The following is a 71,866-nucleotide window of genomic DNA, read 5'->3' on the forward strand; positions in this document are numbered from 1 at the left end:
CTCCCGGGAGCAGCTAGCGCACATGGTGACCAAAAATTTTTCCAATGGCTATGATAGGTTGGCCGCTAATGACGTCAGAGTGACGTCATTTTTGCCATTTTCGACCCAAAAAAAGGTTTCGCGGGAAGAGCTGTCAGGCCTACAGCTTTAGAGATACAGAAAAATGTTTCAGACATAAAAGGTGTGGAATCAAAAGGGCTACATAACTGCTATTTCGGTTTTTCGATTTTTTTGGATTTTGACCCCCAAAAATCAAAAAATAGATTTTTCAAATATAATAGCCGAAAAATCCAAAAAGTTTTTTTGAATTTCGAAAAAAAAAACGGAATATATGTGATAGTCCCTACCGCCTTCTATCTACATACCAAATTTGAGATCGATACCTCTTTTTTTGACCAAGGGCGGCGCCACCGTGGGGGCAGTGGGGGCAGACTGCCCCCACTGGCAGGAGGCCGTGGGGGCAAGACTATGTTTTGCCCCCACAAAATTTGGCTGATGTATGGGAACAGAAGACCGGTGCAACATTCATTATAGGCGGTTATAATAGTACGCCTGTTTTTGACGGTCCTCGTATCAAGTGCGTCAGCAGAACGTTCGTTCTCGGACCGTCTGTCGCATCTCCTACTCATTTTCATTCACCAAAAGGCTGCCCTCGAGCTTGATCTCGAGGAGGTTGAGAAGCAGTTTATCAAAAGTCGGCCAGAGAAGAGACCACCCTCTTTTGGGAACCCTTAGACTGAGACTGAGCTCAGAGAGGTATGACAAAATGTGATAGGTATGTATATCCCGGGTTATCTGGAATTGTATGTGGGTTGCCCTAATGGAGCTTATTCTCGTACCTATATCAATCGTACCTATGTGAGAGAATCGCACATATATGCGTACTACGGGGAAAAGAGAAATAGGTAGGGGAAAGTGGGTGTATTGCGCCCTCCTAACCAATTGCGCCCACCAACATTCCCACGGATTCAATGGCATGTTTAGATTTTTGTATTCGAAAACATTATTTTCACCACTGGATAGATCATTTTATGGCCCAAACTCTCTGATGAAGCCAATTAGCAAGGCTCATTACGCCAGCAAAGATGTTATGGCGTTTTCTTAACTATTTTGCAGTATTTTGAACCGTTGGCTATAAAAATTTGCGATATTTGTGTGATTTTCAGAGTGATCCCAGTAAACATGCCGACGTCGGCCCGACGTCGGCCGACGTCGGGGTGACGTCGGCAACTCGGCATCGACATGCCGACGTCGGCCCGACGTCGGTCCAACCTCGGCACGACGTCGGCTGGGTGTCGGATATGCCCGCATGTTCCGACGTCCAGCCGATGTCCAGCCGACGTCGGGCCGACGTCGGACCGAGATCAATTGCTGAGGTCCAGCCGACGTCGGGCCGACGTCGGAGCGACGTCGGACCGACATCGGCCGCTGTTTTGACCGTTAAAATAATATAAAATGCATGTTTCATGTTTCATAAAGAGCTTCTGTATTCAAAATATCCTCAGGAAACTCAAATCTTCCTCCACGCCGCAACCCCCTAATCCGGACTGGACGGGAAACTTTATCCCATTTGGGATTGCCCGTAAGCCGAGCTCGCCCGTAGCCGGGTGCGGTGAGTGCTTGGGGGCTGCTTGGCATATCCTGGCTTTGGTCAGGCTCAGCCCCGGCAACTCACCAGGACCGGGCCCAGTTCATATAGAAAGGCCAGTCGGCAAGTGTCACTTTGCCAAAGTGCCACTTATCAAAGGGACACTTCCCAGTAAACATGCCGACGTCGGCCCGACGTCGGCCGACGTCGGGGTGACGTCGGCAACTCGGCATCGGCATGCCGACGTCGGCCCATCATTGTCATTGTCGGTGTCATCCGGCTGATGACACCGTTCGTCTATTACCCCGCAGTCGTAAGCGACAGAAGTCGAACCGGCTCAGCTTCCACCTCCGGACCACGGACCCCGAGGGACTAATCGCCTGGCAGGGACGGCTCGGATCCGTGGACGCCAACTTCTTCAGCGTCGGACTCGCCAACGGCACCGTCCAGCTCACCTTCAACCTGGCGAGGTCACGCAGCGGGGTCGTCACACTGGGGTCAAAGGTCAGTACTCAGACGGTTATATTTATGCACACTTCGGTGTAAGATATTTAGCAATGCACCTTTACACTACATATACAGACGAGCCAACGTTTATAAATGCGAACGGTTAACATGCATTTTCATAAAAAGGTGATCACACTACCATTTGTAGTTCGTATCCTACGAGCTTGACATCTGTAACGCGACTACTGGCCGCTGAACGCATTGCGGTACAGCATAACTTCAGGCGCCCACTACTACTGCCATCTATGAACAGCGATTGAAAGCAGTCAATGGCCGGGCGCGTTACCGACTACGGGGCCGTAGTGGACGTTGTATTTCAGTTTAGAACAGCCGTCTGTGGAAATTCCTCTGTTTTGTTTTCGTTGGGAATTTTCCTCTCATTTGTGGCGGATGGCGGGTTAAGTGCGCACCATTTGTGTTTTGTGCCAGACCGCTCGTAGCATTACCCTAGTAGCGCGCGATTATGCTGATATAACTCTTCTTGGGTCGGGCTTTGGGGCGTCACGACACCTCAGTCATGACTGCTGCGCTGTTGGTAGGGTCAGTTTCTTTAGATGAGAAGTCGGCCACAAGGAAGCGATTCTGAGAATGCATTAGCAGCGATTTTAAACGTGACTCACAAAGAGTTTGTCTTGGTATGTGTGGAGTTAAATATAGTATGAAATGAGCTGCATTTCATGGAAATATATATTTTTGTGCCTCTTTACGGTATCTTTATGTTACTTTTGACAATTTGTTCAAGTCGGCGATATTTCATCGTTATTTTAGTATGCAAAATGTAACGATGTGATGTTTCAATATGCGCTCGATGACTTTCCGTCGTTTGATCACACACTCGCTAACGCCCTCCCGTTGTATTTCAGCACGCGGTCAGTGACGGCGCGTGGCACCGTGTGCGGGTGCGGCGCCGCCGCCGCTGGGCCTCGATTCAGGTGGACCGTCACCGTCCGGAGCGGACCTCGCGGCCGGCTAGGGGCCGCTCCCGACTGCACACTGATGGAAAACTCTATATCGGTGAGAGAGGGAACGGGAACTGCTGGGTGCACGCCTAGCGATACGTTTTGTTTGTGCTCTTATGTCCTCTTATGCAAGTATGCATGCGTTTTTTTAAGAAACTCAGTGATTAATACATTTCAGGATGATGCAAAATACAAATACAGAGTTTCAGTGGTGAAAGTTCTCAAACAAGCATGCCACGCACATTACGCCGGAATGTTGCACGTCCTTTCATTTTCAACGCATACGATCTCATCTGAATCTCAGTGGCGTGGCGGTGGGATACGGGTTAATGAGCCTATTTTCCCGTCATAGCTGCTGCAAAATTGAAACATAAAACCTGAAAATGTTGACATTGAGCTTCTTGCAGAGCTACTGCTGTGACAAGCTCATGCAATATTTTTCTTTGGCGGCCGTGCACAGCTTTACTTACGTAGCCTCGTGCTATATTTTGTGCATACGCTGTACGTGGCTGCAAAATGTCAAAGGAATCCATGGCACGTGGTTGCGCCCCGCTCGGGCTTATTTTCCTTTGTGAGAGCTCAGTGAAGAGGCCGTTGGCTGGTCTCTATGTGTGAATAAATAGCCTGTCGATTGCTCTTATGTGGTTATTAATGCCACCCGACTAGGCTTGGACAGAGCATTTGTTCTGGCGTCTATGGCAATGCCCTCTTCTGCAGAATAAGCCATGCTTCAGAAACGTTAGGAACAGACGTGTCTGAAGGCTATTTACCATGCCATTAGTATAGCTCAAACCCTGGAAGACGGTCAATAAATTTGTTTTAACATATTTAGCTCTGAAAAAGGATTGAAAACCTTCCGTTGTTGATCTGGCCATCCCTTGAGTAAGGTAAATGAGAAAATGTTTTGTCCACTACCTGAGGGCAAATAGAAAAAAAAACAATAGTCCCAGCCATACGCTGTTTTACAAATGTCATATCGTCACCTTCAAAAGTCCAAGTACAGCCATGATCTCTCATTATCCAACACGCGGGAATATAAGCTACACAAACGTTCCACTATTTATAACAAGGTGAACATTTAACACAAATGCTTAGCTTTTAGCTTCAATATCAGCACTATCAACTGCCGCCATTCTACCCTTCAATAAATCAGCGAGGGAACGTCTGGCTCTTAGCAGCTGCGCCACCGCCTCGCCACCATTGTCCACACTACCGTCCTAATCCTATCACGCCCTCTCTCTGTCCACCGTCTTCCCTCGCTTCTGCTTCCGTTCCCACGTCCGTCCCCGGCAAATAGAACAGGCGACGGTGAGGCAAACAGCGCCTCCAAAACGGCGCCGTCGCCTGGCACAGCGGTGACGTCGGTAAACACGACACCTGAGCATCGGCCCGCCGAGGAGAGCCCGGCCACTGCGCCGCCGAACCGCTGCGGGGAAAGGCATAAATACAACGTTTTTACATATAGTTAACATGTAATAAAAAAATACTGGTGAGATATATGAAGATCTCATAAAGAGATGTGCTTAGGATTTTTTGCGTTTTGTTGGCTGCGGTAGCTGCATACGCTAAATTCTCTCAGATTGTGGTAGTCAGACTTAACACCAGCAGTGGCATCTAGCATTATGTAAGCCACTGACCCTGCCCATACATACAGAGGCTACCGATCAAAGTCTGCACCGAGCGAAAAGCCATGCCGAGTACAGGAAGACGAGTCCAACTCGACGGATGTCGCCGTTACAAGTTGTGGTCAGCAACTTTGCCGCTCCATAGTCAGTGGCTGGGAGGGACGGATTTCCGCTGCCTGACTGGCTCTTTGACCGACGCGGGGAGGCTGGGGGCACCAGAGATCGCCAGATAACCGCCCACCCGACTGGATTGCAGTCTGAGTGAGGACGGCCTCGGCTGACATCTCCATATTCGGCGAAATCTGATGGGTTGATTTGTTCCGGAAGCTGGCTTAATGACCTTGTTTTATGTCCCGCTGCCTGGAGTTGTGTTCCGGTGTTGCGTTGCAGCAAGCATCGCAGTTCAAATGACCAACATATTGAACAGGATTTCCGATTTAGCTTGGGAGAACATGCCCAACATTGACCACTGACAATGTGTCGTAATAATTGAACGGAATTCAACAAAGTGGTGCACCCCTCTACAGTTTGTAAAAGCACTGACTCCTTCCTATCCCGATCAGCCCACTGTCGATCACATATCGGAACTTTTGCCACCGCTGCTGCACTGACATCCGCGGTCCTTTCGGACGCACAGTGTGCTGCGTGCCGCTGTTTGTGTTCCGTTATTGTCCGCGACACGTCGACCCGTAAGTGGCCGCTCGGTAATTGCGGACAAACAGCGCCGCCTGGGAGCGGCCCAGAGAAGAGGCTGCGTCGCCGCCAAATGAGCCGGTCCACCAATGTCCGGTGGACGCAATGAATGGCCCGTGACGTCACTGGGGTGGGAACGTAGCGCGGCGGACGGCTGTGGACTGTATTGGTCGGTGGATGCCGACAGACAGTGTCGGAGTTCTCACGCTAATTAGAGGAGTGCGGGCGTGAGGTTGTTGCTCTTGGTGCTCGGTTATGGCGGCCTTTGGTTCTTTATGTAGGCGCGAAGTAGGACAGGTCCGAAGGAGCTCGGTTGAAATGGTGACCTGACACTTGACAGCCATTAGCCCGGCTCTCAGTGATCATATGTACGGCAGCGATATGTCCTGCATTGGTGCATGAACAGATTTCAATGCTCGGAATATGATCAGCAATGCTTCAGATCGTGAGTCGTTTTCATACATCAGACAGCAGATAGATGCCAGACCTTTCCTGACATCGCCACAACAATGGCGCCGGTCGCCGCGCCGGATGCTACAATGGCATATGACAGGGGCACGCTCGCATGTCCGCTGACATGCGTCCACAGAGGGCAAAAACAATTTCAGAAACGTTCAGTATAGGCCCTAGCAATGGCTGAATGTAAGCAGTTACAGGGATTTGGATTATGTCCAGCTTCCAAGCCTTGTCTAAGAAGGGAATGTAGTTTTGGCGGCGTCGGATGACTTTTCGTGGAAATATTGTGGTGTCGCCTGAAACTAACGGCTTTGATTGATTAGATGCTGCCAGCTGTCTGTCTGAGCTAAATTGAAGAGGGTAGACCAAACATCTCTGTGAGGAGTTGTGGTTGCTGCTGTGGTCGTGTCCAGTGGCGTATCCAGGATCTTGAAAAGGGGGAGGCCAAACATGCTCAAGGGGCCCCACCCTTACCTTACGGGCCCCAGTAGTGGCGTACTTAACCCACGCCCAGGTGCAGTTCTTTGCCACTTTCGCCATGTGAGGGAGTCTTTTTAAGCACACTCGGCAATCTAAAAAAGAAAAAAAACGTGAAAAAGCCATCGATATCGATAGCTCTGTATGTAGTGTACAATTTATTTCAGCAGCAGTTGGCATACAGTTTTTTTTTTGCTTTGGTCGTTGCCGGGGCCACTAAAGATTATCAAAAGCAAAATGTTTTGCCAAGTTTTTACGGTTGTAATATTTTTCAAAGGGAAGATGTTAACCCGCGACCTGGTGGGGGGGGGCTATTTTTTGCCCCCCTCCAGACTTTTCGATATATCTCCAGAACCGCTGCGCCGATCGTCACCAAACTTTCAGTACCCTCCCGGACATCAATTTTACACATTGTGACCAAAAATTTTTTTCCAAAGGCTATGATAGGTTGGCCGGAAATGACGTCAGAGTGACGTCATGTTCTGCCGTTTTCGACCCAAAAAAGGGTTTCGCGGGAAGAGCTGTCAGGCCTACAGTATTGCAAATACATAAAAATGATAAGGACATAAAAGCTGTAGAATTGACAGCGCTACAAAACTGCTATCTTGGATTTTTGATTTTTTTTTATTTTGACCCCCAAAAATCAAAAAAATATTTTTTTTTGGATATATTAGCCGAAAAATCCAAAAAGTTTTTGGAATTTCGCAAAAAAAACGGAATATATGTGATAGTCTTTACCGCCTTCCATCCACATACCAAATTTGAGATTGATACCTCTTTTTTTGGCGAAGTTATAGCGAAAAAACTGTTCAAAATTGATGACGTCAAATTTTCAAACTCAATTTTTAGAAATTCTAGACCCCGTAGCGCAAAACAAAGACCACCATTAGACTCCCCGTGACGAGCTGCATCGAATCAATACCCATTTTATGCAAAACTATCAACTTTAAAATTTGACCTTTTTTGGCCTGACCTTGACCTGACCTTGACCTGAACTTCACCAGAAAGTGACCTAAGCCGTACCTGATAGTCTTATAACCAACACCATTGAGTTGGAAATGAAAAATTGGCCATAAAACATGCATCACACAACCTTAGTAAAGTTGGGCTCATGTGACCTGACCTGTGACCCTTGGTGACCTGACCTGTGACCTGACCTGGTATTGTCAGTGACCTCTAATAGCAACATATCTACTAGGCAACTGACGCCCTATCGCTGATTCTCGACAAAATGCGTTTTCCTCGGTGTTATAGCGCATTCCCTAGAAGACCCGTAAACGGTGAAACATTTCATCTTTGACCTGATCTGTGACGTCATCGGTGACCCCGAGGTCAATGAAATTTGGTTTCCTTCGACAAATTTGACAGGCCTTTCGAACGCCGTTTGAATTTTGCGGATCCGTCCAGTAGTTTCGGAGATACGAGGGGGGGCAAAAAATAGCCCCCCCCCCCCCACCAGGTCGCGTTATAAACAGACCCCACCAGGGCGCGGGTTAATCTCTTAGTGTCTTGCGCTGGTTGAGGGATGATACCTACCCTTAACTTTAGAAGGGCCCGACTCGTTTTTTTGTAAATATTCAATTTAGCTCGAATGTTTGAATGGACGGATTGACAGAGCCGGAGCCAACGCTAAGCAGAGCTTGTTGCGTAGACCCCGACCCCTACCGTCCGATCGCGCAATTCCGGGTAACGGGAGAACGGGAGATGGTTGAGCTCTGATCTAGACTCTGATGGCTCTATGTCGCCCACATTGGCCTCACTCCGACATCTAAAGGGCAAAGGCTCATTCTGGCCTCTGAATCTGCAAGCCCCACACCGGCAACAGAGTGAACCACGCTGGCCTCCGGGCCCCATAATGTCCTCAGGAGACCCATGCTTTGGCTGACCTCATAGGCCCCCCCCCCCCGCTGGCTCTTGGGAGTCTTTGAGTCAGTCTGACGACCCTATGCCGCTCTCGAACCCACGCCGGTCTATAGAAGCCCATGACCCACGCCGGCCTTTAAGGGCCACCCCTACCTCAGGGGGGCCAAACATGCATAAGATCTGAAAAATAGCTGCCGAGGCCCTCGAGGTGGCCTCTAATGGCCCCGCGACGCCAGCCTATGAAGGCCCGCGCTGGCTTCTAAAGGCCCAGCACCAGCCTCTGAAGTCTGAAGTCAGATGACAGATGGCCCCACGCTGGCCTCAGAGGGTTCACGCTGGTCACAGAGTGCCCCGCACTGGCCTAAAAGGGCTCCACATTGTCTTCAGAGGGCCCCAAGCTAGTCTCGGTGGCCAATGGGCCTCAATCTGACCTAAGAAGGCCCCATGTCGCTGGGCCTAAATGTCCCCACGCTGGACATAGACGGCCCCATGCTGGACATAGAGGGTCCAACACTGGCCTTACAAGGCCCCACATTGGTCGTAGAAGACCCCACAATGGCCTTAGAGGGCCCCACGCTGGCCTTAGAGGGCTGAGCACTGGCTCCTTAGGGCTCTACACCAGCGTCAAAGGATCCCACGCTCGAGTCTAAGCTTCTTTATGGCCGCCAAAGCGACCTCTGAGGGCCCACGCTAGCCTCTGCGGGCTCGGCCTTGGCCTCTGAGGGCCATCAAATGGCATTTTAAGATAGTTTGACGCAGTTTGACTTTATTTATGCTTGGGCCAGTACTTTGGATGAGACCCTGAAGGTTGGCTCTTTTGGGACACTCAAGCAGGCACGTACCCAGGCTTTCGCCCAGGAGGGGGCCGCCTGCTCTCAAAGGGGCCCACGGGTCACCCAGATGCCGCTGTCAACCCAGGCAGGGGCGTATCCAGAGCCTTTCGATGAGGGGATTGGGCACAGTGGGTCCGGTCACCCCTTGCAGCGGCCCCCTCTGTCCGTCTGTCTGTATGTCTGTCTGTCTAAGCCCCGAGAAAATGTGCAAAATTGGCAAGTAAAAATATCATTTTTTGCTTGAAAAGTATGCACAAAATGCACGGCATTTTATGTCGAAGTGAAGCGAGCGGGCGCCTCAGAGTCACCTGTGTTAGTCCCTCAGAGGTGTCGGTGAAAGGCCGTCAGATGCGCTGGTGTGGGGTCCTCGCAGGCGCCGTTGTAGGTAAGGGCCTTAGGGCTTAGAGGGACTGGTGGGGGGCCATCACTTAGGCTTTATCATTAAATCCGAGTGATCACGGGCCGTTCAGGTAATCAGGGGCCTCTCAGGTGACCAGGGGCCTTTCAATTGACCAGGGCCTTTCAATTGGCCAGGGGTCTTTCAATTGACCAGCTGGGCCCACCAGGTGACCAGGGGACCCTCTGATAACCAGGGGACGGTTATACCAGGGGATCTACGGGTACCTAACTAAGGGCCTTTATGTGACTGCAGGGGCTCTTCATATAACCAGGTACTCCCCGGGTAAACATGGGCCTTTCAGGTGACCAGGGTTTCTTCAGATCACTGGCCAAGGGTCACCCAATGGATCAGGGGCCCCTCAGGTAGCTAGAGGCCCCTTAGATAACTAGGGGCCCCTCAGGTAACCAGGGGCCCCTCAGGTAACCAGGGGCCCTCATATACCAAGAGGCCCAACTGGTAACCAGGGGCCTCTCAGATAATCAGGGGCTCTCAGGCAACCACGGGCCCCTTAGGTAATCAGGGGCCCCTCAGGTAAGCAGGGGCACCTCAGGAAACCTGGGGCCCCTCAGGTAACCATGGGCCCCTCAGATAACCAGGACCCCAGTAGCCAGGGGCCCCTCAGGTAACCAAGAGTCCTTCAGATAACCAGGGACCAATCAGGTAGCCAGGGCCCCCTCAGATAACCAGGGGCCCCTCAGATAACCAGGGGCCCCTCAGATGACCAGGGGGACCCTCAGGTAACCAGGGCGCCCCTCAGGGCCCCTCATGGCCCCCTTGGGTACGTCACTGCACTCAAGTAACCCAAAGGGCCCACTTGCATGTTTGATGCCAAAGGGGGAGGCCATGGCCTCTTGGCCTCCCCCCTGGATACGCCACTGGTCGTGTCCATTCCTCAGTAGGTATTTTGTCTTTCTGGAAATGCATATATTACGTAGGTATATAGAAAAAAAAATGATCGATGAAAATTTTTTGATAATATAAATCGGAGTTCTGGCATTGTGCATTGTCCTGGTGCTGTCTGAACCCAAGGCTAAGCTGGTGCGGATATGCACATTGCACAAGGCATGCCTGCCTACATTATGCACGCCGGATATAGCCCTCGCATGCAACAGATGTGACATCAAAACCATTGCGTGGTAATAAACTAGCTCGGTCATGATGCACAGCGCATTTGGGAAAAGCCGGTGGCGGCGAGGTGTGCATTTTCGGCCCACCCTGTGTGACTGAGCTCCATGATAAGCTCGCCGGTAACGACTAGCCACGAACGCGGTGCGGCGTGCTCTGTATTCAGACTTGGTTCCACTTGTTGATGAGATGAAGTTTGTACGGGCGCCGGGCCGGGACAGTCGGCCTGGAAAATGGCCGGAACACGAGGACCACGTCCAAGGAAAACGTTCGTGTAGCGCACCTCTCCAGATGCCACTCGAACGGATCCCACCGCTCGAATAGTGCGCAGATGCAGCGTAAGAGACGTGATCGAAATAGTGGGCCTGAGGTAGCCCGTTCCGCTTATTGGGTTCGGTCAGGTGTGCAGCGTGGATACGAATTCGCTGAAAAAGAAATTTATTCATTTGCCGTCTTCATTGTGCTGCAATCTAAGCTAGAACGTGACTCAACTATCATCTTCTGTTGGTTTGTAGCCTTGGTATTTACGGAGAGGTTACCTTCCACACGGCTGGGTCTAAGCACAACGGTAAATTTGGGAAATATTCCCAGCTTTCCCTTCATGCAAACAAGCACTCTGCACATTGCACATGCATTCTACATAACTCTTCGCCGACCGGAGAGCATAACAAGTTACCGTCAAGACGTCGGCTGGGCTGCCGTCATCTTCCTTCCGGAGATGCTCTCCGTTTGAACCGGCGGATGTCGGCATGGCTCGAGTTGGGGGTCGGGGAGGCGGGCGCACGCGCCAGGGCGAGGGGTCAGCTGGGTTGGCGTCAAAGAGACGCCTGATCTGCATAAGAGAGGCGCGGCGGCGGCGACGGCGGCGCCAGGACCCGACAGAAGTCGTTCCGCTCCCTTGGCCCTGCAGACCCACCCAAAGCGCAACGATCAATGCATGGCCCGGTCGGGAGTCGCAGAGAGCCGGACGCGCCCCCGCCGGCGCTATTTCGGGGCGCCTTTGTGAGGTGCGTCGGCGCCGTCAGGTAGCTGCCGGCCGCGCGAGTGAGCCGTTAATTATTCAGCAGATCTGCAGCGTACAACATGTTGGGAGCGCGCACTCCCGTCACCGGGCAAAAACATGACGAGGGATGCAGATTAGTAAATGATCAGGTCGGACGGTAACTGCATTATCTAATTATCCATATTGTAAACAAGGGGGGCATAAGCTACTGTATATACGCGACGCACGGCGTACTGCATTATTTGTGGGCATCGAAGCGTGAGTTGTGCCGTAAACGATGCGGTTCATTGGTCACAAACTCATGGACAGAGCTCAACCTCTACGGACCCGAATGTTTTACTTGTATGCGCCATGATTCATGGACCTAAGTTACTTGTATCCTAGTGACATTCCTTTGTGTTGACCTTTCGCGCCATGCCATGTGCTGTTAGTTGCAATGTTTCTTATCTGCATGGTGTTTTGATCACCTCTTTTGACCTATTCATGCTTAGTTGTGCCGACCCGTAGCAGTGTCATAACTCTCCATGACGCGTAAATGCCGCGTTGTAACGCGTCGATGCCGACGTGGTGTGACTACTCAGAGATCCTTTAGCACCGCTTAGTCAGGTCTGATGTGGCCTTCACCGACTTCATTTGACCTGTGCTGACCTCTGACCTGTGCTGACCTCGTCTGACCTGTGCTGACCTCTGACCTGTGCTGACCTCCTCTGACCTGTGCTCACCCCTGCTGACCCGTGCCGACTCCGTGTGCCCCCAGGCGGTTCACCATCGCTGCCGGCCGGGCTACCGTTCTTCTGTTACCGGCCCTTCTCCGGCTGTCTGCGCCGACTCTCCGTCAGCAAACACGCTGTCAACCTCGCCACTCACGTGGACAATGTCAAACTGCACCGCTGTCCGGCAGTGTGACCGGATTGGTCACCAAGGTGTGACGTCATCCGTGAGCAGAACGGGCGTGAGCGAGTGAACAGAGGGAGTGAGGCGTGTGCTATAGCCATAGGTCTGATCAAGATTGGTGACGTGAGTGGGAGTTTGAACGCTCGTGTGTGTGTTTAAATGGCTACGTCAGTGAAATGTGTTGTATTGGAGGTTGTTGAACGACAGTGTACTATAGAGTGGTTGTAATGGCAGACTGTATCGTGCTGGGAGTGCTGACCACCCAGTCGGTGTTCTATGGAATGTTTGCACTGGTTAACTGTTGAACGCTGTTAGATTGTCTGACGTAACTCGCTAACTCATTGACCATTGTGTACTCATGAATGTGTTTGGAAAAGATATTACATGTGTAAATAAATGTCATGGATAACAGTAATACTGTACAGTGTGTTGTTGTATGTGCTTTTGGGAGAATGGAGACAGGTGTACGTCATTCTCAACTAATTCGTTTCCCTATCAACCTGTTGTTGGTGTCATGTTACTGCCATGTCCACTTGCTAATACAGTGAAATGTGTTAAAAACAATGAGTGTAGCTTGAAACCCAAAATGAGCGTTTTGCTTTTAAGCGCCCGATGTATCCAAGTGATCCTTTTTTAATAATTGATTGTGAAGATAACTAGCATGAAATGATGATGAATGCATCGTGGTGGGAAAACATGAATTATAGGAGAAACAGTTAACCGATTTTTATGACCTTTTCAAACATTCATTATTTATTTGGGACTTGCGTGCAGTAAAACAGACAAGAGCGTTACACGATTAGTTAGTTAGTTTAGTAAGTTAGTTAGTCGATTAGTTACACATCGTCACACGATCATGCATTTATGTGAAATAAAATGGATCACGTGATGGGTGTCCCTAAAATTGCGCGAGATAAATAATGTAGCATTTTTATGTATAAGTTCCAGTTCTATCAACGCAATTTTCAAGGCCGTATACGGTTTACAACCTAAACATGGATAGAGCCATTTTTGCCGAACTAAGCTCGCTGTGCAAATGGCTGCTAGCAGCCCGGTATCGCTGCGATCTGCATTGTTAAGCAGCTGTCAGTCGGTCTTTGTGGCCACTTGTGTGATCGATGCGTGCTCTCTCACGGGTGTGTGAGCGGCCGTTGTATGTCGCTGAACTGTCCGCGGGTGGTAGGACAGGGGGTGGGGAGGACAACTGTCCGCGGACATGTCCACTAGGAGGCGGTGAATGGCTGGGACGCCGGCCTTCGACCCCGACAGGGCAGTCTCACGTCAGCTACTCACGGCCAATGGCTGGTGTGGGGCGAAATGTTGATGGATTTTAGGAGAATTATTGACAATGCCACGAAACCATAAAGTGGATAAGGTCTATCACTACATCCCTTACTTTCACTATCACACTAATTCTACATCCACCGTATTGGCCCATCAGTATTGGATGACCCGTTATACATGTAGATATCCATGGAAAATGGATCATATTAGCATGTACAATATACAAGGAACTGCATAGTTTCACACACTTACCCTAAACCAAAACTCCAAATATCTAAACCTAAACCTCTAAACGCGCAGCGTACGTGAGCGACCTGCTATATCACGCAAAAAGCCAATGCTGGTCAGAAGAGGCATCGGTTCGATCAACGTCGATTTATTATTAGGCCCGTTATGCCTTATGCGGCCATAAATGGGTCCAATTTGCCACCATTACGCATTCTGTTCCCAGTGTTTGTACTCTTTTGTTCACCTCTGGCAACCGCGCGTTCTTCTCCTCTGTTCAACACGTGTCCCATTGTCTGTCCTGTGTCTTCCTGTTCCTCGCGTGTCCGCCTGTCCGCTCGCTGTCCGCCTGATGGTCACGTGCTTGGCTGTCCTGTCCGCCCATGGTGGTCACGTTTTCCGCTGTCCTGTCCTCTAGCTGTCCTGTCCGCTGCGTGTGCAACGTCTGCGTGTTTGCTACCTCATGATGAAGATGTGCAACACATGATATCGTGTTTCGCATTGGGACATGGGTTAACATGGGAATCTAGGCATAGCAATGTGGTGAAAATTATCGTTGCACTTTTTCCTTCCCCTTTGAAGAGCAAAAAAGATTATCATTATTGTGCAAATTTGACCTTATTGCATTGCTGCGTAGCTTACATTATAAATCAGCAATTCGAGCCCTCCTACTCACAAAAAAAAAAACTGATGAAAATTCTTCCCTTGTCTATCTTCCATGCCTACTGTGTGGACATCATGTTTTTTTCTAGCACGTTTCATAAGAGGTATGTACAAAGGTGCCAGTGCGGCTCGTGCCGGGTTTCTACTTCTGGCACCCTTCCGGCGTCTGATACTGCCGATAATGACCCTCGCCACTCGGGTCACAGCGCTGCTATCCAGGACAATCGATGTGGCTCGGGCCTGAGAACATACGCAGATGAGACGCGGTCGGCGGTGGCAGTGTTCTGCAGGCATAGTCGCAGGTATTTGTTGGAAGTGTCACGTTATCTTGCGGTTTTTATTTTTGAGTGCCTTTTGACGCTTTCTGCCTACCCGTATATCATTCTGATGTTTGAGTTGACTGTTGTCCAGTTAAAATTGTACGTATGTATAGTGACGACTGACGTTCCTTCGAGATGTCTTTGCAAGCCACATCAACCTCATTGTCAATGGTGCACTTGTGGCAAACCAGGCAAGCTAGAATTTATCAGCTTGGCAATACGTTTTCCATGTTTCAAGAGGATGCTGGGCGAAACACGTCTTTAAAGGTAGTGTGCCACCTTTGAAAGATTTCCCATTTTATTTTTCCTAGGATAAGAAGCTTCTGTTTTTACCTAATATCGCAAAAAAAAATCAAAAATGGGCCTGGTATAGTGCCTTTTTCGCCTAAAAGTTTTTCGGTTTTTAGATATGTATAACAACTGTAGTGGGCTCACCTGCAAACAGGCGTCGGGCAACAATCGCGATTGCGGCGCACTTGTGACAATAAGCAAAGGTCATTATAGTGTTACGACCATACGACGTACGGGAATGAGTTATCAGCTGTCTAATCGTAGACAACACAATGTCGAGCCTTAAACTGTAAGCCCGTATTGGTATTGTTTCTTTTATTTGGCTGTCTAACATTATTTATGGTTTGAAATATGATTTTATGTAAAATAATTGATATGAAAAAGCCGTCTTATAAGTTATGACCTCATTTCAACACACGCAAGTGGCAGAAATGACAATGATCAGCTGACGCATTTTTCTTGGCCGAAGTCAGAGCGCGCGGCCCGACTCACCACGCGTATTTGGAAATTCCGACCTCGACGAGCATCAGAAGCCACCTAACAGGCGTGTTCGAAACCGCAGGAGATGATGATGAACGGGTTTATCGAAACTTGATTGGATGAGCATATCGGTAATAGCGATTTCAGTGTGTGCATTTATTGTTCATAGTGGTGTGAAATGTGGTTGGGGTACGACCGACAATCCGTCGGGGCGAATTTCGCACTGGGGTACTCAAAATTTGAAGAATTTAAGACGTTTCCATGAGTTTTGAAGGTATGGATAAGTTCTAAAAATCCGGTTCTCCTTATCTGGGCCATTAACTCCATACGGTCCAAGAAAGCTGGCACACTACCTTTAAATACGAAACCTTACAAGAACATGACGAGACAGTGAAATGTGTGTTACACTATTTTTTGGGTCAAGAAGCCCTTGAGCTTGTTACAGAGAGTCTATGGTGTTATAATGTTGGTGAGTGCATGAGCTTATCTGCGCATATAAAAGACGGTGGGTACTGAACATATTTGCGAGTCACGACAAGGTGTCAGGGTGGAGAGCGATGATACCTGCCGGGGACAGCTAGCGGCACGCGCCACCTTCTCGTTAATGAAAAATTCCCGGTTATATAAATTAGATACTAGATAGTACATACTTCCACGACCGTGGCTCGTAATGGTTGCTGTGAATAGCTCGTATGCACTTCCATGCCTAAAACGCTGGAAGCATTCTTGGCGTGGAATATTTTGCCTTGAGTGCGCTTTTTAATCTTTTTCTTTTTTTATTTTTGCCACTTTTGGTCCAAAATTTCGGGTTTAAATCCTAAGAAGGTGTTTAAGATTTCTGAGCTGCTTATTAGGTATTTGTCTTCATCATGAATGACGTAAAACTAAAAACTTTAGGCTTGATCATGACCACTCTTCCCGCAGACTTCTTGAGGTCTTCGGTTTCAGAGCACAACGCCACCCTTGTGTTATTTCCAGCGGTGTAGCACAAACTCCTTTTTCGTAAAAGTTAATTATGCGTACAATTGATGTGATTCTGAGGCTTTGGTGACGGTTTATCAGTAGGTATTATTTTGGCTTTATCGAAGGAAGAAGGTAGATATCTGTTTCCGATTTCCCCATCCTTACGGGCGCGGGCTATTCACTTGCACTTATGTCGTTGAAATGCGCAGCAGAATGCGGTAAATCTTGCTTTTGGCTGCCTGTCAGCATATTCCCCTCCATCTCCCTGCTCGCTCCTCTTACACACACAACTAAGCCCTATGTCCACCAAAGCCTGAGAGCCCGACCACCACTATCCTCCACACGGCCATCTGCCCCGAGCGTGATAGCCGACGTAAGCACGCCGCACCGATCAGAGGCATACGGCCGTGCTGTGCCGATCTCCGCAGATGGTCGGAGAGCTGTGCTGGTGGCGCGACGACCAATGGTTCGGCGAGCGATCACATGGTGTCATGATGGGATGTGAGGGGGCTGTGGAGGGGAGGGGTGACAGCTGAGGATGAGTGGAGGAAGGTGTGAGAAGCGTGAGCTGGTGTGTGAGGGAGATGAGAGCAAAACAAAGGACACGCCACCGATGTACAGCCCACCGCTAAAGTAATGTGCGGTTTTACCAATCTCGCCGGATGGCTTTGACTGGCGATTTTTTAATGCGGAGTGATAGAAAAGAAGACGTCAATACACAAAGTTGCAGCTGCAAGGGTGACGATACATGTAAGCTACATTTAAAGTTTCATTGTAGTCTGGCTAATCGTTCCTAAGCTTTAGAAGCAGAACATACCATTGACTGAAACCGCACATTACTTCTGCTGTGGACAGTACCTACTCACACTCATCAGTGGTAGATTACGTGTGTGGAAGCCACACCAAAGCGTCTTTCTTTCTCGTGAAAATGTTAAGATGACTGCGCTATGTTAGGTGTGCGCTTATGCATAAGCGTATTGATCGAGCCTTTAGGCCTTCTTTATCGAGGTTTTAAGCCACGATATAAAAGCTGACGTTTCCCTTTGCACGTCGCATGCTGTTTTTCGTTTTGCAAGGTAAATACAATGCGAAGATAGCAAACATCAAATGTATTCGAAACTCCGCTCACATAACCTTCTGAGCCCAATCAGGCTCATTGTTCGGTTGGAAACACCAGCGCAGGCTGCATTTAGTCATATTGTCTTGGCTCCCGCCTCTCTCTTTCTGCCAGGCTATGAAATAGTGTGTTTAGTAATATCATTTAATAAGTATATTATATATTAAACACACAACACACACGTAAAACGACGGTGTTATTACTTGATCGACAGTAGCTCCTGAACCCGAGACCACCCGATCAGACCACAAAGGGCGAAAGATGGCTGAAGTAGGCACAACTTTACATGGTAGCATCTTTGTCCTCCGACTTGTGAATTAGACAACTAAAACGTTCGCATACTGAGTGAAGCATAACAACCAGCCAATTTACAAACTACACAACACTGTCAAACAGAGCAATTTCAATGCATCACTGCGTAGCTGTTTATTGTTCGATGTCTCCTCCAGCGCTATACATGATAAGCTTTTCAACTGAAGTGCGAATTTTAGCAAACTTTAGACGGCGGCAGCGTCTTGGCTGCATCCTCTACCACGTATCCAGCCTCTCGTGATAGAGTGACGCAGCTCGCTGGCCTTTTCACAGCCTCTCTCATACCAGTAGCCCCACTGACTGTAAATAACCTGTACGGAATCTCAGAGCTCATGATTCCCATCATCATCAATACACCGCTCCACGTGACTGGCATGAGAGAGGCCGACACGGCAGATCCCAGTCAGAGACCACCAAAATGTGCCACCTGACGGGCTGAGAGAACCGACCAGGACGGGTTAACAAATTCGTTACAGATCTGCCAGTATGTTGGTGATGCTACGCGCTACAGGCCGGAGCAGGGTTAAATTTAGACGGCTGCTTGTTGCTGCCGTCGTGGTATCTGGAGGGCCGCCGCGCTCAGGGATTTGCACGAGCCCGGGGCCCGCCGTTTAGGGCACTCAGCCCGGGCGTTTGGTCTTCACAGGCGGCCGGAAGGCGGTCGGTGCTTGTCGAAGGCGGGTCATTGAAGGTCGAACACGCTGGTCGAGGCGTCGGCCCGCCACTAGTCGTAGCCGGCGTTGGGCGAGAACAGCACCGTCTTGGGGAGCTGGTCCAGCCGCGACGGGTACTGCTGCTGCTCGGCGTTGTTCAGCATCTGCGACAGAATGGCAGACGTTACTTTGACCACCAGGATGGATTCATCAGCATCGGAAGGCGTTGAATATGGAGATGGGAGCTATAATTTTACTCGAAATTTTATGTTACGTTTCTATTATGCAAATGTTTGCGACTTGTGCCTCTATCAGGCTTCATCCTATGTAATAATCTAAGACTTATCTAATTTTGATGAGAAGTTATCTAGATAGATTTATCGACATAGATATCAGGTGAGCTGTTCTTACCGCGGTGAGCAGCTGTTTGATGGCCCGCATGTTGGAGTCATCTGACCGGGTGGGCAGGTACCGCGCCTCACAACAGAGCGCTGCCACCAATACGGCCAGCAGGAACACCGCCAGAAGTCGCGCCGGGAACTGCATGGTCTGTGGGCAGCGCCAGAAGCACCAGGTCAGCACAGGTCAGCGCCGGGTAACATCAGCAGTGGCAGGTCAGCACCAGTAGTGCCAGCTCAGCACAGGTCAGCACAGGTCTGCACAGGTCAGCACGGGTCAACATCAGCAATGGCAGGTCATCAGCTGGTCAACTTCAACAGGACCAGATCAGCACGGGTGAGCACCAGTAGTGCCAGGTCAGCACAAGGTCAGCATCAGCAGCACCAGGTCAGCGCCAACAGCACCAGCAGTGCCACGTCAGCACCAGGTCAGCACCAGCTCCATGACAGGCCATCATCAGCAGCAGCAGCACCATCGACGCAAGAACAACCAACCGCGCTGCTGCCGGACCAACATACATAGAACAGACCGCGTGAAACAGACGCCGTCACAGGCCATTATCCGAACCGCCGAACCGTCAATAGTAGAAACCACTGCTGCAGTTGCCAACTGTTCCTCCATGTTGCACATGATCATAAAAGCAGTAGCAATGGCTACCGCCTTATTCGGCCTTCAAGCAGACACGAACAATATGAGCAATGTGTGGCACTGCACTGCTAGTCAGGAAGAACATCACATCTGACAACTGACGATATCCCCAGTGTGGTAATGGAAATTGCTACCGCGTGGCTAGTCCCGTTGTGGATGCTGAATCATGATTTATCCGCGGACAACAAAAGCAAATCTATCGATGTAGCGTATCAGAAGACAGATCAGAACCCTCCAGGGCGTGCTATATCTGGAAGACGGGAAAAAGGCGTGGGTGGCAGAATGATTGAAGTGAGCAGTGATACCGGAAAGGAGAAGTGTCTTTTTGGAAAAGATGAAGATATAAATGAAAGAAGAACATTCTGAATTGACGAGCTATCGATAAGCTGGCCGGTTTTTAATTCATGCCGGGAATGGTAAAAAAGAAAAACGAAAAGAACAATAGGAACTAGTGCTGGTAGCAAGAAGAAATGAGATTAGGAAAATGGATTGAGGAAGAGAGAGAGAGAGAGAGAGAGAGAGAGAGAGAGAGAGAGAGAGAGAGAGAGAGAGAGAGAGAGAGAGAGAGAGAGAGAGAGAAAGAGAAAGAGAGGGGAAGAGAGAAAGAATGACATTGAGGCGAATGGAAATGAAGGGAATTAAAGGTAGTGTGCCACCTTTGAAAGATTTCCCATTTTATTTTTCCTAGGATAAGAAGCTTCTGTTTTTACCTAATATCGCAAAAAAAAAATCAAAAATGGGCCTGGAATAGTGCCTTTTTCGCCTAAAAGTTTTTCGGTTTTTAGATATGTATAACAACTGTAGTGGGCTCACCTGCAAACAGGCGTCGGGCAACAATCGCGAATGCGGCGCACTTGTGACAATAAGCAAAGGTCATTATAGTGTTACGACCATACGACGTACGGGAATGAGTTATCAGCTGTCTAATCGTAGACAACACAATGTCGAGCCTTAAACTGTAAGCCCGTATTGGTATTGTTTCTTTTATTTGGCTGTCGAACATTATTTATGGTTTGAAATATGATTTTATGTAAAATAATTGATATGAAAAAGCCGTCTTATAAGTTATGACCTGCTAGTCAGGAAGCTCTGCACTGCTAGTCAGGAAGAACATCACATCTGACAACTGACGATATCCCCAGTGTGGTAATGGAAATTGCTACCGCGTGGCTAGTCCCGTTGTGGATGCTGAATCATGATTTATCCGCGGACAACAAAAGCAAATCTATCGATGTAGCGTATCAGAAGACAGATCAGAACCCTCCAGGGCGTGCTATATCTGGAAGACGGGAAAAAGGCGTGGGTGGCAGAATGATTGAAGTGAGCAGTGATACCGGAAAGGAGAAGTGTCTTTTTGGAAAAGATGAAGATATAAATGAAAGAAGAACATTCTGAATTGACGAGCTATCGATAAGCTGGCCGGTTTTTAATTCATGCCGGGAATGGTAAAAAAGAAAAACGAAAAGAACAATAGGAACTAGTGCTGGTAGCAAGAAGAAATGAGATTAGGAAAATGGATTGAGGAAGAGAGAGAGAGAGAGAGAGAGAGAGAGAGAGAGAGAGAGAGAGAGAGAGAGAGAGAGAGAGAGAGAGAGAGAGAGAGAGAGAGAGAGAGAGAGAGAGAGAGAGAGAGAGAAAGAGAAAGAGAGGGGAAGAGAGAAAGAATGACATTGAGGCGAATGGAAATGAAGGGAATTAAAGGTAGTGTGCCACCTTTGAAAGATTTCCCATTTTATTTTTCCTAGGATAAGAAGCTTCTGTTTTTACCTAATATCGCAAAAAAAATCAAAAATGGGCCTGGAATAGTGCCTTTTTCGCCTAAAAGTTTTTCGGTTTTTAGATATGTATAACAACTGTAGTGGGCTCACCTGCAAACAGGCGTCGGGCAACAATCGCGAATGCGGCGCACTTGTGACAATAAGCAAAGGTCATTATAGTGTTACGACCATACGACGTACGGGAATGAGTTATCAGCTGTCTAATCGTAGACAACACAATGTCGAGCCTTAAACTGTAAGCCCGTATTGGTATTGTTTCTTTTATTTGGCTGTCGAACATTATTTATGGTTTGAAATATGATTTTATGTAAAATAATTGATATGAAAAAGCCGTCTTATAAGTTATGACCCCATTTCACCACACGCAAGTGGCAGAAATGACAATGATCAGCTGACGCATTTTTCTTGGCCGAAGTCAGAGCGCGCGGCCCGACGCACCACGCGTATTTGGAAATTCCGACCTCGACGAGCATCAGAAGCCACCTAACGGGCGTGTTCGAAACCGCAGGAGATGATGATGAACGGGTTTATCGAAACTTGATTGGATGAGCATATCGGTAATAGCGATTTCAGTGTGTGCATTTATTGTTCATAGTGGTGTGAAATGTGGTTGGGGTACGACCGACAACCCGTCGGGGCGAATTTCGCACTGGTGTACTCAAAATTTGAAGAATTTAAGACGTTTCCATGAGTTTTGAAGGTAGGGATAAGTTCTAAAAATCCGGTTCTCCTTATCTGGGCCATTAACTCCATACGGTCCAAGAAAGCTGGCACACTACCTTTAAAGGTTTGAAAGCTAACACCTTACCATGAACTGCATGATATCGCTATATGATACTATGATACTAGGAATCATCAGCAAGGAATGTTCACTGTTCAGTTTACTAGAAAGATGAAGAAATGTTGAATTTACAAGTAGAACGTACAGACATAGCCTATTTCATCGACCTCTGATAACGACATACATGTGTATGAGGGCCTCTGTATACAGTGGTATACCGAGGTGCCTATCATGTTTACCGAGATATGCATACAGGGGTCTGTGCCTATACTTCTATTAACCAAACTTGCCCTGCCAGTTCATTTTCATTACTCGTCTCTTGCAGTATTTCTTTTATCTACAAACTAAGCGAACCGTTGGGAAACCACTTATTGAATGTCAGTGTGCCTATTCGTCTCAATTACTTCATGCTTAACCATCATGCCGTCCCCAAACGTTACGAAACGCTACACTAGAAGTTACGCTTTCAGCCCGGCACATTGAACTTACATCCAGGGAACTGGAAGCGCAATGCAGATGGTACGACGAAAGCAATCTTTGTACAAATGAGAACGCCCAAAGGAGCCATAGCGACAACGAGATAACCCGTGGTCTTCGTAAAACGACGGTACCTAAACCATTGTCGGAGTCTGTAACAGCCCCGCTGGGAAACTTAGCCGGCGATGTAGCGAATTTCTGAACTTGCCGCATCTGCACGGTGGATAACCTGCTGAGCCTTTGCCGAATAGCTCCCTGAACAGCTGGGCGATCCTGCCTGCCGCCGTCGAGTCCGATTGGTGCCGGCCGTTCAGGTGACCGGCCGGATTGGCGACAATGGCCGGCTCACGTGAAATGAAATCGCAACTCAGAGCCGCCGAGTTTACGGCGGCCCGCCCCGTCGGAGCTGTTCCAGACGTTAGAGCAGTGACGCCACTGAGCGCTGCACGTCGTGGCGGACCACAGCGACTTTCGTACTACATTTGCCGCAGTCAGGGGTCCGTAGTCGTAAGACCAGTGGCTAGATGAGACGGTTAAATTACACGGGATATTGCGGACACAGTTTTCCGGGGTAATTTCAGAGCAGAATGAACTCAGCGAGGTATACGAAAGTGTTATGTTTTTCGAAGGCTTACGATTCACGGGTCAGAAAATCGTCTCAGGCCTTGTGTTCGCAGAAATGAGGGTCAACACGGTGGATTGCTGAGATGAGATATTTCATTTCAATAATCTTCATCATCTGAGCAAACGTATCTAACTGCGATAATATTTGGTACAAGAAGGAGATTTTAACGATCGATTGCACTTCTAAACATGGCATTTTCATAACCACATTTTAAAGTTGATATCCATATCAATATAGATTTTTGTAGCAATAAGCTGGCCCAAAAGTAACCTTTAACACAGATGTGGATGGTCTGCAGTAGCTAATGGGACATTCATCATAAAATAAACCTGTGTCTTGACTGTGATCATTGGATTGCAGCATACCGAATTTTTGCATATCAATTCATCTGCGTCTGTAACGCTTAGGTAAATACACTCTTAAAGTATGTTTGTCGCTCTTATACATGTGCCTCAATCAACAAGTATTGGCGAAAAACTTATGCAAACCTAATTCTGCAAAAAAAAAAAATGTTCCCATGCCACGGCACATATAATGCGTAATTCTCTCTCACATGCAGCACGACTAACTAATGGGGCAGCGCTAGGAATTCCGAAAAAGAACAATAAGCCGTTGCTATGCAACGAGTTACTGATGCAATATCTAATTTCTAACTCATTTACTCTTTCCATGTAAACGTAAACAACTGAAAATTTCCGCGCTTTCTAACAATAAAATGCAGGACTCATAGGCAAGAAGTGAATCGATGTTGTGTGCCATATATTTATCATATTTCTCACCTCTAAAGCTACGTCCACATGAAGGAAAACCTACTAGGAAGGCCAAACTTAACCCTCGCCGGCCGAGGGGGGGGGGGGGGCGGGTGCCGCCCCCCATAGGTTTTTTTCGCGATAGCTCCAAACAAGCTGGCGATAGAGAGCTGAAAGTTGGCATACCTGACCTTTGATCCAAGCCGGATTTTTTGACACCAACCGCATTTTTGGGTCAGGTCAGGTCACTGACCTATGACGACATAAGTGAACCTCTGCACGGTCTTCAGATGTCGCAACTTCGCAACGCCCTCACTGCCAGAGGAGATGTCACAGGGAAATGAAACTTGCAGGATCTAGTATCCATTATGAGTCCCACAACTTGTATATCTCGGATTTTTCCTCAAGGTCATATGAGGTCAGATCATTTTCGTGACCTCACCATTATAAGTCAATGGGGAAAAATGAAAACTGCTATTCTGGCGCCGGGAACGATCTCCAACTATCTCAAGCACACAGAATCGTGATTTGATGCACTCTTTGCAAGGTTAGATGCGTCACTTTTGCAATGTTGACCTTGCGTGACGTCATTTATGACGTCATCAAGGTCAAATTAGTTTTTCGTCAATAACTCTTGATCAAATTGAGCTAGCGAGTCGGGAAAGGCACCAATGGACTCAGGAAGGCCTGCCGAATCGAATGATATGCGACATGACCTCTTTCGACCAACTTCGTGACCTGGGGGTGCTGACCTGACCTTGACCTGAGGTCAACACCCCAAGTTGACCCGACCCGGACAAAAAGTATATCATTCGACGCGCCTGAGCGAGGCGAACACGATGCTGCCAAAATCGGCGCTCTGCGGCCGTTTTTTGCGAAGTTATTCACCAAAAACTGAACCGTACCCTGGGGCACTTGACCTGACCTCAGAGGTCACCGGTTGACCTAGGACCTTAAAATTGGGTACCAATCTCTGCGTCTCGTAACGGCGCACACGCTCGTTTTTTTCCGCGACGCGCTAGCTCCACCAGGGGCGAAACGGCGAGGGGGGGGGGGTCGTACCCGCCCCCCCCCCCCCCCCCCCTCGGCCGGCGCGTATGTAGAAAACCAATAGGTCCGGCGAGGGTTAATTACTATAATCATAACAGCCGTGGTATTACAGTGCGCCTTGACGATTATTTTTTTTTTTTGGCACTTAAATCCTTAGCCTATTTTGTTCGGTGTTACATATCTAAATATTCATCCCACGCGAGGCTCCCTGTGTGTGCTCGTTACGGTTATGTAAGGAATAAACGACAGCGCTAGCTCTCTGTCGAAGCGCCTCTAAGGTTCGACCGTGACTCTCTGCAAAGCCGACTCGAGCTGATGGTAAGTGGGGTACTTATTTCACAACAGACGACAAGACTCATTAACTATGGTCGTCCTCTTTTGAAAAGCGCAGACACGATGCTTCTCTCTACCAAAAAAAAAAAAAACAAGGAGAGTAGCATTGGCTCGGTACTGTTTCTGCGTTTTGTTGTACACGAGGATGAGAACAGTAGCGTTATCCCGAGAAATTAATTATAAGTACATAAGCCTTTTGAAAACATTTTCAATTATTATCCGCCAGGAATCTTCTTGGCGTAGGTATTTGTAAAAAAAAACTTTATTTTGAAATAAACTCTTCCCCGGCCAGGGGTTTATTGCACCCCATCCCTAAGATTGTTCCTACGCAGATATATTCAAAACAAAGGTGCACGACGCCACCAAGTTTGACGCACTTTATGGGGCATCATTTAAGCATATATTCTGAGAACCCCATTCACCTAAAGCCCGGTCACCAGGTCATAATAAGCGGTCCGGAGTCAGGGTGAAAAGGAAATGATTTAGTGGATTGAGAATCACTACGCCTTCAGCACACAACGTAAGAACGGAGGCGAACAACTCAATCAAATTTGTCATTATAGTCTATGAGGTATCTCTTCGTCACAAATCCTGAGAATTCCAAGTCCAAGTGACCTTGTCTCAGGTCCCCAAGCCACGCAAACGGTCCTGCAGTGAAAGACACGATCCTCAAAATAAGGAATAATTGTTTCTTTTTTGCTATGAAGTCCAGAGTTTCGCATTGATTTCATTAAACCCTTGTCAGCATTGGTGTTTTGCCAGCGTCTAACATATAAGACGGGGGTCCATTGGACCCCCTGCCGTTTGGCCTATGATCAAGCTAGAGCTTAGCGGAAAAACGAACGGGTTGCACTGACAAGAGGAAGTCAATGATACCCAATTTTAAGGTCCTTGGTCATCGGTTGACCTTCCAGGTCAGTCAATGACCCAAAAGTCGGGAAAATCGGGACCTGCTAGAACTTCGGTAAAGTGAGGTTGTTTTTGATCGGGGTGCTGATCACGAATTTCATATTAGTTTTGCTCATATAGTAGATGATGTTTTCATCCATTTAGGCCAGGCTGGGTCAGGTCAGGTCACTTAAACCAGCAGGTGTCCTACCGGCTATCCACAGTAGGTGTCAATTACCATTGGCGGATTTGTAGCATGCTATGAAGACACCAAGACTACTTGGTAAATTTTCAAATTAGTGCTAAATTCCTCCAAAAACTATCCCAGAAACATGTAAAATTCGAAACGGTGAACCAAGGTCATCAATGGTCAATGACCTTGACCTGACCTTCACGTGACCTTGATACTAACCATATTGCATGGAACCAACATCATTTTACATGTTTGAACGTTACAAACACAAAAAGACTGGAAACGCGCAGTTATTGTGAGCCGACATGTACGCCGAGTCGCGATTCCGGGCAAACATGGTCTCGAAAAACAGGTCACAGGTCAAAGGTCATCAGGGCCATGATATTTTAAGAGTAGATGCACCATTGATGAACTCGAGGGTAATGAAGTTGCGTCGAAAAAGGCCGTTTTTTGTGCAAACTATTTGCGAACAACCGAGGTTTGTCTATCCCACCCCTCCCCTATAAGTGCGAGAGCTAATTCTGGTTTTATGCTTATCAGTTATCCTCCTCTGGATCAGCCGAGTCGAATGATATGTGATATAAACAATGCTGATGAACTTAAGAACTTAAGATTTCTGAGCTCATTGAAGCTTTTTATTTTCCTTTATTTTGCTTGAACAAAACTTATCTACGCCAAAACCTTTGACGAGCTCTAGAGACGTTGTACATGTATATCTCCCCCTAAACCTGTGTAAACATTGATGTAGAGCCAGACAACTTACACAAAGGCAAACTTTCTTGTGAGACACCAATTTATCATGTAAATTTAGTGTTTCAAGGTGTTATAGGAGCCAAACGCCTGGGGGGGGGAGGGGCGTACCAACTGCCTTGGGCTATGAAACAGACCCCTACCCGGCGAGGAAAAATATCCCCCTTTTGTTTTAAAGATAGCTCATGACAAAATTAACTTCTGTTGGTGTTAACACTTTGCTACAGCACATATTTTACCTGTGTACGTGTATGTGCTGTCTATATGAATGATGGGTGTTCATCGATGTTCGATAGTGGATCGTATGCGTACACAACATCCAGACGGCCGGCATTCAATCTTTTTTTTTTACATCTTCGATATCGAAAAGCAAAGTATTGCCAGAACCCCCAAAAACATCAGTAAACCAGATATTTCAGGGTGTCGTCGAGTCTAGAGACAAAGAGCAAGCACTTTGCTTCTAAAAATGCAATGCTTAGCATAACTTCTTAGCTGTCCTCACTTATATAGGAAGAAAAGAAAGAATACATGGCAAGTATCTGTAGGCAAAATTTCAACAACCAGAGAACCTGTTGAACGGTAATTTTAGTTATTTCGTGCAAACATGGCTGTTTTTACTTCAGTCAGCTGAGATCAACTGATTTTTACCGGCGATCGGCTGTGCTGCGGTATAGTCTACCTAACGGCGTTTAGCTGTGCTGCGGCACAGTCTATCTCACGGCGCTTAGCTGTAGTGCGGCACAGTCTACCTAACAGCGTTTAGCTGTACTGCGGCACAGTCTATCTCACGGCGTTCGGCTGTCCTGCGGCACAGTCTATCTCGCGGCGCTTAGCTGTACTGCGGCACAGTCTACCTAACGGCGATTAGCTGTACTGCGGTACAGTCTATCTCACGACGCTTAGCTGTACTGCGGCACAGTCTATCTCGCGGCGTTTGGCTGTGCTGCGGCACAGCCTACTTCACGGCGCTTGGCTGTACTACAGCACAGCTTATTTCTTGGCGTTTGGCTGCGGCTCCGTTACAGCCTCTCTTTTTTCTCCAGCGCTTAGCTACAATGCGGCACAGTCTACGAGCATCTAACGGCGTGTGGCTGGAGTGCGGCACAATCTCATGGCTTTTAGCTACAATGCGACACAGTTCATCGAACGGCGTTTAGCTGTTTTGCAAAGCAGTCTGTCTCAACGGTTAAACGGTGTTTAGAAACCACGGTGCCTATAAACCGCATCGTATGCTGTAGAAAAAAGTACTTGAAAGCAAGTCATAAATCCAATTGCATGAGTATTCGAAGTTAACAAATATTATGTTTGTGTGCCAATTGGGGAAAAATATCAGTTGGTGAGATAGGTATTTTATAGAAATGTTTTTTTCCCATTTGTACTGCCATTTTGTCCTAAAGTGGTAAACTTGCGTGTTTTTCATCGCTAAGACTAACCAGAGGAAAAAGCATTCACAGCTTCCGAAAAAGTACTATTTAATATAGCAGACACGAAATCGCACTACTCTAGCCAGCATAGCTGTTTCAAAATGTGCATGGAATTCAAGAGCAAGCCTCGATCGTTCTACAAACAGGCAAAGCCATACCTGTTGCCCTTCACTTATACTTCACAGCTAAACCTCTTCTATTGGGATCACCGGAGGACGTCAGACCGACACTGACACCATGGGCACCCAGGTGTCACGCTGTGAGCGTTCTTAGCGCCTGTATGCGTTCTCTGCGCCTGTACGCGTTCTCCTTGCACTCACCTCAGTTGTTTGTGAGTTTGAGTTGAGCAGCAGCGCCACTGAGGAGGCGGTGGTGGCGGACGAAGCCGACTTCAGTGCCGACACGACGACACCCGGCCAGCAAGTGAGACCACCGTCCAGGCTACTGCTGCTCTCGCTCATCTCCAATGAACGCTTATAATTCGCCCGACGGTGACGTCACTGGCCACGCCCCTTTGGTATGACGTCACCGTGGCGTGGGAGGACGAGGGTGGCACGGGGAGGAGCCTGTCCACGGGGCGCCACTAGGGTGCGGCTAGACGTGCCCACCGACCTCCTGGACGCATTCCCACGTCAAAATGACGAGCTAGATTTCCGTTCTGTGTTTATTTTGGGGATTAGTTCGGAGTGTTTCGTGACCCACCCTCGATGAAATTTTCGGAAATTGAATTGGAGCACTTCTTCTCTGTCATCACTGGTGCAAAGTGTAACATTATCTTCATCAAAGTAATTAGACATCTTGATAAAATAGCATTCACTATTGGAGACATTGATAGAATAGTTAGTCCATGAGGAGGGATATTTTTGCATTTGTAATAGGGTTGAATTCGACTTGACTTTGTAACGATTTATAAATATGCGCTCTTATGCTTATTTTGGTGTAGCTAACACATTTGATTGTGAAGTATTTAAAGAGGGTTAGAAGAATTATGGTGCGGCTACGTATGTTCCATATTAATATTCTCTTACGCTTTTCATATTCTTTCTAACCGTCGGCTTTGCTGTTAATTATTGATGTATCTTCTGTAGCTCACTACGATTCGCTATCCGACTGTGTTTCAGTGTCAGCGTTGTTTGTTTAGCGCTCTCTCCGTCCATATCTGTCCGCCGGGCACAGCGGTCCAGCCAAGGTCCAGCCCACGCTCGAATCATTCAATTGCCCTGACTGTGGTGCGCCTGCCCTGCGTCCGACCCGTTTCAGTTGTCAATGACAGTGTGTATAAAATGTAACTCTCGGATTTTTCATATCTGTAACCCAAGGTCAGGTCAATTTTGCGACCTCTCCATTATAAGTTAATGGGAGAAAATTGAAATGCACCTCTTTTGGACAAATGTCATTCAAACCCCTCTAAAACATCAGTTCATAGGTAAAAATGACACACTGAATCGGAAAAATGCACCTGTGACCCCTCTGTGTGTCCCTGAGGACATCTCAGGTCATTAACGGTCACCAGCAGTTTTTTGCGATAACTTTTGATAAAGACGTGCTAGAGCGGTCAAAACACGTCAGATGTGCTCAGCTCGACGATACAAATCGACAGATGTGCAGCATGACACTTTTCGGTCAGGACATGACCTTGACCTGGGGTCAAATTCTTAAAAAGACCTTTCAAGGTCAACGTATAGTTTACTCGACGCGTCTCGACGAGAGGAACACGATGCTGGCAAAAGTAATATCGTGGCTCTCTTGAGTCAAAAGTTATTACCGATAACCATTGTTCGTGAAAACGGCTATTTTTTAGTTTTTGCCCTCTGGAGGCTGAACCGTTGACATGAGGTCAAATCTGAGGAAATTAGTCAGAGAGGTCTGTAAAAGGGCTATCAAATGCGCTTTTCCGCGGCGCTGTAGCTCTATTGGTTCCCGACCTAGCCGTTGGAAGTTTCCAAAGTTGTTGAAATTGACTACATAAATTTGTCCGTTGATGGCCTCTGGTGACCTAACCTTTGACCTGACTCAAAAAATTACCAAGTTTGTCGTCATTATTTTTGACGTTCTTTCGATTGCCGCTTACCGCGTGTCGCTAGGTGGCCCAGAAGCCAAGTTAGAGGTGGGGGCGTGAAAACGCCAGCCCCCCCCCCCCCCAGCAAGACACGGAAAACACGGGCCATCAGCACGGCGCAGGTTAACCCTCGCCCGCACATGGGGGTTGCCACCCTCTAGGTAGTTTTTCTGCTCTGCACTCAATATTTTTAAAGCTAGAAGCCTGATTTTGCGTATAGCTGCTCCTCGATCTTTTTTTGGTTTCCACTGAAAATTTAAAGTTTCTGTGGCTTTTGGTTTTGGAGATATGACCTTATTCTTCAGGTCATGTCATGACCCAAATGACAAATAATCAATATCTTGCGTTGGCTATTGCTCTTGTGAGCTTTTGACACCTTTATTTCGGCCTTTTTTGCCAGTATTTACCTCCCACCAATCATGGAACATGTTGTTCAACGATGTACAGATGTCAAGGTCAGGGTCAAGGTCAACCTAGGTCATCTAAAAACATTACGTTTCAGGCAAGCTGAATTTACTTTTCGTGAAGTTTATTTGACTGTATTTTTGGTAAAAGCTTCTCATCTCATGATCTCATGTAATATGGACACATAAACAATCGGTGCACACATCAGCATAGAGTAACATACACACATACACACACACAGACATATAAACACATATCATTGACCTTGACCTAACTTGACCTGAAATGACCTCAGGAGCAAAAACCTGGTCGGATAGTGCGACAAAGAGGTTCTAGCTTGCTTGGCACCACAAAACGGCATCGTCATCGGTATATGGTGAGCAGCGCACTTGATATCCATCGGTGACCCAAAACAGCAACATTTTTAGTTTGACCTGACCTGGAAGGTCAATGACTGACCTGAGAAGGTAAAACTGGGTATCATTATATTTGTCTCTTCCCAAAAAAAAATATTTTTGGTCCTTACCGCCGCGAAACTCTATCTCCAACAGGAACGAAATGGCGCGGGGGATGGCACCCCCCCCCCATGTGCGTTCTAGAATGGCAAAATGGCATGTGCGGGCGAGGGTTAACCCGCGCGGGGCTGGGGTCTCCAGCCGAACGCGCGGGGCTGGGGGGGGTAAATTTTACCCCCCCCCTGTTATCTCCCGAACTAATGGTCCGATTTAGAAAATTCAAACGCCAATCGAAAGCTCTCATCACGAACTACTAAAAACATGTACTTAATGTAAAGTTTGAGGTCAAGGTCAAGGTCAGGTCAAGGGTACAAATTGCAAGTTTCTACAGTATCGGCCTTGCACCGTAGTTGCCGAAGAATGGAGTCATGGACTGAGACTGATCGCCCAAAACGTGTTCTTAGGCTACCAAGACAATATTCGTTGCATACAATATCATTCAGAGGTCAAGGTCAAGGTCAGGTCAGGTCAGGTCAGGTCACCAAAAAACAAAATATAGAAAAGGGCATGTGCGACACATGTTTTATGGGTCATTTTACTCATAGAATTCAATAGGCACACTCAATAAGTGATATGGACCACCTCTGGATGAATTTCAGGTCGAGGTCAGGTCAAGGTCAGGTCAAGCGAGGTCAAATTTTGAAGTTGGTTGTTAAGGCCTAAAAAGGTGTCTATCTGATGCAGTTTTTCACGGCCAATCGAATGGTGCTATTTTTGTTTCCGTACGAGCTCTAGAACTTCCAAAAAAGTCATTTTTCAAAAAATTTGTGTGTCGTGACGTCATAAAATTTTGAATAACTCCCACATTTTTTAACCGATTCTTCTAAAATTTGGTATGTAGGTGCACATAGACCACTTCTCTGACATATATTCCGGTTTTTTCGATAGACTCAAAATTTTGGATTTTATAATGATTTTCCCAAAAAAGTCAGTTTTTTGAAAAAATTCAGGCCAAAATCCAAAATTTTCAAAAAACCGAGATAGCCATTTGATAGACAAAGTAAAATTACGTATAACCTTTTTTGTTACGTCTTGATTCCTTTAAAAATGAAGATGTTAGCGGCGTTTGAACTTTTGCCGTTTTTGAGGCGAAAATGGCGAACATGACGTCACTAAAACATCAATTTCTCAAAAATTTTCCAACGGATTTCGCTCACATTTTCAGGGAACGTGTCAAATCGATGTAAGAAAAGGTACTGAAAGTTTGGCGGCGCTGCGCGCCGCCGTTTTTGAGATATCGCAAAAATTCGCGAGGGGGGGGGGTAAAATTTACCCCCCCCCAGCCCCGCGCGGGTTAACCATCGCGCTCTGTGCTTCCTTTACGTCTTATCAATGTTTGTCTATGCTCTGCTCTTCAGAAATGGCCACAAATAACGTCTAAGTCTGGAGGATTATTCATTATGAAATGGTTACCGCGGCAACCTGCAAGGCATGCCAAGTTTCGTCTGTCTTGCTGTGCCATATTCTGATGCGAAAAAAAGAATCGCCAGGCTCGCAATAATCCTGATGGAGGGGTGTCCCGAGGCTCGCAGCCATTATATTATATTTATAATTATTATTAACTCCTGTTAATATATAATTATATTAACATCAAACAGTTTTTACATTCTTTTGTGCAAGACTCCCATTAACATAACACAACGTAGAAGTATAATAATGCCATTCTTATTCCCGACATTTAACCCGCGACCGCCTGGGGGGGGTCGGATCCGACCCCCCCCCTCCGTTTTTCTTGAATAACTCATGAACCACTTACGCTATCTACTTGAAACTTGGCATACCTTCTCTTCCATCAATTTGACGTCTCCTGTGCAATTTTAAGAAAAAAATTCCAAAATTTTTTGAGATATATCGATTTTAGTGATGCTACTACATGGCGTTTTTAGTAAAAAAGTGGTAAATGTTAAAAAAATCGCCAAAAATAAGGGTTTAAAGCAAATTGCTAATTAAGGACATGAAAAGACGCAGCTCAACGAGTTCTTTAAAATGGCTATCTCGGATTTTCCATAAAATGCGTTTTTACCCCTAAAAATTCAAAAAACTATATTTTTTGGAAAACAGCTAATAAAGTCCAAAATTTTGGGAATTTCCAAAAAACCGAAATATGTTGTAGAGCTCTATTAGAACATTAGATGCCCCAAATTTCAACTTTCTATCTTGATTTTTGACCCCCAAATTGTAAAAATAGCTCCAACATGCATAGGGCATGGTGACGTTATAAGCATTTTCGTGAATTAGAGGCACTTCTGAACATCGCATGTGGAAACAAATGGCACCGCTAGATTCCTGGGACAAAGCTCGTCTAGAAAAGTGCATTTTTATGTCAAAAATAAAAAGTTGGAAAATTGACCTTTTTTCTCAGCCCTCGTTTAGTTATGTATGGAATAAACGATTTTTATGCTTTCAATGCACACTTATCACCAGCACAATGATTTGGGCTCACATATAACCATTACCATCGGATTCGGCGTGAAAAATAAGCCATAAAACATGTGTCGCACGCCCATGTAGCAGAAAGTGAAAACCGTGACCTTTCGTGACCTGACCTGACCTTGACCCGTACTTAGTATGACCCCTATACGCACATGGTACCTTCACTAGGCCTTTGATGTCATTTTTGGTGAGTTTCGAGTAGCAGCTATCGATTCTGCTGTCCGTAAGCCTAATCATGCAAAACCCCTGAATTTGACCTTTGACCTGACCTTGACCCGAAAGTTGACCTCAATCTTAAAATCTTAAGAGTGCTTTGGGAAGGTCTCGTAGAGACCTTTCGAACGCCGCCTCGCGGGGCTCGATACGACCATTGGTTCTCGAGATAACAGGGGGGGTCGGATCCGACCCCCCCCCCCCCCCAGGCTGTCGTGGGTACGGAAATAGCCCAGGCGGTGCCGGGTTAAGCTGTCTTCCGTCGTGTGTTTGAATGAACGAGGAAACACTTAATTGATATGCATGAAATATCTATTTAATAATTATCATTATATGTATTACACACTTAAATTCACACTGAATCTGACGCAGGGTTCAGTGGGAATACATGCTGGCTCATAAACTTGCAGGCGAATGTAGCGTACTGTCGCCCGAAGGTATCTTGCACTCACTTCAAAATGTGTTTAACAACAACAGACATGCCCCTTATTCACGTAACAGATCACAATCACGTATGCTACCAGTTACTTGAATCACCTTGGCATTGTGACAACGGTGCGATGGACCAAAACTTACAAGTTACCTAAGTAAGCGGGAAAAACAGGGCACCCGCAACAAAGCCAGTCGCAATTGGCACCACGACGGGTGGGCGTGCAATATTTCCCCGCCCCGCCCGGCCGCTCACAGTCATTGTCATTCCCTCACTGAGTTGTTGGCACTGCAATCACGCGGACGCCCTGACGACGGTGTCGGCCACGCCGTTTCCTGACCAGCACGACAGCGCTCGGGATGAAAAGAAGTCGGCGTACACGTTTTCCTGAAACAAAGACGAGCGATGGAAGCGATTGCTGTGAGAAGATATGTTTTGGATATTGTCAAGGTTTTCCATGTTTATTGGTATATTTTGAGAGCTTAAGAACCAGAACTTCGAACCCTCCAGCTCATTGTTTTCCTTTCCCACCAAGTACTCGTACATATAGTTGAATTCCTATTCCGCGGATCTCGTCATGTGATAAAACACTCCATATTAGATATAAAAACACTGAATTGCATCAAAGACCCCCTCCTCTCCTCTCCTCCCAGTCCGATCCTTCGCCTCCCATGCCTAACATCAGCAGAAGTCTTTTGTCAGCATCCACATTCCACATACAGACAGATACTCACATAAATTGATGGGCAGTTCTGTCGAGCGTACCACTCGGCAGCGTAAAAGGCCAGGTCAATGCCGATTCCCAGGGACAGTGTCATCCACAGTAGAACGTTTCCTCCGGCACTGCGCACGTTGAAAAAGTGCAACAGAACTGCAACAAGGAACATGCCGCGGTAACATCAGAATCATTTACACGTCATGATGATCTCTGTCTCCTCTGCTCTTCCATTTGCCACATTATTGCACGATTCATAACAAACATCTCGTCTTTTATTACAAAATGCTGTTTTCGAGTCAATGATATTTCGACCGTCCAAAAGGCTGACCAGAAAATTTACTCAGGACATGATCGTAGTCAGGGGCGTCGCCGACGGGGGGTCGGGGGGGTCGACCCCCCCCCCACTTTTGGCGATGCTGAGTATGCTTTTTTAGCTATCATGTCGGGGAAGTTGGCGTCAGCAACATCAACAAATACAAGGTCAGATTCAGAATCGCTTCAAGAGCTCCCTAGTCCCTATTGCTTATAGGTCAATAAGCTGTGGGCTAGAACATTAGCATGACAATATGATTCTAGTCCCCTTTTATCCCTCAAATGAGCGAGCGCGTCAAAACTGACCCAAGCGTTCGTCTGATTGTCAAAATAATGGTTGCAGTCGATTCGTCGGATGACGTATCAGTAACTACGAGGTACCTGGCTAGCCTCAGCCCTGCTAATACCCTTCCGAGGGTATACCCTCGGACCTGCCTGCATAGGGGAAATGGGGTCAATGGTGGATCCCTCTGGGGCTTTCCTAATAAGACGCGCAAAAAGTAGTATATTGCAACGAAACTTCCAGTGACCTCGAGTTAATGAATTTCACACCTATTCTAAAAAAAATTGCCCTGATTCGAATATGGATGACCTTGGTTAACTTTTTTGAGTTTTATTTGCTTCCATTGCACTTACAAGTGTGGTTTTGGGGCTGATTTCGAGTTTAGCGCCCGTTTGAACCGTTTGAAGTAGTTTTGATAAATGGTGGTTATGTAACATGTTACGAAGCTATCGTTGGTGGTTGTCAGTCACCCACTCTAGATGGCCGGCAGGAAGCCTGCTGGTCGACCTGACCTGACCCGACCCGATCTACCCAAAATGCATGGAGTCATCATTTTTGTTCAAGACTAACATCAAACTCGTACTCGGGACCCCGATAACAGCTACGGCTCACTAAGATCTTGCAGGCGGCCAGATTTTTCCTACTTTTGGGCGTTGACCTAAGATGACCCGGCCAAGACCTTAAAATTGGGCATCATTGGCTTTCTCTCATCACGGGCAGCATTCTCGCTCGTCCACGAAGCTCTACCTCGATCAGGGGCCGAAAGCATGCCTTAGCATTACCTTGGTAAGCGTTTTACCTTAGCGACCCGTAAAATACGAATAAGAGCTAACCTACAGCAACACAGAAAGCGTATTCGATAGCTTTTTTAAAGCTCTTTCGCCAAGTTCGCCTTAGATATGACTTCGGGTCTATGGCTTGTGTACCATAGAGTCCAAACAGCTAAACGGACGGATTTTGCCGAAACATTTGCTATGTAACAACCTATGATTCAGTGAATGTGTATGATATTCATGTTATCACCATCGTTTTTGTTTCGTCGAAACACGTCGCATGGCTTACAATTTGAACTTGAATAGATAACTTGACATCAGGTAAAGGTCATAACCTGACTAGAAAAGAACCTGCTGCATATGGATCGATCTGTGTTACTGAGCTGAACACACTCCAGGTGCTGTCATCGCTCTACAACGTCTCCATTAAAAGTTGTTGTCGAAAATGTGTTAGAGACCTTTGATGACCTAATCTCTGACCATTCCAGTCACCAATGGTCATTAGCTGCACCTTGTCTCTAAAATGTCAAGGTGCCATGGCTACAAACGTATCTAGCGTTTTTAGCATATTCTTTCAAAGCAGAAGGCATCGTGCTTTTCCCCATATCTTATCATGATTGGTGAGGTCACATACCTATTTGACCTGACTTCACTTCTCAGTTGTAAAATCCCAGATCCATGAACTGTTGGCACTTATAATCCCATTCATTTCACCAAATTTCAGACTTATAGGAGTCAGGAGATTATCTATAGGAATGACAAGATTGCAGTTTTAAGAGGCATTAACCCGCGCCCCACTGGGGGGGGGCTATTTATAGCCCCCCCTCCCGTTTTTCTGCAATAACTTCCAAACCGCTTGACCTATCGACGCCAACCTTTCAGTACCTTCGGCTGCATCAATTTGACACCTTGTGTCAAAATTTGAACTTCGTACCTACCATAGGTCGGCCGGAAATGACGTCAGAGTGACGTCATGTTCGGCCGATTTCGACGCAAAACATTGAACCACGACAATCGCTCCCAAGAGCTCAGTTTTTAAGCTAGATCCAATTTCTTTGCATGAGAGGACTCAGAATTGACTGCGCTATCAAACTGCTATCTCGGATTTTCGAAATTTTGAAAATTTCGAAAATTTTAAATAATCAAATTCAAAATCTATATTTTTACATTTTTTTCAAAAAGTTTTTGACTTTTCGAAAAACCGGAATATATGTGATAGAACGCATTATCATGACTACCTCTAGCAAGTTTTAGCTAAATATCTTCAAAAATGGCCAAGTTATACGCATTATTGCAAAAAATTAACAATTATTAATTTTTCAAATTAATTTTTCAGCACGAATTTGACATCGTACGCCAATATAAATAGCACCATCGTGTTCCTGAGCTCAAACTGCATCGAATAGACACCTTTTTTGTTGAAAAATTTTAACTTCAAAATTTGATCTTTTTGACCTGAAAGTGACCTGACCTGAGCTAAATTTGACTCAAAATGACCTCGCATGACACAGACGACATCAAATTCGAAATATTTGGCCTAAATGGACCATAAAACATGTGTCACGTGACCGACGGATGATATAATATTTTCGTGACCTGTGATGACCTGACCTTGACCTGAAAATCAAAGTACAAGTTTGGTACCCTCAGAGTATCTAGAGCATCTGTTCACGAGTGTGTGAACCAAAAATGAGCCTGATCTGACTTGTAAGACGGCGGCCAGAGCCCAAAACGTGAAGAAGCCAAAATGCTAATAATTTTTACTTTGACCTGACCTGTGACGTCATCAGTGACCTCGAGGTCAATAAAATTAGGTTTCGCTCGACAGTTTTTCCGGGGCTATCAGACGCCGTTTGAATTTTGACGATCGGCCCAGTAGTTTCGGAGTTAGGAGGGGGGGCTATGAATAGCCCCCCCCCCCCCCCAGTAGGGCGTGTTATACGCAGACCCCAGTGGGGCGCGGGTTAAAACTGAACTTGACATGACATTGTGACCTGACCTCAGGTGACCTGTGCTTGATTTTTATGCACGATGCAAAATTGATGTACAATAAGATATACCGCTGCTTTCGCGGCGCTGCGCGCCGAGGTTTTTCTCCGGGCACACGAAAAAACCGGGAGTGTGGCTAAAAACACCCCTACCCATCAAGACGAAGACCGGAAACCCGACCCCCCCCCCCCACTCAAAAATCCGTGGCGACGCCCCTGATCGTAGTTCACAATCATGAAGGATTTGCTCGCTATATGTATTCCTCACCTCCAAATACGCCGAACTGGATAAACAGTACGGGGAAGCAGAAATTGAAGACCAGCATCAGTGTGTACTCGTGAACGATTGAGGAGACCACGAAAACCGACAGAGTGGCCAAAAACTTCCCTCGAAGGCGGGCCACGTCCTGAAATAAGCGACATCGTTATAGTATAAGCATATGACGGAAGCACAACCATCAACTAACGATCATTTGTGAAGTGTGTTAACTAGCCTAGCCGTAAGAGTACGAGTAGGCATAGCAGACAAGCTATTGCGACTACGTTTCGCTCAGTTACATATATTACACAAAGGAAATCGCAGCTTACTTTATGTAAGTGGCGCTTATACTCCTTAGTGCCCTTGCGAGTAACTTAGTTATGAGCATATGAGTGCAGTTATTTTATAAGCAAAACTCTTAACCTTTTTCTTCGGATATTAGGTATCAGCCCAAATGAGTTACATAAAAATTACTCATTATTTTATAATTTGTCAGACGGCAGACAATGATCAAACAGTGAATGACATGTCGACCGAAATATCACAAAAAGAGCTATTTTAACTATTTCATTTCGGCTGGTAATACTTCGAGCTGAAAAATCAAGTACTTCACTTCACATAGCTGTAGTAATTTCTTGTATCATTTCAGTGCTTTGTTCCTAAGTTATGCTTAAAATGAAACTCCTGAGTTTCCAACATGAATTTATCAAAACTTCCGGTAAGGACAAAAGTTCCCCTCCCGTACCGTTCGTACCGTGTATATGTATTCATACAGCCAATCGTGGACCACTATGTTCCAGGTCCGATAGAAGCTCGCGTAGTTGGTCACGTTCCACCAATCCTGCAGCGTTGTTACAGTAGGTCAAGTGGTGCCAATTAAAACAGCGGTGGAGCGGACTGTGAAGTGGCTAAACAAACCGAAACAGTCGGCGGAAATTGTCAGGGACGGCGGAAGCTAGTTTTTGTGATGATCACGTATGCTATTCATCCGTGTTGGAGAAAGGAGGTTGTGACTAAAATTTTGCTTTCTCCCGTATTGATTGCTATCGTACTCTGCATTCAAAGAAGTCTGTATTCGACCAGCTAAACTTGCGGGCAAGCGATCCATGATCATAATGCTATTGCGGAAAAACACATTACCAATACGTGATACGATACTGGTGAGTGATATGTGTGCAATAACATGCAATTGGGACAACATACTGTCGCCAATACAACGAACCTATGTCAACCGCATACCACACCTCTATCTACCGCCCCATCCAACGTACCTGGTAGAACATCCTGTCAGCGAAGCGCGTCATCTCTGCGAACGCGTTCATCCAGGCGTGCAGCAGCGCGAAGAAGGCGCACAGGTAGCACAGCATGCCGGGCATCACGCTGCCGAAGACGTGTACCACCAGGTGCCGCCAGGTCATCCGTCCCAGGCCGTACCGCTGGAAGGGCGGCAGCACCAGCCGCTCTAGCAGGAAGGCGGTGTAGACCACGCAGCCGACCACCTGGCCGAAATGGAGAGCCACCAGCCGCCAGCGCACTTGACTGGTCCTGGGTGACGGGAGGGCGTTAGTGACGGGTGAGGTGAGAAGTTCGATGAGAATGCTGGGTGATCCGATATTGGTTAATGACAGAACGATTTACTACCCTACAGTGATATGCCACATTCATGATTTCTTTTGTTTGTTTTGTTGGGTTAGGCTATTTCGGTCTGACAAGATCATTTCAGAGCCGTAAGGATGATAGCAATTAGGGGAAGATATTGGTCTGGGCGGGCACCCTAGCGAGTCACCGAGGCCGTCCAAAAAGACAGGCCGACCAGCCCCCCCCCCCCAGCACTCTCTGCACCCGGCTACGGGTGTGCTCCAGCTTAGGAGCAGCGGAGCCGCTCCAAGGGGGCAGCCGGTACGAGAAAAAGTCGCCTGTCCAGCCCGGACCTAGGGCTACGGCGTGGAGGAGAAGGATTTGAATGTCCTTAGGATAGGAACGACGGACGGGGTGATGATTTATTAAAGGAAACAGTCCACTTTCCTGAAATCAGTATTTTGCAATTGATTTATGATTTTTTTATGCTCAAAATAATCATGAAATAAAATAAAACCTTTTTGTAAAAACAATTATTTTCTATATTTTAATATAGGACGAACTATATTCTATGTAAAATAATGTTTGACGCGGAAGCTTATTACGCATTGACCAATCATATTGCGTAGCTCAAACCTACGCATACTGCATTGGCTGTAAGCAGCACGCTGATTGGCTAACGATGACGTGGCTGCATTCCTGTGCAAGGCACGCATTCCTCTACAAGGCACTCTTTTCGGAACGAGAAATGGAATATCTTCGTCTAGGGTGATCGTTGAGCCGTAAAAGCTCCTGATTTGTGCTAGTCTCAGCTCAAGCTACGAAACTGCTATTCCAGCTCAAAACCCCATGTTAAAAGTGAACTATTTCCTTTAAAGCTGTTCAGCGTTTGATATTGATCTGATTAAGCGCTATATTTGACGACGTTATATTGACCCATTCTCAGCCCCCGACCGAGTGAACTCAAATTTTCAACACATTTCTATGCTTCATTGTGACATCCCAGTATGTCACGTCGCAGAACAACTGCAGAATCTCTATAGTGTTCTGGGAAGATGCATGACACAACTGACGTTTTATTAACCAAGCAGTATAAGTTAGACACTACCATCGCAACAGCCTGTGGCCTAGCGGAGCAGATTGGCTCCGGTGGCGTCACCTAGACCCAGGGCGGTGGTGTGGCAGACGGAGGCGACATCTCTCAACTGTCGAGACCTGGTTCAGAGAGGCCCTAGGTCTACAATATGTAAGTTCACTGCCGACCTAGTGCACACCTTACACTCGTTCACGGTCGAGGTGATGCAGGAGTTATATCCGTTCACCGCTGACCTGATGCAGTCCCTATTAGTGATGTCAATTACGGAAAATCGGAATACGGATACCAAACCAAATACCAACCAAAACCACGGGAAAATACCGAAACCAAACCAACTTGGGAAAATGAGGGAAATACCAACTTTTTACCGATTTCTTAACCTCGTATACATTAGTGAGGGTTTATGATACCAACAAAATACCGAACACATTACGATTGAAATACCAAATACCAAGTTGGTATCGGTTTGGTATCGGTATACCAAAAAGTTGGTATCCGATTGACATCTCTAGTCCCTATACCCGTTAGTGTAGTTGACCTGTAGCGAGTGATCCACTTCCACCGATCTTTGATATTGTATCATTAGACCGAAAGGGCCTTGATCCATTAGACCCAACATAGTACATACCAAAATGACTTCCGTTACCTCCTTCGGGTCTAAATTCAAAAAGATAAAAAATCCTTACAACAGTTTCTATACGCAGCACTTGCCTGGGATAGCTGTCACGATAGACGAGGGTTGGAACGAACAGATAGAACAGAAACTTGTTGAAGTTTGGACATCGATCAGACTCCTTAGTTTCCGATGCCATTGCCATTGGAGCGTTCGATCGCACGAACCCGTACACCTTCATAAAGAGACGGATCTAAAAGGAGAAAATAAGCAAGCATAATAACGCATCATAAAATTAGAAAATAAAGACCAAAAAAGACACTTAGCAAAATACGATCAATAGCAACATTTTCATCAGATACACTTCGTAGCTGCTTTTTAGTTTTCCTTTGTTTCGATCAAAAGGCGTATGAAGTTAGGCAGTGGCGAAAAAGCTCTTGTTGAGCTATTCTTACCCCACCCTGAATCAGCAGAGTGTCCATTGTATGTATATCAGTTCCATCTATACCTGCTCCAAGATGACAATGAATGAAGAAGCCGGGGGCAGTCGATGGTGGAGCACCTGCTCAGCGGGCAGATACAAAAGGCAGCCGCAGTAGGCGACGAACATCGAGCCAAACAGCCAGTCAAACAGCGCTGAAAACGCCCACGGCCAGTTAAAAATGCTGAATGCAGGTCAAATAAATCAGCGGAAAACGAACGGAGCATTACCAAAAAAAAAACAATAACCGAAGTTTTGTTGTCAAAAGTAAAACCCTATTCGTTTGAATTGTGTTTTTTCTATTGAAAAAGAAATATGAGTGCCCTGACAATTTGACAAAAGCTGTCTGACATCATACGATTTAGTTGAACGCTAGACCTAGCCCAAGATTTGGTATATCATGACCGAAGATGAATAAAATGCTCTTAGTGACTGTTGTGTATTCATCATTGTGACCATTATTATACCTTATATAGCCTGAAATTCGTATTCAAGTATCCATCGGTGGTTTTCCGTGGCTATTATTGCATAGATATTGATCTATCGGAATGGCACCACGCTCGAACAAACTCTACACTCGAGATAGGAACTGTATATAGCCATTATCTAACGTCATTGACATTGAGATCGAGGGCGGGACGGACTCTATGCCTCCGTGGACTCTGACCTACTACGATTTTTTATCATACCAGCGTGCGATAACACAGCCGCAAAAACTACAACTCTGGCTTAAGCCACATGTGTTCACACATTACTTACCTGGGTTTGAGGAGCGGTGAGAGGCCCAAAAGTGAAACAAGGGATAGACGATGAACACAGCCGAACAGAACATCATGAGCCAGAGCTCTGCCGTCAGTCGCACCTCGCCAAACGCGTACACGATGATGTTGAGACTCAGCTGTATTCTACCGCAGCGAAAGACGGTATATGAAGTGATGTCACATGTGATGACCTCATTAGAGGGGGAAGGGCCTCATGCATGGTCAGCGATCGCAAAGCTAATAGCAGAACATATAGGGTAAACAATTGAAGGCCAAGTGCAATAAAAGTACACCAAAAGTGAAAGCTACAAAACTGCTAGCTGATTATTGTGCCTTTTTATAAATCCCCATATCCGTCAGTTATCATCAAGTAGTTTGAGTCGAAAGGAAGCATTTCGGAAGATATGAATAACTAGCAATAGACAAACGTCGATGATCATTCGTGATGACGTTACGAAATAATTTTAAATGTATTCAAATGAAACTAAGAAAATTGTTCTGTAGAATGCCGTCAAAGCCCATCGATAAAACAATTGTCATGCACCGTCCACCAAACTCGCAATCAAAACACTTACGAGTCTAGCTCAGCCAGGTCGTATAGGATGGAGTGCAGAAACATCAGCGCCAGCATGGCCAGGAAGATGTGGTAGATTGTGCGAATGTGGCTGATCTCAAACAGCTCAGTGAGCAGAGACTCCCGGGCCACAAACTGTTTTCCCTTGCTCCTGAGGGCTCAGAAGGAAGACCAATAGTGCACACTGGATATCTGATATACATAATGCAAAATGGCGCGTACGGGAAAACTTGGTCCAGTCTGAAATTTCGCCTGAGTTCATGTAGCTGAACATTATCAAATACAGTTCGTATCAATCAGTACAAGCTTCGTGTATCATCGCAAGGGACAATTAACAATGTTTAACTGTGTTTCAAATACAAAAACACACAATTTACATACAAAGTCACTTAGTCACCAAACGGACATTTATGTGCACGTCTCACCGTTTGTTGCCTTTGACGTCTCCATTTTCGCGCGGTGCAGAGACCTGTTCCAGACCAGCCAAATGCTGCTCCAAAATGGTGGAGAGCTGAGAGCGAAACTCTGAGGTGATGTCCTCCTGAAGAACCTAGAGAAAAAAAAAACAACTCGAGCATGAGGTGCTGGCCCAATTTGTTTCGCGATTCTGGGGTATGGGGAACACATTGGATGGAGGCAGGAATTCCATAAAATTGGACACGATTGAAACGAATATAGGTTTTATTATGTTTTGATATTGTCAGAATTATCTATGCATTCCGCATTCAAGTTGGTATGTTAGCATTTGTGTGGGCAAGCATAGACGCAATTTTTATCTTGGGAGCTTCCCTCTTCCTTTTTTACATTTGAGGCCTGTTTCACTAAAAACTTGCGATTACAAGTGTTTGAACTATACAATTCATAAGTATTTTTGCAAACTATGTAAAATCGGATTTCACTAAACTTCATCACCAGCGGCACCTCCGATAAAAAGAGTTTGCAAAAAAACTTGTAAACAGTAAAAATGTTTTTAATCAAGAACTACAACATGTTACAGATATTGCTTCTTTTTATCAAATTATGTCTAGTATTCATGTCAAAAAATGCATGAATAAATTATAAATAATGATGCTGTTTCTAAATGGTATAAATGATAGTTCACAATATTTTATTATTGAAAGAAAATAACACGCAAAACACTTGACAGCAGAAGACTGTTGAATGCAATTATGGCGCGCGAATGACCAAACATGACGATATTTTTCTATTGCTCGTAGCTGGTTCGTAGGGATTGTGCTAAGTAAAAAAGAGCATATAATGACTCAGCATATCATATTTGTTTTAAATAATTGATTGCTTTGCATCATTGCACAAAAAGTAATAAAATTCCGAACGTAAGAGCCACTGGAATTTCGGGTTTGTAAGTACAACGTTTTCTTTCAAGTTTTTGGTCTTCGTGAAACAGAAAGTTTGCGATTTCGATGTTTCTTACAAACTTTTTTCTTGTAAAAAAGTTGATAAATTTTAAACTCAAAATTCATGCTCGGAGGTTTCGTGAAATCCAAATTTCAAATGTTGGTAAATATTTCTTTTAAACTCAAGTTTTTTCTTTGTAATTACACACTTTATTTGTTAGTGAAACAGGCCTCAGATATCAAAATAAAATAGGAAATACATTTTTTAAATAAGATGTCTTAGCCTTTCAGCACCATATCTACAAAGCTGAAGACGTAGGTGGCAAGAGCAAAGAGCTTATTTGCTGCCATTGAATGTTACGCTGTTACAGACGCTATGGTACCAACCAACTATGCCACCAGAGTCGTGCGCTACATTCAATATTCCTCAGCAAATTTTACTGGGAAATTTAATTAGCAAGCTGGTAGACTCGCATGGCCAGGGTTCTCTCCTTCCCAGAGTCCTCCGGATCACTTACTTGTATTCGGCTCCGAAGTTTGTCGACCTCCATATCCCTCGTCACTTTGCTGACGTAGATGTCGTTCTGGAACAGGTGAAGCGTCTCTTTTCAGAAAGTCTCCAAGTGACGAAGGCAAAAATCGCCTTCCCGTAACTCCTTAAATGAATGGTGGGCTTCAACTTGTAACATTTACACATTAATGTCACTTCTTGTTAAGAATGTACTTTGATGTTTCGAAAAAAAACTTTCTCGTTTTCTCTTGCGGAATACACTAGGTCAGCAAGCTCCAAAGCAGTTCGAAAACTGCTGTGACCTATGCGACAGCACGACTAGCTCTGCGTGCTATTTCTCCAGTTCCGTCGTCACTGGCATACCCAGATATAAACAAACGAGATTGAAATCTGTGGACGGCCAATGCCCAGGCATCGACAGCGTAACTGGAAACGCCGGGCAATGTTTACCAACTCATTGAACCAGAGAGGCGGAAAGGGTAACGGAGAAGACCACCAAAAGGAGTACTGTATCACGGAAAGGATATATATTTTCACTTTGTGCCAGTTTTGATAACAGACTGGGGAAAAAATGAAAAATGAATCGTCGTTTTGGCCAATGAAACATTATCATTTGCTGGCATTTCAAGATAATTGTCTTCTCCTCTCTAACTACGGGTGCATGTTTCATCTAGAAAAATAAAATCAATTAATGTTTTCACTGGGTGTTGTAAGCCTTGCCATACTTAATATATTATGCACAGAAAGAGACTGGAAGAATATTGATAACGCCTTGTACAACCAATTACTCCAATTGCCTGTTGAGTTTGAGGATAGCAATGTAGCACTACATAGTCAGTTTTGCTAGTAACGTTAAATAATTATGGGCTCTCAGCACCAATAGTTATACTGATGCACGGTAAGGAAAAGACGACCTAACAAGCTTCTGGAACCGTGATGGTCGATCAATACACATGTAGGTACTAAAGAAACAATATCTTATGGGTATTGTAACTGAACGAACAGATCAATAGGTATAAGTCCGGATGCTGAACTTTTAGATAACTAGGTCGTACGGCCGTAGGCGACGGGGTAAATCTAGGTGATGATAAGTCCTCGCCACATCAGTTATAATTCGAAGTTATTATTTTTACCTGTTTTAATTACAGCATATCACGACACATACCGACGATGCTGCTGCTTGGTTAGAACAGTAATTCACGCCATTGACTTAACCCGGATGCTTTACATTGCCTAACCAAACACTTCCCTCCCCTGTCCCCTCCCACGACCCCTCAAAACGGACGGTCGTCTGTCACACAAACCGCGCACCGATCGCTGAACACGTCTTAGTGCACGTGCACCCGCTCACCCGTCACAAGTCACGTGGTTGGAATTCTGCGCTCCGTCAATGAACTCTGCGAGGGGCGGCGAGGGGGCGTCGGTTCTTGGTCGGCACTCGCTCCCCGGCACACCGCTCTGGACAGGGGAGCATTCGCAGTGACCGCAGAAATTGTGATATGGTCATGGTGTATCTGACTCCGCTATCGGGCAGCCATGTTCCCGACATCTGGTGGCACTACACGGAACTGTGATCAGATAGGGGATAGATAAACCCTTAGGAGAGTGATAGCGGGCTTAGACGGAATGGCGCATCTGCAGGACTATGTAAACGCGAGGCTGTTTCGCGCAGCAAAAGCGGAGGCAGTTTGGCAAAATCATTGTTTGTACAATTGTCATGCAGGGTTGTCGCAAAGAAGATAGCTCGCGTGCCGTACTGAGCTCCCATGTCCAGTATCCTTCTAAATTTGTGAAGAATTTGAAAATATTTGCTTACATGCACATAATGGCCGACTAACCTTTAACCCGGCAGTTGCTGGGGTATTTCGCCACCCACCGTTTGCTGGGGGGGGGGGGGGCGTTAAACGCCCCCAGCCGATAACTCGAGAACCAATAGGCGCAGCGAAACGCACGAGGCGGCAAACGAAAGAACGCAACGAGACGCTTCAGATGAGTACTTTAAAGTTGAATTTTGAGGTCACAGGTCGGGTAAAGGTCAGGTCAAACACCCAAAATCGGGCTTTCAGTAGCATGGACTTCAGGACTTCGCAATGGGCGCCTCTCATCATAAACTCTGTCAAAACGGTACACAATCCATCATATAAGGCCTACAAGAGTGCCAGCTCCATGTAGGCGTCAATCAAGCATAGGTCAGGGTCAAGGTCAGGTCAACCGGGTAGGCACATATCCCCGAAAATCAAAACTGATATTCGCAGCCTGTGACACATGTTTTATGGGTAATTTAGGGCTTAGAACACGATGGTGACATTCATTTTATCATATGTTTACGTGTTTGGCTCAAAAAGTTCAATTTAACCCTCGCCCTGGCAGGGCATTTTTCATAACACGGCCTGGCAGGGGGGGGGGGTCGATGCGACCCCCCCCCCTCGCGATTGGCTCCTATGGCACCTAGAAACACCAAATTTGGTAGGTAGGTGGGCCCCCCGGAGTTCTCGCCCCTGTGCAAATTTGGTTGCTCTAGGTCAATATTTAGGGGGGTTTGGGGGGGTATGAATGTAAAAATTTCGCTAAAAACAGGTCAAAAGTTTTTCGCTTATAACTTTTGATCTAATTAAGATAGAGCAAAACGAAAAGCACCAGTGAACTCAGCACGTCCAGGCGCGTCGAATGATATACTTTTTGGCTTGCTTAAGTGTACTTAAAGTTTTTCTTAAATTTTAAGTAAACTTAAATTAATAAATTAAGTTCAAGTTAACCAAATTGCATCATATCGCATATCATTTGATTCGGCTGATCACCAGGAACACAATGATACCATTTTTTAAGCTCTAGCGTCATTATGTGCCAAGTTATTGGCAAAAACGTCATTTGACCTCAGTTGACCTCATTTGACCTGACCCATGGATAAGTACACAAACAAAGAAGCACCAAGTGACCTGCTGTTAAGTACCGTGGTTTCAAAGCACAAAAGTGATAAAACGAAGCGGATATCTCCAGTATTTTCCGAATTTAGTATTTTCCCATAGGCTTAACATTACGACGTAATGACCTCTAACTGACCTCAGGTCAGTGACCTCAAAAAAAACGGACTATATGTTACACAACTCGGTGAACTTAGCACATCCTGAAAGTTTGAAGGAAATCAGTCGAAAACTGTGAGTTGGACAGGTGCAAAAAGAAAATTGAAATTTGACCATGACCTTGTACCGGTTTTTCTGACCTGGTGACCTGACCCAAGGTCACCCGGACCTGAAATTTTCAGGTCATATGTAAAAAGGTTTCCCCATAGGCTGTGCCAAATTTGGCGGCGCTGCGCGCCGCCGTTTTTACGCTATTTTCGAAAAACCTTAGGGGGGTCGCATCGACCCCCCCCCCTGCCAGGGCGAGGGTTAAGAAATTCATGTATCATGGTCGTGAAGTAGTCACGAGAAATTGCCAAGATTCAGTTCAAGATTTTGGAAAATGCGGAACGATAATCAATAATCGAAGATAGCCATTTGATTGTTCATGGTATTGGCAGTCTAATGGCGTTTACGGCATGTCTGTATGTCTATTGTGTGATTTTATATGATTTTTTGAACATATGCCATTTTTGGTCGAAAACTCAGAAATCATGACGTCACTAAAACCTTGATATCTCAAAAATTTTCCGACCGATTTTTTTGAAACTTTGTCACAATAAACTTCAATCAATTCCCTACAGGTACCCAAAATTTGGCGCGACTGCGGCGCGCCGTTTTTATGCTATGACCCGGCGAAAAAAGTGGGGGCGTTTAACGCCCCCCCCCCCCCAGCAACTCGCGGGTTAATAAGCTGAATATGTCAGCTCAAAATAACGTACGGATGACGCCATGTTTTGCGATTTTAGATGGTATGATAAAACGATGTGATTTAATAACTGAATGTTACATCTGCAATTTGGAAATAAATTTAAGAATTATGGATAGAATGAAGGTTAAAGTAAAAATAAATTTCAAAGTGCTGTGCTGATTTTTTAACTTATAGGATTTTTTTGTTCTACTTCAGAAATGCTTTGTTTCATTGCTTGATAGTTCCTCGAAGTCCCACATTAAAAAGCAAATAATGCTTCGGCAGTTACTGCTGTTCAATCAGCATGCATGTGTTTAGCTCAAGAATAAAATAAGTAAGAGTTGCCCTAATTACACAGACTGCAAATATCCTAAATCTATCATTATTACGAATAGGTAAGTGCTATCATGAGTCAGATAATGATTATGCCAACTTATTTTGAGTAACTTATGATGGATTAACACGCGCACTGCAGGGGGGGGGTTGTTTTCAACCCCCCCCTGTGGTTTTTCGCAAATTGCAAGAAAACGGCGGCGCGTAGCGCCGCCAAATTTTGCATACCTGTTCTCACAACTTTTGCACACCTTGAGTAAAAATTTTGACCCCAGGTGACCTATGGTCAGGTCACCAGGTCAGGTCAAGTGACCCTACCTCGAAACGTAAATTTCGAAGTTTGCAATCCCACCAAGCCCACAGTTGTTGAGATATGATCTTGAAACCCACAGGAAATAGTAAAGTCATCACGAGCTACAACTTGTATATCTCGGAATTTTTATATCGATGACCTAAGGTCAGGTCATTTTTGCGACCGGCCCATTATAAGTCAATGGGAGAAATTTCAACTTACTCTGAATGCCATCCTATGACTTCAATACGCTCAGGATCATAGTATTACAGGTCCCTGTTGGTGATTTCACCGAAACATATCACTTATGACCTTTGGAAGGTGATCTCCAGGTCATCTTAGGTCACCTGAGGTCACCAGCGGTTTTTCTTCAATAACTTGAGATTGAGTAGAGATAGAGACTCCGTTCGACGTTTATCGTGTTTTTCTCGTCAATGCGGATCGAATGATATGCAACATGACCTATTTCGGTCAGGTCATGACCTTGACCTGAGGTCAAATTTTCAACTTGACCTTTCGAGGTCATATTATATATCATTCGATGCGCCTTGACGAGCTAAGAACGATGGCGCTCGAATCGATCATCTGTCTTGTGTGCAAGACAAGTTATTCAAGAAAAACTACCGCGAAATTCCTGTTGTGAAAATCGTAACATTTTGTCTTCGGTGACCTCTGGTGACCTCGTTTTTGACCTGACCCAAAAATGATCTTAGTATTTCTTATCGATCTCATCTTAACCTATCCAACGCCGTTTACCGCTTGTCGCTACGTTGCGCCGTTTTCGAGATCTCAGGGGGGGGTTGTTTTCAACCCCCCCCCCCCCTGCAGTTCGTGTTCGGCTCAGACCCGCTGCAGTGCGCGTGTTAAATAGAAAATGAGGTCTTGCTATAATCCCGCTACATCAAAAAAGGCCATACAATACAGCTAAAATGCGGGTAATCTTAAAAATGGTCTGATATATCTACTCATAGGCAATATGCGTTAGACATGCCCCGTAACTCATATGACTAGGGCAATAGGCTGTTCATACAACCCATTGCTGAGCGAGCGGTGTAGGCATGAACGTTTTCCAAATGAGTCTCATTGCAGTAGCAAACGGTTCATCGTACCCAGGTCAATGTATCCAACCACCATAAACATCAAACCGTTTGCTCTCAATGTAAACGCTGCTCATCTCTATCCGACAGACGTCTTCAAAAGCTCTACATACCTTACTTGATAGTGTATCCATGATGTGCAGTGTTTGTTGGAGAGAATTGCAGCGCTGAATCTCTAATCGCACCTCTGGCACAGCTGAGTTACCGCACAGCTGACCCGCAGTTTGTCGTCGCGGCCCAAAACAAAATAGATCACAAAATAATCTTCATTATAGCACAAGTTAGCGACACCCAGCCTTCAGTCTACACTCTACCGAAAGTCATCGGTCACTGCTTATCTTCACTTCACCACCAATAACCACTGATCGCTGTGTCACCTCTTCACCGTGGCGATCAACGGTCACAGATCAACAAAAGGTCACCCATTTCAGCAGCCCGTCCTATTGTTTCAACGATCACACTGCACCACTTGCGGCAGGCCCGGACAGGATATCACCAATGCTCGACTGAGCTTACGCCTCGCTCCCAGCTCACAAATGCCCCACTCCCTCTCTCCCTCTCTCTGCTCTCTCCCGTCCTCTGACCAGTGGACGAAGGGCAAAGGTCACAGGCTGACCCACGAGACAGCAGCGCTCGCTCGGTCGCGGTAGTATGGCCCGAAGCTCGTCGGTGAGATTATTGGTGGCTGGTTAGTGTACACTGTACACCATGCGTAGATGGAGAGTTGGTAAGTGTTCGACTCGTTTTGAATTTGAAAGAAACGATTCAATGTTCTTTTATTATTTCTCGTCTAGCTTCAGGCTATCTATTTAAATGATCTTGTTATTGCACGCATAATTGAATCGGAAAAAGAATGATGTAAAGAAATTGAATTATAAAGCCGCTAAACTGAGCCATAATCTGCAGTCTTTCGACCCAAGGTCATGGCCTAATTTTGATTTTGAAGCTGAAGTGAGGGCTTATCCACTTTATTGCTGAAATAGTTGCTTTTCTTAATCGTCGTTCGAGATTTGCCAACGAAAAGTATTTTTATCAGTATTTTTTTTTTATATATCATTATCCTCCTTTACCATATGCTGTTTCATTATTGGGGAGGCTAAGGACCACAATTCATTGAAAGCGATCAGCATGGGGATAACGACAATGGTGGATGTAAGTACACTCGTATTTCATCACTACGCTCTTAAAGCCACGTCTGACCATCGACCCTGTAATGTTGCATCATTCTTCCATCCTGCAGTCCGGGAATTGCGCCCTCCTTCTGAATTTAACATGCATCCCAACCATCGTCATCTTAGTGATCTGGCTTGTTATACTTTTATCCAGTAAACAAACCATTGCAGTCACCTCATTAACCCGCGCCCGGCTGGGGGTCCTGGATTTCCACGCCCTGCTGGGGGGGGGGTGTTTGAACACCCCCCTTCTAACTCGGCTCCTGGGCCACGTAGCGATACGCGGAAAGCGGCGTTCGAAAGAGCGTCAAAAATAAAGAGGAAATCACTTCGGTCAATTTTTTGGTCAGGTCAAAGGTCAGGTCACCAGAGGTCATTGAAGGCAAAATTTCGCCGATTTCCAGGTCGAATGTCGACAATTTCCAAGAAGCCAACGCATAACTCAGGAACCAATAGAGCTACAGCGCCGCGGAAAAGCGCATTCGATAGCCCTATTAACGCCCTTTCTGAATAATTTTCTTAGATTTGACCTAACGTCAACGGTTTTGCCTGCAGGGGGCAAAAACTGCAAAAATAGCCGATTTTTTTCGGAAACAGTTTTTCTGCAATAACTTTTGACCCAAGCCTTGTACGAGCTTACTTTTACCGGCATCGTGTTCCTCTCGTCAAGACGCATCGAATGAACTATAACTTGACCTTGAAAGGTCAACTTGAAAATTTGACCTCAGGTCAAGGTCATGACCTGACTGGAAAGGGTCATGTTGCATATCAGTCGATCCGTATCGTCGAGCTGAACACATCTAAGGCGTTTTCATCGCTTTAGCATGCCTCTATCAAAAGTTATTTGCGAAAAACTGTTAGATACCATTCGTGACCTAAGATGACCTCAGGGCATAAACAGGGGTCACGGACACCATTTTCATGTTCAGTGTGTCTAAACCACTTGTAATTCAGTGTTTGGGAGTGTTTATAATGTCTTTCGTCCAAAAGAGGCGCATTTCAATTTTCTCCCATTGACTTATAATGGGGAGGTCGCAAAACTGACCTGACCTTAGGTCATCGATATCAAAATTCTGAGATATACATTTTGTACATGCTATTGCTCTTAGCAATCGCTGAAAGTTTCAAAGCGATCGATCACTCGATGTAGCTACGACAGACATTGAAACTTTTTATGAGGTGAGGTCACTTCAAGTGACCTGGTGACCTGACCTTGAATGACCTTGGTCTGAAATTTTCACAACATGTGTAGAATTGATGTATGATAAGGTGTACCAAAAACGGCGGCGCTCCGCGCCGCCGTTTTTGAGATATTCGCGAAAAACCACAAGGGGGGGTGTTCAAACACCCCCCCAGCAGGGCGCGGGTTAACCCGCGCGGGGCTGGGGTCTCCAGCCGAACGCGCGGGGCTGGGGGGGGGTAAATTTTACCCCCCCCCCCCCTGTTATCTCCCGAACTAATGGTCCGATTTGGAAAATTCAAACGCCAATCGAAAGCTCTCATCACGAAATACTATAAACATGTACTTAATTTAAAGTTTGAGGTCAAGGTCAAGGTCAGGTCAAGGGTACAAATTGCAAGTTTATACAGTATCGGCCTTGCACCGTAGTTGCCGAAGAATGGAGTCATGGACTGAGACTGATCGCCCAAAACGTGTTCTTAGGCTACCAAGACAATATTCGTTGCATACAATATCATTCAGAGGTCAAGGTCAAGGTCAGGTCAGGTCAGGTCAGGTCACAAAAAAACAAAATATAGAAAAGGGCATGTGCGACACATGTTTTATGGGTCATTTTACTCATAGAATTCAATAGGCACACTCAATAAGTGATATGGACCACCTCTGGATGAATTTCAGGTCGAGGTCAGGTCAAGGTCAGGTCAAGTGAGGTCAGATTTTGAAGTTGGTTGTTAAGGCCTAAAAAGGTGTCTATCTGATGCAGTTTTTCACGGCGAATCGAATGGTGCTATTTTTGCTTCCGTACGAGGTCTAGAACTTCCAAAAAAGTCGTTTTTCAAAAAATTTGTGTGTCGTGACGTCATAAAATTTTGAATAACTCCCACATTTTTGAACCGATTCTTCTAAAATTTGGTATGTAGGTGCACATAGACCACTTCTCTGACATATATTCCGGTTTTTTCGATAGACTCAATATTTTGGATTTTATAATGATTTTCCCAAAACAGTCAGTTTTTTGAAAAAATTTAGGCCAAAATCCAAAATTTTCAACAAACCGAGATAGCCATTTGATAGACAAAGTAAAATTACGTATAACCTTTTTTGTTACGTCTTGATTCCTTTAAAAATGAAGATGTTAGCGGCGTTTGAACTTTTGCCGTTTTTTAGGCGAAAATGGCGAACATGACGTCACTAAAACGTCAATTTCTCAAAAAATTTCCGACAGATTTCGCTCAAATTTTCAGGGAACGTGTCAAATTGATGTAAGAAAAGGTACTGAAAGTTTGGCGGCGCTGCGCGCCGCCGTTTTTGAGATATCGCAAATATTCGCGAGGGGGGGGGGTAAAATTTACCCCCCCAGCCCCGCGCGGGTTAAGATCGCCAGAGACTTTTCACTGTTAAAACCCGCGCCCTGATGGGGGGGAGGGCATTTTGGCCCCCCTGTGGTTTTTTTTAAATAGCGAGAAAACGGCGGCGCGCAGCGCCGCCAAATTTTGGGTACCTTACCGGGCATCAATTTGACACCTTCACACAAAATTTCAAGTCACAGGTCACCTCAGGTCAGGAGTTATTGAGGTCAAACTGAGGTCATGTTCGAGTAAAAATGAGCAAAAAACATGACATCTTGAAACGCTCACCAATTCTACAGTAAACAAGCAATTTTAAAGTTTTTTTTATGCGGCTGTGTAGAAAAAAGACGGCGCTACAAAACTGCTATCTCGGATTTTCGAAATTTTGGGATTGTAACCCCCAAAAATAAAAAAATGATTTTTTTTAGAAAAACTCAAAAAAATTCCAATTTTTTCGAATTTCAAAAAACGGAATATATGTGATAGTCCCTGCGCATTTCGATATACACACCAAATTTTAGATCGATACCTTTTTTTTGGCCAAGTTATAGCGAAAAAACTGTTAAAAATTGATGACGTCAATTTTTGAACTCAATTTTTTAGCAATTCTAGACCTCGTAGCGCAAAACGGAGACCACCATTGAACCCCCCGTGACGAGCTGCATCGAATCGATGCCCATTTTATGCAAAAATATCAACTTTGAAATTTGACCTAATTTGACCTGACCTTGACCTGACCTTGGACTGACCTTGACCAAAACGGGACCTAGGCCGGCCCAAAAGTCTGCCTGACCCACATTATCGCATTTGTCATGTAAAATGGACCATAAAACATGTATCACACGACACTTTCATATTGTGACCCCCCAGTGACCTGACCTCTGTGACCTGACCTGGTATCAGTGACCTCAAATAGCAAAATATGTGTTTGAAGAACATTTCCCCATCGATGATTTTCAATTAAATGCATTTTACTCGATTTTACAACGCATTTCTTGAAATGCCTGTAAACGGTGAAAATTCGACCTTTGACCTGACCTGTGACGTCATCGGTTTGACCGAGGTCAAGGAAATTGGGTCACAAGGTAGTTCCCCGTTGGGACTATCCAACACCGTTTACCGCTTGTCGCTATGTTACGTGGTTTGCGAGATCTTAGGGGGGGGCCAAAATGCCCCCCCCATCAGACCGCGTTGCTCGGCAGACCCCATCAGGGCGCGGGCTAACGCGCCGGGGATCCGGTAACACGGAACAAAGGTCGACGTTCCGGGCTACATCCAAACGCTCGTTTCACTGTGACCGCTGCAAGGAGCCGAATCGTCCAGCTCAGGTGCACTCCTGTGTATATGCCCATCAATGTTTTCTATTCCGTATGTACCGCCCATACTGCCTTGGACGTTGCATTTCAACTAATTCCCTTATGATAGTTTTGTCCCTCCTTTTCCTCCTTCCAATCGTCAACCGTGGGGCGATCATTGAGCAAACTTCTGCCGGCTTGAAATGTCGGTTATGATAAGAGCTGGTTTGCTTGCTTGTTTGATTATTTGTTTGTCTCTTTATGCTTTTTACGCCACTTGGTTAGGGTAACATCTGTACAGAATGACAATGCCAACAAAGGCATATACCTACGCAGTACGCACTGGTATGAAGCTCCATGATGGGAAACATTTTACATTCCATCATGGGACGCAGCAAGCTGACGACAGCCGGTGCCGTCAAATGCTATTGCGCGACAGAGATTGGGCCGAATACGGTATTTGTCCGTGCCACTTGCCAGGCGAGTGTATGGAATTTTGGCGGAGGAGGTGCACGTCTCTCTCTCTCTCTCTCTCTCTCTCTCTCTCTCTCTCTCTCTCTCTCTCTCTCTCTCTCTCTCTCTCTCTCTCTCTCTCTCTCTCTCTCTCTCTCTCTCTCTCTCTATCTCTCTCTCCCTCTCCTTTATTATCTATTTCTCTAGTGCTATCCTCACTGTTAACTCCTTGGAAGTCCGTCTTTGTATCCAATGGACTTAATCACCACGGCTGACATGATCTGGCTCTGAGCGAAACATAGCACCATCCAATTTGCAGCCATGCGTCACATGGTTCTGCGCGGCCATTCACTCCTGTGCTGATGAACTACATAAGTCGTACTGCGCTATATCCCGCGCCCCGCCGCGCTGGGGGGGGGGGGCAGAATCTGCCCCCTCCCGTTTTTCGCCAATAACTTCTAAACGCGTTACGCCAGCAACGTCAAACTTTCAGTACCTTATCATACATCAATTTAAGACGTTTCTTGAAAATTTGAGCGAAATCCGTCGGACATTTTTTAAAGAAAATAATGTTTTAGTGATGTCATGTCCACCATTTTCGCCTCAAAAACGGCAAAATTTCAAACGCCGCTAACATCTTCATTTTTGAAGGAATCAAGACGTAACAAAAAGGTTATACGTGTTTCTACTTTGTCTATCAAACGGCTATCTCGGTTTTTTGAAAATTTTGAATTTTGACCCAAATTAAAAAACTGATTTTATGGGGAAATAATTATAAAAACCAAAACTTTGAGTTTATCGAAAAAACCGGAATATATGTCAGAGAAGTGGTCTATGTGCACCTACATACCAATTTTTAGAAGAATCAATTCAAAAATGTGGGAGTTATTCAAAATTTTATGACGCCACGACACAAATTTTTGAAAAATGAATTTTTTGGAAGTTCTAGAACTCGTACGGAACCAAAAATAGGACCATTCGATTCGCCGTGAAAAACTACATCAGGACACCTTTTTAGGCCTTATCAACCACCTTCAAAATTAGACCTCACTTGACCTGACCTGGACCTGACTTCGACCTGAAATTCATCCAGATGTGGTCCAAATCACTTATTGAGTGTGCCTATTGAATTCTATGATTAAAATGACTCATAAAACATGTGTCGCACATGCTCTTTTTATATTTCGTTTTGGTGACCTGACCTGATCTTGACCTTGACCTATGCATTATCTTGTATGCAACGAATATTGTCTTGGTAGCCTAAGAACACGTTTTGGGCAATCAGTCTCAGTCCATTCTTCGGCAACTACGGTGCAAGGCCGATACTGTAGAAACTTGCATTTTGTACCCTTGACCTGACCTTGACCTGACCTCTGAACTACTTAAGCAAAACAATTTTTGCTCGTAAGATCTGCCTTGTTGAGAGCTTTCGATTGCCGTTTTCCCGTCTTTCTACGACCATCGGTTCGGAAGTTAGAAAGGGGGGGGGGGAAGAATCTGCCCCCCGGCAGGGCGCGGGATATCGGGGTTGGTTAAAAGTTTATAAAAGCATTGGTGGTGTTCTCTCAGTGTGTCGACGCTCAACTGGTTTGATGGATAGCATATTGGGTTCGACTGAAGCCCTGTTGTCGATTAACCCGGCAGTTGCTGGGGTATTTCGCCACCCACCGTTTGCTGGGGGGGGGGGGGGCGTTAAACGCCCCCAGCCGATAACTCGAGAACCAATAGGCGCAGCGAAACGCACGAGGCGGCAAACGAAAGAACGCGACGAGACGCTTCAGATGAGTACTTCAAAGCTGAATTTTGAGGTCACAGGTCGGGTCAAGGTCAGGTCAAACACCTGAAATCGGGCTTTCAGTAGCATGGACTTCAGGACTTCGCAATGGGCGCCTCTCGTCAGAAACTCCGTCAAAACGGTGCACAATCCATCATATAAGGCCTACAAGAGTGTCAGCTCCATGTAGGGGTCAGTCAAGCATAGGTCAGGGTCAAGGTCAGGTCAACCGGGTAGACACATATCCCCGAAAATCAAAACTGATATTCGCAGCCTATGACACATGTTTTATGAGTAATTTGGGCCGTAGAACACGATGGTGACATTCATTTTATCATATGTGTACGTGTTTGGCTCAAAAAGTTCAATTTAAGAAATTCATGTATCATGGTCGTGAAGTAGTCACGAGAAATTGTCAAGATTCAGTTCAAGATTTTGGAAAATGCGGAACGACAATCAATAATCGAAGATAGCCATTTGATTGATCATGGTATTGGCATTCTAATGGCGTTTACGGCATGTCTGTATGTCTATTCTGTGATTTTATATGATTTTTTGAACATATGCCGTTTTTGGTCGAAAACTCAGCAATCATGACGTCACTAAAACCTCGATATCTCAAAAATTTTCCGACCGATTTTTTTGAAACTTTGTCAAAATAAACTTCAATCAATTCCCTACAGGTACCAAAAATTTGGCGCGCCTGCGGCGCGCAGTTTTTATGCTATGGCCCGGCGAAAAAAGTGGGGGCGTTTAACGCCCCCCCAGCAACTCGCGGGTTAAGTGTACCCACTTTGGTCACTGCCTATATAAAATGTTTGAAACCGCGTCCGTTTGACTTCCGTTCTGGAGATCTTAGGCTTCGTGCCTTTCTCAAACTTCTCATTTATTCGGGAAGGTGTAATCTGATTTTCTAATTCTTTTAGGTAAGTGACCATGCCTGCAATTTGGATATTGTTATAGGCTTTTGTGGCTCACACTCACCTTTTTACCGCAGTGCATCGGGTACATTTTTACCGCAATTTTAACAAGTGGTGATATGCTCGGTAAAGCAAGTTAGGTCTAGCCATACCGAACTGCGATATTATATTCTTTTAACCCGCACCCTGGTGGGGTCTGTTTATAACGCGACCTGGTGGGGGGGGGGGCTATTTTTTGCCCCCCCTCGTATCTCCGAAACTACTGGACGGATCCGCAAAATTCAAACGGCGTTCGAAAGGCCTGTCACATTTGTCGAAGGAAACCAAATTTCATTGACCTCGGGGTCACCGATGATGTCACAGGTCAGGTCAAAGATGAAATGTTTCACCGTTCACGGGTCTTCTAGGGAATGCGCTATAACACCGAGGAAAACGCATTTTGTCGAGAATCAGCGGTAGGGCGTCAGTTGCCTAGTAGATATGTTGCTATTAGAGGTCACTAGCAATACCAGGTCAGGTCACAGGTCAGGTCACCAAGGGTCACAGGTCAGGTCACATGAGCCCAACTTTACTAAGGTTGTGTGATACATGTTTTATGGCCAATTTTTCATTTCCAACTCAATGGTGTTGGTTATAAGACTATCAGGTACGGCTTAGGTCACTTTCTGGTGAAGTTTAGGTCAAGGTCAGGTCAAGGTCAGGCCAAAAAAGGTCAAATTTTAAAGTTGATATTTTTGCATAAATTGGGTATTGATTCGATGCAGCTCGTCACGGGGAGTCTAATGGTGGTCTTTGTTTTGCGCTATGGGGTCTAGAATTGCTAAAAATTGAGTTTGAAAATTTGACGTCATCAATTTTGAACAGTTTTTTCGCTATAACTTCGCCAAAAAAGGAGGTATCAATCTCAAATTTGGTATGTGGATGGAAGGCGGTAAGGACTATCACATATATTCCGGTTTTTGCGAAATTCAAAAAACTTTTTGGATTTTTTGATTAGTATATCCAAAAAATCTATTTTTTGATTTTTGGGGGTCAAAATCCAAAAATTTCAAAAATCCGAGATGGCAGTTTTGTAGCCCTGTCCAATCTACAGCTTTTATGTCCTTATCATTTTTCTGTATTTGCAAAGCTATAGGCCTGACAGCTCTTCCCGCGAAACCCTTTTTTGGGTCGAAAACGGCAGAACATGACGTCACTCTGACGTCATTTCCGGCCAACCTATCATAGCCTTTGGAAAATTTTTTGGTCACAATGTGTAAAATTGATGTCCGGGAGGGTACTGAAAGTTTGGTGACGATCGGCGCAGCGGTTCTGGAGATATATTGAAAAGTCTGGAGGGGGGGCAAAAAATAGCCCCCCCCCCCCCCACCAGGGCGCGGGATGAAACAGGCTTTATATGTGGTTTGTCCTCGCACCCCGTGCTCCGTTTGGACCTATATATAGATAATGGCTATATTATAGACATCTTTCGCAAACTGTCGTAATGTTGTGATGTAGTGCATGCAGTGCGGAGTTTCTGTGTGTTTTTACTTTTTTATGAAATCGTGTCTTATATAACTTGTCATGTCAATGCATTGGTAACAATCCAGAGAGTCACATCTGTCTCAAAATGTTCGTTCGCATTTTCTGCTTTGTGTCTCAGCATAAGATTTCCATCATGACTTGTTACACGCTTACTGATCATCAGTGCGTGATGTCACTGCTTTCCTATGAGCCTGCCACTTCTTGTGGAGGCGGTCTAATCGTTAACCCTCGCCGGCACAGGGGGGGGTTGATGCAAACCCCCCCTCCTAAGGTTTTTCGCGAATAACTCGCGTAAAAAGCGGCCGATCGCGACGAAACTTTCAGGGCCCTCGCATTAATCAATTTTACACCTACCCTGAAAATTTCATGACCCTGACCCCAATTACCTTTGACCTGTGACCTCTTTTCTGTGACCATGTTTGGCCGACATCGCGGTTCGGCGCATGTCGGCTCGCATTAGCCGCGCGTTTGCAAGCTTTTCGTGGTTTCAAACGTTCAAACATGTGATTTGATGTTGCTCCCATGCATTAGGGTGGGTGTCAAGGTCACCTGAAGGTCAGGTCAGGTCATTGACCTTTGGTGACCTCGGGTGACCTCGGTTCACTTTTTCGAGTTTTACATGTTTCTAGGCTAGTTTTTGGAGCTGAATTCGAATTTAGCAACCATTTGAACATTTACGAAGTGGTTTTGGTGCCTTCGTAACATGTTACGAAGCTGTCCGAGGCGGTTGACACGTATTACGAATACCCGTCACAGCCCCTACCGGTTGACCTGACATGACCTGACCCGACCTGGTCTAAATGCTTAAAGACATCATCTATGATCAAAACTAACACGATATTCGTGATCAGCACCCCGGAAAACCACATAGCAGCCACACTTTACGACTTTCTAACAGGTCCCGATTTTCCCGGTTTTCGGGTCATTGACCTGACCTGGAAGGTCACCCGATGACCTAGGACCTTAAAATTGGGTATCATCGGCTTCCTCTCGTGATGGGCAACACGCTCGTTTTTTCCGCGAAGCTCTAGCTCGATCAGGGGCCAAACGCGAGGGGGGGTCGTACCAGCCCCCCCCCCCCCTTGTGCCGTCGAAGGGCTCAAAATGGCCTGTGCCGGCAAGGGTTAATGAAATGGAAATATTTGGCTGACACATTCTACCGAAGGTTGACGCGCAGGCACTCATGCGAAGCATGTCCATTAGAAACGTTTTTACCCATATGCCGATAGTGAGGAGCGGTGTGTGTCTAAAAATAGACTGCACCACCACGGCACGTCGGGTTCACTGAGTAACGGCACCGCTGAGTACGTACAACGAAATCATTCGCACCGCCGATTGTGTATGCCGCGATATGCTCGTGCAGTGATACCTGTCATTGCACTCGGCGTTATATAACCTATTCTGTGTAGTGAACAATGGTCCTGTATACTGTATAGAAATATGCCTGCTGTGGAGAAGGGGGTGATAAGCCCACATCGCCTCTTCTATTGAGCTGAGTCGATCCTGTCACCCCTCGGAGACGCGCGTTATTGGCGAGGTTGGTGACTTGTGTCGCTATTCGTTACTGCCCTGTGACCTTTTTCTCCTCATGTTACCGTACCGTATTTGTTTTCCATCGTTACTGTGTTGTATCACCTTTCCTTTACGCCCCGTCATTTTATTTTACCTATGGCAGCCCATTTGGTAACACCTGCATCCTTCACGAATATTTTCCTAACCGCGCCGATTTCGCTTTGTTGTCGTACCTATTTCGTTCGGAGTTCTGTCGCCACCGCCGCCGTGTGAGGTTGTCTACCGCCAGTGTGTTAGCGTGCCACCGCAGACACCAATATAATTGAAGTGTTCATATATATTCACGTTTTTCAAGTCGAACCAGAGAGCCGGCCCTATTTATTTCATTTTGATTTTCAACAACTTGGGAAACTCCCACACTGCATACTGCATACCTACCGAGCTACCGACCGCGATGCGATTGCAGCCTGTGTTATTGTGCAGAGGCTGCCTTGTTGTCGTAGGAGCTATAAGGCGATCGTGATTGGAATGAGCGGTCTGTCGCCGGAGATGAGGACGTTGTTTTTGTGTCCATAACCCGCGATACATCAATCGATGTGTTTTAGTCTGGCACTCATTATTTTGTTAGCTGAGCCTCAAACATTATTTTCCTATCTTCCTCCACTCACTTTCTCCATTCCTCCACTCCCTCGTCATCCTCTCTCTCTCTCTCTCTCTCTCTCTCTCTCTCTCTCTCTCTCTCTCTCTCTCTCTCTCTCTCTCTCTCTCTCTCTCTCTCTCTCTCTCTCTCTCTCTCTCTCTCTCTCTCTTTCTCTCTCTCTCTCTCTTTCTCTCTCTTTCTCTCTCGCTCTCTCCTCTTTCTTTTATCTTTTCCTTTGTCTTCTCTCTACTCTACATATAGTCTCTTTCCCTCTCTTTATCTCTCCCTCTCCTTCTCTCCTCCTCTCCCATCTCACCCTCTCATCGTCTAATCCTCTCTTCTCTTTCTTCCTCTCTCCTTTTCCCTCTATCTCTTTTGCTCTTCACTCGGTTACCGGTTACCTACTCCATCTACAAATCACTTACCATTCATATGTAACTCCAGACAAAAGTCGATGCAAATTCCTTACGAAACTCGGGTCGCTCACCAACAACTACACGATTAACTTCAATGATGTCATCTGTACTCCAGTCTGTATGGTGTTCGGACCAACCATTGAGCTGGGAAAATACTGCGCTGAAATATGATTAGGGTAGGGTGGGGTAATTTGAACATGTGGGGCAATTTGAACATAGTGTGAAAAACACAAAATTACGGAAAATCCATAAGTGGCATGACAATAAGACCAATGAGGGAAATTATCGTAACTCAAAGGGCGATCATATGAACGGGGTTTAAAGTTTCATGGAATGAAGATGTTGACGCACACTGTAGCAAATCAATTTCACAAGTAAAAACGCCTAAAAACACGTCATTGCAACTTCATTGCAGCGCAAAATCTTGCATTGCTAGCGCCTAATATGCAACGGCTTTTGTTGTACAATGACCTAATCAGTGCCATCAATCCAAGAAATTTGCTTTTGAAACCTGTTTTTAGATATGGCAAAATAACTTTTAGTGTGGGGTAATTTGAACATAGTGTGAGAATTTCAATGAAGACAGGGATAGCTCCGAAAAAAAACAACGCTCCCAGGCTTTTTTCCAAAATTTTCGACCCAAAGCAGTAGCAGATAAGTGATGCTAGCTTTATAAAATTTACGTCTAATATCCGTCTAATGTCCGGCATTTTCGTTGATTTCCGTGTTCAAAAATGTTAAAGTCAGCCATTTGTTCAAATATGTCCGAAAATTACACATTAATCAACACTCAAAACTGTCATTTAAATTGCTTATAATGTAATTTTATCAGCCGAAAAGTGTTCATTATATTGAGAGCTTAACAGGCTTTCCATTCGCCAATCAATGCTATACACGGTTACTTCATAAAAAGCGCTGAAGTGTAGCAAGCCATCGTCCAATGTTGTCCAGTCTGCTACCTTTGTCCAACCAATTCCGAATTGGACATTGGACGAAATCAGAACTCCAAATGTCCAGGTTTCGATTGGCACCACTATAACAGATGCAGTAAGGTTGGGAGAGTTTTTTTTCGAACAAAAATGATAGACGTTTTGTTAATTAAAGAGAGGCGAATACTGTCAACTGACCGATATGCAGCGTGCAGATATTGATACTCTGCAACTGTTATTTTTGTTGTTGTGTTGATGTGTCAAGTGAAGGTATGTTAAGAATTGTTCTGCCGACATGTTTATGGGTCAAACAACATCGGTGCTGGCGAAACTATCGTTTTTATGACAGGTCAAGGCAGTATGTTCAAATTACCCCACGGTGGGGCAATTTGAACACACCGTGACCTGGTGGAGAAGTGAGGCTATGCTATTCAAGGTATGCTCGGCTCGTCCAAAAATGAGGCTTGCATGGTGAAAGCAAGTGACACTTGCGCTACTGAGGCAGTTTTTCTTCATCCAGGGTTGAGCTGGAATTTGGTACAACGGAGAAGACGTAAAAATATGTTCAAATTACCCCACACTACCCTATATACCTATATCGGACCATACTCAACAAAGATGAAGAAAGTCAGTCCTGCACTGTGTGCTGATTTGAAGCATATGTTTGGATGTGACAACACTATTTGTTGCTTCAATTTCAATTTTAGAATATTATCTAACCAATGCTTATTGAGCTCATGACCATGATCCGCAAAAATAAATGATCAATAATCATCCCTACTTGAGCTGCGTTAACCCTCGCCCGTATTGGTGTTTTTCCAGCCACGAACGTATAAGGAGGGGGAGGGGGGTCCGTTGGACCCCCCCCCCCCCGGCCCCCTTGCCGTTTCGCCCCTGATCGAGCTAGAGCTTCGCGGAAAAAAACGAGCGTGTTGCCCGTGACGAGAGGAAGCAAATGATACCCAATTTTAAGGTCTTAGGTCATCCAGGTCAATGACCCATAAGTCGGGAAAATCGGGACCTGTTAGAAAGTCGTAAAGCGTGGCTGCTATTGGTTTTTTTCGGGGTGCTGATCACGAATATCATGTAAGTTTTGATCACAGATGACGTCTTCATGCATTTAGGCCAGGTCGGGTCAGGTCAGGTCAGGTCAACCAGTAAGGGTATTCGTAGTAGGTTGCAACCGCCTCTGACAGCTTCGTAACATGTTACGAAGGCACTAAAACTACTTCGTAAATGTTTATATGGTTGCTAAATTCGAATTCAGCTCCAAAAACTGGCCTAGAAACATGTAAAACTCGAAAAAGTGAACCGAGGTCATCAAAGGTCAATGACCTGACTTGACCTTCCGGTGACCTTGACACCCACCCTCATGCATGGGAGGCAGCAACATCATACCCCATGTTTGAACGCTTAAAACCACGAAAAGACTGCAAACGCGCTGCTAATGCGAGCCGACATACGCCGAATCGCGATTCCGGCCAAACATGGTCTCGAAAAGTAGGTCACAAGTCAAAGGTCATTAGGGTCAGGGTCATGAAAATTTCAGGGTAGGTGTAAAATTGATTAACGCGAGGGTACTGAAAGTTTCGTTGCGATCGGCCGCTTTTTACGCGAGTTATTCGCGAAAAACCGAGGGGGGTCCGTTCGACCCCCCCGCCCTATACGGGCGAGGGTTAAATTTTGACGGCCTCAGCAGCCTTTTAACAGAGGAAGATGCAACAGCAAGGGCACTAGGCACAGGCGCGGATACAAGGGGGGGGGGCCATGGGGGCCATGGCCCCCCCCCCCCTTGGCCGATTTTTTAAAAAATAAAATAAAAAGTTAAAAAGTTAAAAAGCTGAAAAGGGGGCCTCCTGAAAATAAAGTGGCCGAAATCCGATGAGTTTTTTTTAACCTACCCACTTAGTTATTTCTTAGAAGACTAGCTGAGAAGACTTCTTTGTTAGAAGATTGGTAAAGCTTTTCATAACTTGGAGGTCCCTTATACTCACAGAGATGACCACTTTTACAGGGCCTCCTAACCTGCACAGAGGGCCTCCAAGCCTGCACAGATGTTGAGATGTTGCCTGAACAGCTAGATAAGCTCAATAGACGCAGTTTTTTTGGGGGGGGGCCAACAAGTGGGAAGATGGGGCCTCCAACAGGTGGGATTATGGGGGGGGCCTCCTGGTTTCTAATGGCCCCTCCCTTGGAGATTTTCTGGATCCGCCCCTGACTAGGCATATAGCGAGAGCGGTTCTTACTTGGAGGACCCAAAGGCAGCTCTGAGTTTCGAACGAGAGTTGCAGTTGGCTACAGCTGCGAACTCAATTATTCGTAATCGTGACCAACCAGGTTGTCTGTGACGACAAGACATACCCGCTCCGACGTGAGACGTCGCTCCGACGAGAGTCGTGGTGTGCGCAGCCACCTGCAGTTACTGGCTCACAGAGCGCCCGATGCTGCCGCCGGGAGTGGTCGTCCCGAACTGTCCCGTGCGTCTCGTCAGGTAGGCATATATCACGGACTCACGAAGTGTCTCGTCAGGGGTCTGCGCTGGACACTGGACCCTGGACTGGAGCGCACTGCGCTGCCTCTCCGGACGAGAAGTGAGCTGAGTTTGGTATACTGTAGTGTCTGCGTTAAGGGAACCGGTCGTTTCTCGCTGATTTTGCTGCGGCGAGGAACAGTTTGACGGCCATTTGTGCTTTAAGTAGCTCAAGTGTTGCCCCAATAGAACGATCGATTTCTTGTGCACTTGTCTCATCATAACAAGTTACCAGCTTTTTACTTCAGGACGATGTATTTTTACAACTACACAAACATCAATACCTCTAGCATCGGGCATACTGAGTTTATCTCTATTGGACGCGCTATAAATGCGACAAACTCTTCCTTAGGTTCAGAAAGTTCAGAAGAACATTTCGTTGACCTTCAAGAACAGCCCCTGACGCCCTCAGCCTCTGAGACTCCAACACACCCACCTGCTGCCGACGCCGTCTCTCTGGACCTGACGGTGCCACAGCAGTGTCTGGCCTCGCTGCTGGTCCTCATCTGCATCAGCAGTATCCTCGCCGGCATCGTGTTCCGCACGACCCTGAAGCGCTACCTGGCCCGCTTCCACGCCGTGTGTACCGTGTTCAACAGCCTGCTGTTGGTGCGCGTCCTGTTCCTGCTCGGGAACGTGCTGATGGAGCTGGTGCTGTTCGCCGTCATCCTGTGGCCGAGCCGGGAGTCCCAGTGGGACACCTGCTTCGCGCTGAGCCTGCTGTCGGCGGCCTCAGCGTTCACCATCACCTACCTGACCATGTGGCTGAGTCTGGTGCGCCTACTGCTGCTAGCAGTGGCCCGCTGGGCGTCTCACCACGCCTGGAGACTCAACAACAACTGCATCTACATCCTCATGCTGATGCTGTACGCTCCATCGGCCGCGTATTTCATACTGAAGTACAAGCCAGCTGTACTCTTCTTTGTATGTGCCGGTCTTCCCATCAAGAACCATCCGAGTCCCAGCAACACGATTGTGGGAGTGCTGTTTCTAATCTCCACAGCAGCCAACACATTATTGCTCTACGCCGACGCCACGCTGCCTCCGGCGCCGCCGCGCCACCGTAACGTGCTCTCCGGTCGCCGGTTCGCGCTGCTGACGCTGTGCGAGCAGCTGCTGGTGCTGCTGTGGGTGCCCACCTCGGCGCTGACGGCCGGAGTGACGCGCGCGCTGCTGATACGGCTGCTGATGATCGGTCAGGCCGGTCTGATGGACACGGTAGGGCTGGCGCTGATCTCTCCGCAGCTCAGGATGGTACTGCTCGGACGGCAGAGGAGACCGGCCACGCCGCGGCGGTCCCAGAAAGTCGCTCCTCTGCCCATCATACGACTTGAACTCATATAAGAAAGGAAAATGATTGTTCATCATCTCCAGCGAGACAGAATGTCAACAAAGACACTATACACCACACCAGAAAGAAAGCAACATCTCTGCTATCAATCATATTTTCACATGTTGATTATTTCCATACTTGACTTTTATGCTCCCTTCCTTATCTCCTTCCTCCCATCATTCGTTCGTCTGGCTGTCCTCGTCCGCTGAGCACCTTCTCTGGATGACCCTGCTGAAGAGAAGCGCTGTTCTGCATCTGCATATCCTATTGCAGATATATCTGGTAACGCTCTTTTCTCACGAACTGCATCAGCAAAAATTAAGCTTATCTTCTCTTTACGTATCGTATGTTATTAAGCTATTTTGTCTGCTTTACCTCGTTGATGACCTTTGCGTCGGCCACCTGCATATACGTGCCCTTCACACGGCTAACCTATTGGTAATGATATGCCGCGCAATTGGTTCGTGGATGTGGACGTAAAAATAATAGTCGTGCGTTGAGGCGCAGGATATAGTTTCATTATGTTGTTGTATTTTGGTCTAAGTTAGGTTACATGACATCGTTATATCGTTATATATGCATGCAAATCAGTCGATCGATGCTACCATTGCTACCCATATGTGTTATGCCTCAAAAAAGTTGTTCGTGTTATTTGAATCACTCGATGAAAAAGCGTGGGGCTGATGTTATTCGAAATTAACCCACTGTTGGTATGTCTAAACTATGGGCCTGTTCCATCGCCTCCAGTAGAAATTCTTGACTGGAGGCTCTACCAGAGGTTTCACTGGAGGCGCTGGAACGCAATCTGGAGATTTCTGGAGATTGGCATCACAGATACCAAAAGAATAACAATTGTTCTCTCTTGAAACGCAAAATTTGTTTTCAATTTTATTTAGAAACATTAACAAAATTATAGCAATGTAATTTTCTTTACATTCAAGTTGTAAAATAATCAGTCAAAAGTCCTTTGTTTACATTCGTGATTGTCACATGTGCGCCATAGTTGTAGACCAGAGCCTCCAGAGAAATTTGGACCTCCCAACTCTCTGGACGCTACTGGAGGTTTCTGGAGCTTTGGCGAGAGCTTTCTGGAGCTTTCTGGAGGCGCTGGAACGCTCTCTGGAGGATTCTAGAACTTTCTGGAGCTTTCTGGAGCTTTCTGGAGGCGCTGGAACAGGCCCTATATGAACAAACTGATAGCTGAGAAGAAAGCGACAGAATGTTAGGTTAAAGATGACGTTTACAAGAATTGCATGGGAGGCATAACTTGCCCGTTGCCGGGATTAGGAATTTGTCTAAGAAAATATCAGCCCAGTCCCATATATTTATGCCGTATACTACTGACCGGTATCGACGCGCAGGTCTGGAGGGAAAACGGTGTTATTGTCTTCCTGTTTGGTTACCCTTTTATGTACCTGACTTTTCGGCTAATTTACGCACTTTCGTTTTGCTTTGTTGACTCTGATCGTCGTTTTTTTAGTAACGGTCGTATTAGCTGACCTGTTTATCTATATGTTGATCTGTCTCTACAATGAAGATATGTCTATGAGATATGTGATGTTCAATACAGTTTCAAACACCGCGGCTTTATACGCTTTTGACTCAGGCTTTGACGGAAGCTGCTACTTGTTGGAGGACGTCAGTTCAAGGGCAGAGGAATATCTCGTGTAGAAGCGCAAGGTACATCGAAGCAGCTTTGCATAATTTTCAGAGTCTGTATTTCAGCAAGCACTAAATTATTTTTTTTTTTGAATAATTTTAAAACATAAATAAATAAATAAAATATTTTTTTTTTTATAAAAGTCTTATTTAGGGCTCAAAGTGACAAAGCCCATGCTAAAAGAGTACTGAAAGCCTCCGGAGTTTGATCTGAACTTAACCCGCGCGGGGCTGGGGGGTTAATTTTACCCCCCCCCCCCTCGCGAATTTTTGCAATATCTCAAAAACGGCGGCGGGCACCGCCGCCAAACTTTCAGTACCTTTTCTTACATCAATTTGACACGTTCTCTGAAAATTTGAGCGCAATCCGTCTGAAAATATTTGAGAAATTGACGTTTTAGTGACGTCATGTTCGCCATTTTCGCCTCAAAAACGGCAAAATTTCAAACGCCGCTAACATCTTCATTTTTAAAGGAATCAAGACGTAACAAAAAGGTTATACGTAATTCTACTTTGTCTATCAAATGGTCATCTCGGTGTTTTGAAAATTTTGGATTTTGGCCCAAAAAGAAACTGACTTTTTTGGGAAAATAATTATAAAATCCAAAATTTTGAGTGTATCGAAAAACCGGAATATGTGTCAGAGAAGTGGTCTATGTGCACATACATACCAATTTTTAGAAAAATCGGTTCAAAAATGTGGGAGTTATTAAACATTTTATGACGTCACGACACACAAAAAGCTTGAAAAAATGATTTTATGGAAGTTCTGAACCTCGTACGGAAACAAAAATAGCACCATTCGATTTGCCGTGAAAAACTGCATCAGATAGACACCTTTTTAGGCCTTAACAACCAACTTCAAAATTTGACCTCACTTGACCTGACCTTGACCTGACCTCGACCTGAACTTCATCCAGAGGTGGTCCATATCACTAATTGAGTGTGCGTATTGAATTCTATGAGTAAAATGACCCATAAAACATGTGTCGCACATGCCCTTTTCTATATTTTGTTTTTGGTGACCTGACCTGACCTGACCTGACCATGACCTTGACCTCTGAATGATATTGTATGCAACGAATATTGTCTTGGTACACGTTTTGGAACACGTTTTGGGCAATCAGTCTCAGTCCATGACTCCATTCTTCGGCAACTACGGTGCAAGGCCGATACTGTAGACACTTGCAATTTGTACCCTTGACCTGACCTTGACCTTGACCTCAAACTTTAAATTAAGTACATGTTTTTAGTTGTTCGTGATGAGATCTTTCGATTGGCGTTTGAATTTTCCAAATCGGACCATTGGTTCGGGGGATAACAGGGGGGTAAAATTTACCCCCCCCCCCCCCAGCCCCGCGCGTTCGGCTGGAGACCCCATCCCCGCGGCCGCGCGGTCCCTCGCCCGCACATGCCATTTTCCCTTCCTAGAACGCACATGAGGGGGTGGTTGCCATCCCCCCGC

At 45.9% G+C, this 71,866-nt stretch overlaps 3 protein-coding genes across 5 annotated transcripts in view; 1 reads left to right on the forward strand and 2 right to left on the reverse strand.

Moving 5' to 3' along the window:
* Positions 1-12,987, forward strand: part of LOC122372917 (agrin-like) — a 19,423-nt gene extending 6,436 nt beyond the window's left edge. The window contains exons 3-5 of the mRNA XM_043350595.1: positions 1,900-2,092; positions 2,959-3,109; positions 12,287-12,987. Of these exons, the coding sequence (XP_043206530.1) occupies positions 1,900-2,092; positions 2,959-3,109; positions 12,287-12,435 (493 nt within the window). The 3' untranslated portion in view covers positions 12,436-12,987. The remainder of the gene's footprint in view (positions 1-1,899; positions 2,093-2,958; positions 3,110-12,286) is intronic.
* A 4,750-nt stretch (positions 12,988-17,737) lies between these two features.
* Positions 17,738-29,287, reverse strand: LOC122372910. The gene is made up of 3 exons (XM_043350589.1): positions 29,147-29,287; positions 19,143-19,280; positions 17,738-18,895 (listed from the first exon to the last, which is right to left on the reverse strand). The coding sequence occupies exons 1-3, from the start codon at positions 29,285-29,287 to the stop codon at positions 18,803-18,805; spliced, it is 372 nt and encodes a 123-aa protein (XP_043206524.1). The 3' UTR covers positions 17,738-18,802.
* Positions 29,288-34,745: 5,458 nt separating this feature from the next.
* LOC122372911 (sterol O-acyltransferase 1-like) lies at positions 34,746-52,433 on the reverse strand. Of its 3 annotated transcripts, none has more exons than XM_043350590.1 (12): positions 51,829-52,433; positions 46,191-46,256; positions 44,743-44,867; positions 44,319-44,468; positions 43,742-43,887; positions 43,010-43,137; positions 42,600-42,754; positions 40,486-40,759; positions 39,969-40,055; positions 39,224-39,362; positions 35,616-35,752; positions 34,746-35,268 (listed from the first exon to the last, which is right to left on the reverse strand). In XM_043350590.1, the coding sequence occupies exons 1-12, from the start codon at positions 51,847-51,849 to the stop codon at positions 35,176-35,178; spliced, it is 1,521 nt and encodes a 506-aa protein (XP_043206525.1). In that variant the 5' UTR covers positions 51,850-52,433; the 3' UTR covers positions 34,746-35,175. The 3 variants fall into 3 exon arrangements, with proteins under 3 accessions (XP_043206525.1, XP_043206526.1, XP_043206527.1); XM_043350591.1 differs by lacking the exon at positions 51,829-52,433 and adding an exon at positions 47,535-47,695; XM_043350592.1 differs by lacking the exons at positions 42,600-42,754; positions 43,010-43,137; positions 43,742-43,887 and having other exon boundaries at positions 51,829-52,291.
* Between the last annotated feature and the right edge of the window lie 19,433 nt (positions 52,434-71,866).

The sequence above is a fragment of the Amphibalanus amphitrite genome, unplaced genomic scaffold (assembly GCF_019059575.1).
Source record: "Amphibalanus amphitrite isolate SeventyFive unplaced genomic scaffold, NRLGWU_Aamphi_draft 001418F_arrow, whole genome shotgun sequence".
Classification (NCBI taxonomy): Eukaryota; Metazoa; Arthropoda; class Thecostraca; order Balanomorpha; family Balanidae; genus Amphibalanus; species Amphibalanus amphitrite.

What these genes read in the sequence shown, in the direction of transcription:
- LOC122372910 (XM_043350589.1), bottom strand. Translation starts at nt 29,287, where the DNA reads ATGAGCGAGAGCAGCAGTAGCCTGGACGGTGGTCTCACTTGCTGGCCG. An exon ending in CAAACTCACAAACAACTGAG is followed by an intron (nt 19,281 to 29,146) that starts GTGAGTGCAAGG and finishes CGCTGCCCACAG; the next exon opens with ACCATGCAGTTCCCGGCGCG. An exon ending in TCAAACAGCTGCTCACCGCG is followed by an intron (nt 18,896 to 19,142) that starts GTAAGAACAGCT and finishes ATTCTGTCGCAG; the next exon opens with ATGCTGAACAACGCCGAGCA.
- LOC122372911 (XM_043350590.1), bottom strand. Translation starts at nt 51,849, where the DNA reads ATGGATACACTATCAAGTAAG. An exon ending in GACGTCAAAGGCAACAAACG is followed by an intron (nt 44,469 to 44,742) that starts GTGAGACGTGCA and finishes CTGAGCCCTCAG; the next exon opens with GAGCAAGGGAAAACAGTTTG. An exon ending in AGAACTGCCCATCAATTTAT is followed by an intron (nt 35,269 to 35,615) that starts GTGAGTATCTGT and finishes TCTTTGTTTCAG; the next exon opens with GAAAACGTGTACGCCGACTT.